Source organism: Watersipora subatra, chromosome 9 (assembly GCF_963576615.1).
Source record: "Watersipora subatra chromosome 9, tzWatSuba1.1, whole genome shotgun sequence".
Taxonomy (NCBI): Eukaryota; Metazoa; Bryozoa; class Gymnolaemata; order Cheilostomatida; family Watersiporidae; genus Watersipora; species Watersipora subatra.
Window position 1 is genome coordinate 12950408 of NC_088716.1, and position 72089 is coordinate 13022496.

A 72089-nucleotide genomic window follows, 5' to 3' on the forward strand; every position below is an offset into this window, starting at 1 on the left:
TTCATTGAAATAAATTAGGATGCAAAATAAAATGTAAAGGTGTTTAAATGCAAATCATTGGCAAGTAATGGCTAAATATAGTCTGTTTTGCTACGATTACAATGAAAAATTATTTGGTATACATTTATATGATTTTAGTTCCTTTCAGTGTTGGAATGCAAAAAATGGCATGCAAAATATGGATTGTAGTCCGAACCTCGACGGGTTTGAAGCTCGACGAGTTTGTATATCGACAAAGGTTGGTCCAATCTCGAAATTGTTTTTTCTCTCCCTATTTCCCATAAAGACTTTTGTTATGACAGGAGTGGAGTATAGCATTAACAGGTGATGGAGCATCCGTAAACAAATTATCTCACAGTAGTTGCCGTAATTTAGCAATAATGCTGGATGCATTTATGATATATGAGCAAAATATATCAAGGCTAAACACTTACTCTACTTATTGTATTTCATGAGTGGTCTCAATATTATTTATACATGTTCTCCAGAGTATATAATAGAGAAATAGACAATGCTTAACTTGGCACCAGCCTTTGTCTAGACTCGGATCAGCCTCTGTCGAGCTTAGGACTTGTCCATGTTGGAATTGTTTCCCGAAAATATCGTAGGCTATAGATGTACACAGAGTGGTATAAAAACCCGTATTAATTATCTAAAGCAATTACCTCCTGGTAAAAACTATCATCATTAGAAACTCATATAAAAACACTTCGTTCATCTTTTTTAAAACAGTTAATGTAAACCAGGCATACCTATTTAATGTTTGACACTTCTATCATTCAACAAATCACGTTAATTGAATGACTGTAAATCAACTACTTGTCATATTTGCTTCGTCTGTAACCATTTCAGTTAACATTATTGTCGTTTCTAATTTTTAAATAATATTATTGTTATTCATTGACTGTCAAAGTTTATGATTTATGTTTAAACCTAACTGGAATCACGCCCTTAGCAAAAATTTCAGCGACTAACTTAGTACTACTCACTGGCGCAGCAAATTACTACTAACAGACTTTTTGAAAAGGTACTCTAGCCCTTAGTTTTTAATATTCCAATGGTACATGCGTGTCGGTTGACTGAACCTCGACTTTTGGTGAAACTTTGGTAATGAGGTTATAAACGCCTAAGCTTCAACCGAGTTTTAAACGATTCACGGTGCCATATACTAATGCTTGGCACCGATGAGGTGTAGAACACAGGCTAACTACCTGGGTGGCGCACATGACAATTTGCAACATTTTTTTTCAGAAGTCGATATCATTGACGAGTTGGGTAAGGTTAGCTTTGCGTCATCAGCAGCTGCATTATCTCTCTGCTTGCATAAAAATTCCGTAAGCTATAAATTTTTGACGGTGTATTTGTGGCCAGTAAGCTACTTTTATCATAATTTAACTATTTTGCAAGATTTTAGTTGTAAAAGTGACCTAATATGGCTCCGTAGCCTCCTCTGGAGTACTGTAGTGAATTTTTGCGCTTGCCTCTCGCTAATATAGCGACTTACGGCACTTGCAATCACTACTAAGTGGGTTCTGGTTACAAGCTGTCTTATACTGAATGAGTATTAGCTCTCATGCACAACAATAATTGTTGCAAGCAAGATGACTGATGAATGAGTATGGCTCTTGATTACGCAAACTGAAGCTGCACAGAGATGAGTTAATGTTCAAATAATTCACAAATGTCCATATATAGTTTCGTCGCTTGTAGACAGTATCTCGTGCTCTTTGTTCTTCTGTCTCACTAGTGTATCTTCCTTCGTTACTTATTCTTATCCATCATGCTCTACACTGGCTTACATATCCTTATATACAGTGTTCCATTGGCTTTCAACGAAAGCTGGCTTGCATATTGTTAGATTGTTTGTTTGAGGCTGTTGTGCATTAATTCTAGCAGAGAAACTATTCAGTTTAATAAATCAGAACACTCGTGATTTCAGTTTAGACCGGAACCCTTTATTTTTGTCCTGATCAAAATAGTGGACTCGCCACAAATACAACATCTCACCCCGAGATTAATATGGAGGTAATAAACAAAAATAAAACAACGAAGAATTGATTGTGTTCAACGTCTCAGCGTGCTGGCTATGCGCGGCTCATCAAAGCTGATAGTCCGAGAGGTATGGCGGGGGTTTAACGATTCTACCGGATCGCGAGACTCTCGTGACAGTAGGTGAAGGGGTCTCAGGATTAGCAGCCAGTGAGATAATATCAGAACGGTTGCGTCGTAGGCGACTACCATTATCCATCTGGACCACAGCAGATCTAGTGAGATCATCGGACGGAGTGATGACAACTCCTTCACCACGAGTGGCTCTCATTACCACCGAAGCATCCTTGTTTACCGGGCGAAGCGGAATGGCTTTGTGGGCATCATCGTGACAGGCTTTCGAATTCTCCTTATACTCATCATTTCTAGCCTTGAACACCTCGTGGTCTGGAAGTTGAGGTCTTAGGTTGTCCGGATGGGTGACCACAGTGGTTCGGAGCTTTCTACCCATCAGTAGCTCTGCAGGAGAAAAACCACCAATGATAGGCGACGCTCTGTATGACAACATTGCCAGATATGGATCCGAGTCTTTCTGAAGCATCCTCTTTATGGTCTGAACTGCACGCTCAGCAGCTCCATTACCACGGGCATAGTGGGGGCTGCTAGTGACATGAGTGAACTTATACTCTGCAGCGAAACTGGAGAATTCTGTGCTAGCATATTGCGGACCATTGTCCGAGACTACTGCATCCGGTATCCCATGCCGGGAAAAGAAGCTCTTTAGATGGGTGATGATCTTTCTAGAGGTAGTACCATCATCGAGGAGTGCTACTTCTGGATACCTGGAATAATAGTCGACTACCAGTAAGTACACTGCTCCTTTGAACTGGAACAAATCAGTTCCTACTATTTGCCACGGTCTATCAGGAGTGGCGATAGGTCTCAGTGGTTCAACAACTTTGTTAGCCTCAGTTTTACAGACATGACACTGAGATACCATGTCCTCGATAGCCTTGGCCATAGACGGCCACCATACACTGTTCCGCGCTCTAGATTGACACTTGGTGATTCCCAAATGGCCCTGGTGAATGTCCTGAAGCACCCTGTAACGCTCCGAGAGAGGGACTACAATCCTACTTCCAAGCATAAGGAAGCCCTTATTCACTGTTAGAAGTTCCTTGCGATCATAGTATAGTCTCAGAGCGCTGTCCACTGAGGACAAATAGTGTGGTCATCCATCTTTCACCAGACTGACTACCTTCTGGAGCCCCTTATCATCCCTCTGAGCAGCCTTCATCTCCTCCAGTCGACTATCCAGACCGTTCAATACCACCGTTTCGTTAACAAAGTGTGTGGCCTCCTCTTCTCTTAGCTCATCAACCTCATCTCCTCTTGAGATACTAAACCTAGACAGCACATCAGCTGAGGAGTTACGAACACCAGAAATATGCTAGATAGTATACTGGAAACGTTGCAGTCTCAGCTTGAAACTCTGGATTCGGGGAGGTAACTTGTCCAAGAATCTGTTGCCAAAGAGACTGATCAGGGGTTTGTGGTCTGTTTCGATAACCACACTCTTCATACCAAGTATGTAATGTGAAAACCTTTCCATCGCCCAAAATACCCCAAGCGCTTCTTTCTCGATAGCAGCATAGCGCTGCTCTGTCTCAGACAACGACCGACTCGCAGCTGCAACCAATCGTCTTGAACCATCATCCTGAACTTGACTCAAAGTGGCACCCAGTCCATGATTACTCGCGTCCGTCGATATGATGGTTTCTCTATGCGAGTTGTAAGCAGCTAACACAGGAGGCTCTTTGAACAGCTCCTTGATGCCTTGGAAAGCATCATCCTGTGCCTTTCCCCATGTCCAAACAATGTCTTTCTGTAAGAGCTCACGGATGGGTTTGCTCACCTCTGCTAGGCGGCAGGAAAACCGGGCATACTGATTCACTAGGCCAAGAAAGCTCCTCACACTTTTAACATCGGTAGGCGTTAGGAAATCCAAAATTCCCTGTATTCTAGGGCCAGCATGTATACCTTGCTCATCGATCAGATGCCCCAGAAAAGACACATGTTTCACTCCAAACGCGCACTTTGACTCGTTCAATGTGAGACCTGCCTTTTCGATTTTACCCAGAACCTCTCTCAGCCTCGAGTCATGCTCTTCCTTAGTCTGACCAAACACAAGAATATCATCCATATGAATGACTACGCCTGCTATATCCTTCAGTATTCTGCTCATCTCTGCTTGAAAGATTTCTGGTGCACTACATAGACCTTGAGGTAACCGAAGATATCGATATCGTCCCTGATGAGTCAGGAATGTTGTAAGTTTGCTGGACTCTGCATTCAACGGAATCTGCCAAAAGCCACTATTGGCGTTGATCTTGGAAAAGATTTTTGCCTGACCAATAGAAGCCAGACTATTTTCGACAGTGGCCATGGGGTGAATTTCTCTCATAACAAACTTGTTTAGTTTGGTATAGTCCGTGCAAATTCTAACCTTGTCCTGACCTGGTTTGGGTACTACCACCATCGGCGCTACCCACGGGGTTGATTCCTCCACGGCTGTTATTACACCCTGCTGTACCATATCTTCTATGGCCAGTTTAGCTTTATCGCGTAACGGAAAAGGTACAGGACGGGGGACGTTGATAGCAAAAGGCTTTGAATCATCTTTCATAGTGATAGAATACTCTCTAGCGACTTTTCCTAGACCTCGGAACAGCTGTTTGCTCACGGTCACCGATTCAACTGCACACTTTTCCTTGTCTACTGTAATCAGCTGAAGGTTCTCACAGGCCTTTCTACTCAGAAGCGGTACAGTCTGATTATCGACCACGTAGATGTCTTCTGAAAGAACACAATCACCTGTGCCGACAAGAGAACTAATAACTCCCAGACATTTCAGTGGTGTTCGATCTGGCCCAAATAACCTTTTGTTAGTCGGTTTCATCTGACCAATCACATGTCTAGGTCCACATACACTCAACGCCGCACCAGTGTCAAGCTTGAACTTAACAGACTGCTTAGACTTCTCTCTCATACCAACATTGAGAACCGAATACCACAAACCTGTGTCAACATTATCTATCTGCACTATTTCTCCAAAATAGACCTCTTGAGTAGAGTTATTCTCATCCTCAGACAACTCATCAACAGCTGGTTCACCTCTGCAAACACTAGCCCAGTGGTTTTTTCCTTTGCACTTGTAGCACTTAGAACCAAACGCAGGGCATCTGTTTGAGAAATGCTCTTTCCCACACTTTCCGCAGTGTACCTTAGCCTTTCTTCGGTCCATATTAGTTGGACGACCTGTTTTTGGTCTACCTCCAAGAGCAATCGCATTCACATCAGCAGACAATTTCTCACTCGACTTTGCCACCTTAGCTGCCTCAGCTACTCGAATAGCCCTGATAACGAAATCTAACGAAAGTTTCTCATCGGACTCTCTCATCAATTTCTCTATAGTCTTGCTATCATCCAGTCTGAACAGCAGCTTGTCTCTCACGAGGGAATCACGTTGATCACCAAAATCACAACTTTCTGCCAAACGCCTCAGCCTCATGAGATAAACATCTACAGTCTCACCATTCTGGGAACTGTTATGGAATTCATACCTGGAGACTACAATGCCAGATCTCGGGTTACAGTACTCACGGAATCTCTTTAGGACATCCTTCAATTTCCTGCCTTCTGCACCCTCATCTATATCCTTAGTCTCACCATCTACCACCTTAGTGAATTCCATTTGACTGTACACTTCACGTACATCTTCCCCACCGACATGGCGAAACAAAGCTATCTTTCGTTTCTCAGCAGCCAAAGTCCCTGCAGTCACATCAATAGCTAGAAGATAATCCTCAAAAGTCCTGGACCATTTTCTCCATTCACTAGCAATGTCCTTAGATCTCAAATCAAGCTGACCCGGAGGCGAAATACCATCCATAATAGACGAGTGGGTAACTATTTACGCTGCCATCATGTTAGATCATTTGTTTGAGGCTGTTGTGCATTAATTCTAGCAGAGAAACTATTCAGTTTAATAAATCAGAACACTCGTGATTTCAGTTTAGACCGGAACCCTTTATTTTTGTCCAGATCAAAATAGTGGACTCGCCACAAATACAACACATATTACTACGCTAATCCCAGGATAGCTTGATGCGTGTGTCTATTAGAAATAGCTGAGTTTGGCAAATCCATAACAGTACAGAGATTTTGTTACTGACGACATGATCAAGAACATTGTAAAAACAGTAACCTCTATAGCCTGCAAAAAGCGGAAAAATTAATCGACATGACGAGAAATAGAGCAGATAATTGGGATGTATTTCTGCATGGGCTTGGTGAAGATGAGTGGCGTTCGCCAGTATTGGGAAACAGTAACAGCTTACCCACCAGTTCCAACAGTGATGAGCAGAAATCGATTCAAGCTTCTGGTTGCCAGCTTGCACTTTGTTGATAATCTTCAAGTGTCTGAAGATGAGAAGAGAAAATATAAACTATGGAAAATTCGCCCTTGGATAGACTCCATTCAAAAACAGTGCCTGCTTGTAGAACCCGAAGAATGCCAGTCCATTGCTGAGAAGATGTTCCAATACACTGGAAAAACTAGCCCTTGTAGGCAGTACATAAAGAGCAAGCCAAACCCATGGGGCTTCAAAATGTGGGGTAGGGCAGGAGTATCTAGCATATTACATGACTGAAGTTTATCAGGGTGGTAATGGCAAGCGATCAGAATTAGTACAAGGAGCTGACGTTGTGCTCAAGTTGATATCAACTCTGTTGAGTTATCAACTTACCAGGTCAGGTTCGGGATAAGATGTGTCCGAAGACTGTCTCTAGTTGCATCCGGTCCATTAGCCTTCAAGATTCTCACAGAGCGTCCTTGACATTTATGAGTGGCATAAAAGCGGTCTTGACCTTGACATAACTTAAACTGTAACCTTGAGTCAAGTCATTAGAATAGAGTTATCCAACATGTACCCTGCCCTTAGAGGACAGGGGAAACAGTTTGCAAGTGATGAGTTATCAGAGGTGATTATTGTAGAAGCAGTTATTACAAGTATAGCATTAACACTCAAGCTGAATCAAGCACAACAATGGAGGAAACCAAAATAATATTACTTATGTCAGGAGTGTTTCAAGAGAAATCAGCAATGCTAGCTTTTGCTGAAATTATGTCACCCTTAGCGCCAAGGAGCAATCAAAATTGGTATTAAAATTAGCACAGGCATATATACCTAATAACCAGCTAAAATATTCACAGTTTAAGTATATACACATGCCACTGATTTCAAGGCTCCCATATTATAGCAGTTAACTGTTAATAACAGTTTAGCCGTGGTACATGCAGCCTGTCTCTAAATGGTCCTTCTCGCAATCATTCATTTCAATATCAGTTGTAACAGTCTCGAGAAGCTCATTAAGCACTACAGTCATGTCCATTGTATCCCCACTAAGCATTTCTTCATCAATTTCGGAGGCAGTAGCCTCGTACAACTCATCCTCTCTCTCTAACCTGGACGAAGCCTTGCTATTATTTGCTTCGGCTGAAGCCTCAGCACCACTCGCCTCGGACGAAGCTTCAGCACCAGAAACAGTGTTGGCCGAAGCCTCAGCTACAATAACTTTTGGCAATGTAACAGGTGGCAATGTACTGTTCCGAGGGGAAACAGGGGTTGTGCTGTGCGCACCCTTTCTGGGACCGTTGGAACCTTTCGCAGACAAGGCTGCAGGTGTACGTGATCGCGGAATTGGGCTCTCACTTGAAGCAACTCATTAACCGATTTCTGAATAGCTTGTGACAACTGAAACTCATATTCATAATTCTGTTCCTCCTGAATAGCCTACATCTCTCTCTCATACCGAAGCTTAGCTTTCTCTTTACATCTCTTAAACTCTAACTTTCTTTCCCTATAAATTTTCTCATCAGGTGGTCCCCTACTAATAACATTTGATAGAAAATCATTAACTGCACCCATTAAAGACACATTAGACTGTGTTGGCCTACTAGTACTAGCTACGGCTGCTGTATAACCTTTAACCTTAGCTTCAGGCTCATTACTACCGGGAACTTTAATTTTCTGTTTTAACACGAGACCATGTGGCCGCCCCTTTATCACATTCAGCGACCTCATGGAATAATTTGTGACAAAAGCCACATTTTGGCACCTTGAAGTCTATGACAAAATGAATGAAAGCTTGGCACCTGTTATAAGTAAACTCGAGACATTCGCTAGCTACATGATCGCGGTTGCACCTGCAGATCATACAATACAGCTTACCATTTTTTTCCAAAAACTGTAGCGGCATTTACACCATCACTCTTCTTAGTACATTTACTACCATCTCCACCCCCAGGGCCATCATCCTTCGACGTACCTGGATCAGCCATAGAAGCCGGTCAGATCACGGTTCAGATTTTGTTTTGTTTTCTTCGATAATCTATAACATCTATCCAACTCGGTATACCTGTGAGGCCGAACAGCCCTGCCCCTTCTTGTACTGGTAACAGATGTGTCATTTGGCTCAGCTGCAGATGCGGCATCCTGCTTAGCTGCTGGGCCCTTTTCACCACTGCCGTTAATTAGATGACCAGGTACTATTGGGCACTTAGTGTCTATTATACAGCTACCAAGATCGTTATCCAAAAGCTGTGAGATTTATATATATATATATAGTCTCGACTATATATTTATATATATATATATAGTCTCGACTATATATTTATATATATATATACATAGTCTCGAACAAATACACTATATACAAATGTGTAAAATATCTAAACATAAAAAGCATCAATTATCAGTAAAACAGCTTTAACAAAGTAGTAACCAGTATAAAGAGATTTTTTATGATTGATTTTAATGGTGGTTAGGTTGGTGGGGGGGTTAGGATGGTGCGGTGGTTATGTTGGTGCATTGGTAAGGTTGGTGCGGTGGTTACGTTGGTGCAGTGGTGAGAAATAAAAATACACAGCGCAACGTATTTTAAATTACTACAAACACAGTCTAAATGAACTTTGCTTATGTGATTTATATAAATTTAAATTTCATTTCTAAATTTTTGCAATTTTTTTATTGTAATATATGAAATAGAAAGTTTAAAGAAACTTTAGGCATTGTATGATGGCAATTACATCATATATCAAGACAAATATTTGCTTAAATTATGTCAATTATTGGAAAATTTGCTTACAAAGTTGATCGAAAGTCGAGGTTTGATAGCATGGAAGATGTTCTGATTGTAGAAAATGGCTACAGCGATCATATTTCTAGCAGAGGGTGCCGAGGAGATGGAAACTGTCATCACAGCTGATGTCCTCCGTCGTGCTGAGGTCTCTATCACTTCAACTAACTACTAAGAACATGTTTTTATGATCCAATTTCTATCCGATAACTTTATTCCATCTACCAGGCTATCAATCAGAAACATCCCTTTGTAGATTGCAGTAACTATTGCTGGTGTTGAGGGTGGTAAACCAGTCAAGTGCAGTCGTAACGTCATCATCACACCTGATGCTGCTCTGTCTGATGTTGCCTCAGAAAAATTTGATTTGGTGGTGGTACCAGGAGGCAATCCTACCAGTCAGAAGAAGCTGGCGGAGGTGAGGTCATTTGGCAACCTTTGTTGATAACCCAGAATGCATTGTATTGTGTTTAGAATGTACGTAGCTATGAGACTGTATGTTTTGATACTGAAACTAACTGTATCAGCAACTGTCATTTTTAAACACTATGTTATGAAATCTAAATTCGAACTAAATTTTATTGTCTTATTGGTATTAGTTTGTGGTACTATTAGACAAGAGTTGTAGTAACGCTCTACCTTGTAGATAAGATGTAAAGAAATCTGGCTGATGTTCGATAATTTGAAAAACTTTCGGTAATTGGACAAAAACGTAGGCTGACAAACTGTGTACCACATTTTCATACCTGTAAGTCGGTTTATGCCTCAAACAGTCTCAAACAGTACACAAACCTTCTTGGCAATTAAACAATGCCATAGACTGGTGAAATGAGCATGTTTTTCTCGTGCTGAATTGCGCACTGCTAAATAGTTCAACTATCTGTCGCACGGCTTTATTGGCGTTTCGTAGGTCAGTCAAAACTATTAATAAACCAAGCTTTTCAAGCGTTTTGTGGCGATCTTTGGCAGAATTAATCTGTCTATTTATGTATAATCCGATCAGATGGGTTGGTTTTAGGAATTTGCGGTAACCTTTCAAAGGCTTGGTAACATATTTAAATAGGTTTATATGCGTTTTGTATCATTATTATACTTAAACGGCTTTACTGAAAAATAGTTAAATTTGTTGATAGGATTTCGTAACAAGGGTTTGGGGACGACCGTTAACGGATAATTTTTCGGGAGTTGTGTGCACATGTGCATTTATCATAAATCTCCCAATCAATCACTTCGCTCTTGTTTGGTCGTGGGATAAATTCATATATTAAGTCTTTTGTAGGCGCGATGGAGGTTATCATCTCATAATCTCTCCCTTCTTATCATCATCAAAAGTGTTTGAAGGTGTCCTCACCTTTCGATTATTTTTGTCGTCATGGTTGATGCTAGACATGTCGCTACTGTATATTCCCGCATATAAGCCGATTCTAGAACACAAAATTTTTTTCACCAAACTAAGGGTTCTGGTTTATATGCTTGTAACTCTGATTAAAATCAAACGAAATGGCATTATGCTAACTTTGACAATTTCTGTTCAAACCTTTATTAACTCAACTTTGTTTTTAAAATTTCAACATAACAATAATGGTTATCACTACCATTAGCTTTTTCGCTACTAAATAGTCTGCTATGTAGAAAATTAAGTATTCAGTAAAACCAAATATTTGACATTGACACATATAAATTGTCATAAAATTTGACCAAATTAATTAGCATAAAATTGTACATCCTCTGACGCCATAAAATGATCACTAATGTGTTGCAGAATCAGTTTGGGACATTTTTTTGTCCTCTTCACACTATCGTAGCAGACGAGTTGAGCGTGTTCCGAGTCAGACAAATTACCCATATTACTATTAGTATAGTTACTATTATTATTATTACTATAGCTACTATCACTATTACCCGAAAGAGGACCATCAGAAGTCCATTGATCTACAATTTGTCAAACTTATGCAGCGGTAATGCGTCTGAAAGACAGAGTAAAATAGCTATAACTAGAAATTCCACTGTCATACAGCCCACGACCAAAGAGATGGCCAGAGATACTGGCAAAAAAATAAAGGGTACTGATGGTTGAGAAATGCAATATTAGCAATCAAATGGCTCTGCAGTGCAATAGGATAACTGCAATGGTAGCTGTAATGTACTGGGTGTGGGTGTTATTATATACAACAATAAGCAATAATGAATGGAAAAGATGTTTATATTTTCCCCCTGCAATAGGAGAAATGCAATATTGGCCAATATTAGAAGTAAAATGCACTGATATTCTTAGAATAATCAATTTTATTAATATAGTAATAATAGAAAAACAATACACAATTTTGATTACATTTCCAAACGTAATAGGTAGCAATATCGAGAAGTGGTATTTATATAGGTTTTTAGAAAATTTATTTAAAAAGTGTTTGGTCATGACAAACAACAACAATGAAAGGAAAATATTACACGTTTATATCTCTCCCTTGCAATAGGAGAAATGCAATGTTGGCCAATCTTATAAGTAAAATGCACTGATATTATTAAAATAACCAATATTGTTAATATAGTAATACAGCAATAATAGAAAACCTATGAGCGTTCATGCGTCTCGAAGATTTCTGCAAACTGCAGCAAAATAAAAGCTGTTATTAAAGTGTTATAAAGCTGTAGGCCTAATTTACTGTAATGTATGTAATTCAACAACAATAAAAAAATATGTTTATTATAACTCTGAAATGCAAAATTAGAAGTAAAATGGCAAGCTACTGTGTACTATACACAGTTTTAAAGTTGGTTGCGTTGAATGTGGAATGGTTTTGATAAGCGATCTTTAACAGAAAGCGAGTAAGAGCATTCACGCGTATAAAACTAGTAAAATAAAAAATGTTCTCGCCATGAAGGGGCGTTGTAGTTCGGCCCTAGCTTGTACATAAGTTGTAAAGAATTTCGGTTAACGTTTCAAATAATGAAACCTTCGGTGATTGGACAAAAAACACAGGCTGATAAACTGTGTACCACAATTTCGTACCTGTAAATCGGTCTACGCCTCAAACGGTCTACGTTTATTACAGAAACCTTCGATTACAAGTGAAAAATGCCATAGACTGATGAAATGAGCACGGTTTTATCGTGAAATGCGCACTGCTAAATAGTTCTACAATCGGTCGCACGGCTTTATTGGCGTTTCAATTTTCGGTCTTAACTTTTATTAAACCGTGCTTTTCAAACTCTTTGTGGCAATTTTCGTTCAAATTAATCTGTCTAGTTGTGTATAATCCGATCAGATGGGTAAGTTTTAAGATATTATCGTTGGTTTACAAAGACTTGGTAACATATTTAAATAGGTTTAAATGTGTTTTGTATCGTTATTATACTTTAACGACTTTAAATTCCGATGCTTAAATTTTTTGATGAAATTTCTTGACGAGGGTTCGTCTCATTGTTGATGAATAATTTTCGTAAGTTGTGTGCGCATGCATTTATCATAAAACTCCCACACTTCCGCTCCGCTCGTGTGGTCGTGGGAAAATGTGTTTTCGCAAAGCGAAACAAAGGTCAGCGTGAGATGCAAACGTGTTGTCAATTTGCTCAACGCAAACAGATGATTGTTTTCTTTCGATTAAGGGGACATACGATTGGCTAATTATACATGTACTCACCAATCAGAAACGTTTTGTACAAAGCTTGTGAAAGCCGCTCCATTTTCGCAACCTTTTGCTTTGGCACAATTTATATGGTCAACTTATATGCGAATTCTTATAAGTTTTTTTACTACAGGTTTGTTTTTCTAGGGTCTGCTTACATGTACATGCGAGATAGGCTTATATGCGGGGGCATGTGGTGCGTGTTCGGAAAACGCATCATTCACAAAATTTATAGAATTTCTAACAGAAGGTTGGCTGACACTTTCTACCTCTTTATCTAGAGCTCTCTCGTCGGAGAAATACTGAGAGCACAGGATGAGAATAATCGTATAATCGGTGCGATATGCGCCGGCCCTTCAAACTTTGCGGCTCACGGTGTGGCTAAGGAGAGGGTAGTTACAAGTCATCCAACCTTTCAGGCCGTCCTTGAAGATGCAGGTAAAATACTTTAACAGGAAAGTGCAGAACTGAAGGCTGTTTTGTAAATAATAATAATAATGATGCTTTCTGTTTTATCATCTTAATCTTTCTGCGCTTTAAAATATTTAGAATTCAAATACACTTTTCAAGTTTTCATGGAAATAAAGGAAAGATTTTAGCCACCCGTACAGTTTGAACACGCATGCTAAGCAAAAGTTTTGGCCTCAAAATTGGGTTACAAGTTCCATCGTAATTGCTGAACTGTTTTTCATACACATCAAAGTATCAAAACCGCGTTAAACAAGGAACTACTATTAGCCTGAGGCAGTTGGTAGTTATTTTAATGGCGTTGCTTTCAAAGTTCTATCTACCATCGTAAATTTAAGCCGTTTTTGTATATATGTACACTACTTTGAAGTAGAAAGACGGCGTTAAACAGAGAACTACTACCAGCCTGAGACCGCTATCGATTATTGCTATGGTGTTGCTTTCAAAGTTTTAATACAAACAACGAAAAGCTTTGGATTTGCAAATGAGAAAGTTAATTATTATTAATATAAACGATTTATTATTAATACGATTTTGTGGAAACTTTTCTCCTGATCAGTTGATGTTATGGGCTCGTAAAGATCAAATAATGTCAAAGTGGCGGTCAAATGAAGGTGGCGTTCAAATGGAGGTGGCGTTCTATTTTTCAACCCTCCTTTCAGGTGGCAGCCAAATGGAGGTGGCATTCGAATAGATGTTTTACGATAGTTATGATCTGCAATAAAATGTAACATTACTATGGGCAGTTCGTACCATAAGGTTCATAGGTATCGTCTAGTTTGAATATACACAACTAGCAGAGTTGTGTATATTATATATATATAAATATAAGATAATTATATCTTACATCTAAATACATAAATCTCAGTGTTTGTATGTTTGTCTTTTTGTACACCTTATGTCCAGTTATAGCAATTTAATCTAGCAATGAAAATTCGGTATCGCAGAGGGTTTGATCTCAGAACCTTCTGTTCACAGGGAGGGTGACAAGCTAACCCATTAAGGTACTGGGATACAATAAATTCATTGGGCAGATAGTAATTATCTGGGTTAAAATACGCATAGCGAATCTGTTTTACGCACAATGTCGCTAAAGCTTACTCTCACGGCTCTTAGTAGTAAGTTTAGCGATACGTGTACTAGCTTACTCAAGTTAACCAATGACAACTACATCACCTGCTACTTTTCATAACATAGACCTATTAAGTATAGTTAATAGGTCTATGGTTTATAAGCTGTTTTTAATACCAGTGCAATGTCGGACATTCGTCGAATATATGTATAATATGGCTTCATACTTTTAACTCTTTCGTTACTGCGCTAAAACCGTTATTCTAACCAAATTAGTTCAAACGGATTTTCGACAATTCGAAATATCACTAGTATTTATGCAATATCTCGAGAATGAATGCAGATATTGTTTTACTGTAAATTGCATCTTATTCAGAACAAATTTTCTTCATGATAAGTACAGAGTCTTTAGTGAATCCCACTCTCACAATAATCTCTGACATTTCCTTTGCGTTTAACGAATGTGGTGAATTTGTTATATAATGATAGCAGTTTGGTTTTCCTGTTTTGGAAAATAAGTAGCAATGGAATTGCTTAGCAAAAAGGTTTTTGATTGGTTGCACGTAAATGGCAACAAGGTTGTTTCATTGGAGACAAAATTTGATTGGTTTAGCTAATGTGTGGGCTTTGTAATGAAAAGAAAAGTGAAACCCTATTGATTAGCCAATACATCAGCTCATGGCAGCGACAGAGTTACAATTACATCCCATTTAAGCTGTTTTGGAAAGAAAAAACTGCGGCGGTCTCGTGTGGCTATGATTAACTGTTCATATTTTGAGCTTTTAAGAGCTTGTAATCACATTTCCACATATTTGGCACCTACCACACAGCAGAGTAAGACATGGTGAATCTTTTGATACTAAATAACTGTAATGCGAATTTTGTTGCAAGTCAACCTTTAACTTCATTCATAAAGGGTCAACAGAGTTGATTAGCAACTAGTCGAAAAGTTGTCTTTTCAGCCTATGTGGAGCAGACAACTCTTGTAAAAGATACCTAAATCGTTCGTGTTTTTTTCGTGTTCGTGTTTCTCTCGTGAGTGCGGGACTGAATCATCGCGGTCCGCCATCTTTGAGGACAACCTACCGTCAAAAACATGAAGCTTCTGTAAATAATTTTAAAGTGGAAATGCCAGTAAATTGCGGCATCGTTGGTTGCTCCAACCGCAGCAACAGAGAAAGACATATTCGATATTTCAAGGTGCCAAAAGTTATTCTGCATCAAGGAGAAGAGACAAAGAAATTATCAGAAGATCGAAGACGACTTTGGAAGGCAGCAATCCGTCGAAAAGATATCACCTCGGAGGATAAATGGGATAGAACACGCGTTTGTTCAACACACTTTGTTGGAGGTAGGTGCTAGTTTGTTTTATGACAGGAAGCAGTTTTATCTCGTAGCAATGAGTTTGTATATGTACGTTTAATTATACAAATGTGTTATCCATCGTTGTTTGTTTGTGAATATTATTTACAAACAAACACCGGTATATATTTACGGTCAGGCCTGCCAACTCTCACGCATTGGGCGTGAGACTCAAGCAATCACACCTAAGAAAAAATGAAAATGCGTGAGATTTTCGCCCCATTTCCACTATTGTATATTTATATATATATATATATATATATATACACTATCATTAATACGTCTATTGCTCCAAAACCAAATCTCAAGCATTGCCCCACTCTTGGGTTGGCAGGCCTGTATACGGTTAACGTATCATCTGTATGCAGTTTGCTTTTGCTGTTGTAGGTGAAAATGCATATCTATATGACAGAAATAATCCGTCATGGCTACCAACGATTGCTTTGGGGCACGCAGATACTATGTCAAAGTCATCACACGCAAGGTATCATCGTAGCAAACAACGGGTATGCAAAATAAAAGAAGCGGATGCCATATCATCGTTGTTGGCTCTCAAGAAACCACGCTTTGCTGATAAAAACATCGTCCAAGAACATGACTATGCAACGAGTTTACACACCACACATATAAAAGACAATGTAGAAGCACATGCAAAATTGGTAACTACTACATGTGAAAGAGAGACACAAACTGACTGTTCCGTATTTATTACTGAGGCAGCTACTCAAACAGATCTGACATTAGATTTTATTGAAAACATTGAAAATGACTAAGGCTTGTCTATTAGAGGCTGATGTCCGCTAGAAAAATAAATTTTTCAAAAAAAGGACTAGTATTTTTACTTTTGAAAAAAAATGTTAAATTGGAGATTTTTATACAGGACTGCCTGATTTGGAAACTGAAAGTCGTATTTGATTTAATTCAAAACCAATTGAGTAATTTGTCAAAATGTTTTTTCAAATGAAAATCAATTAATGCTACGCCTGACTAAGTTCCGATTAAATTATTGTTTTCAAGATATAGCATACCAACTTGATATATCACTATTGACTGTTCAAAAATGATTCCATTCTGTACTCGATCTTTTGTATGTCAGACTAAGTTTTTTTTTAAATGGCCCGAAAGACAATGTTTGCCAATATCAATGCCATGTCATTCAGAAAATATTTTGCTAAGAAAGTTGCTGCAATTTTAGATTGTTTGAAGTTGAAAATTGAAAAACCCAGTCAGCCCCGCTCAGCAAAGTCTATACATATTCAAAATTATAAACATCCCTCCGTAGAATATTTGATTGGTATTGCCTCACAGTGTACCATCACTTGTATTTCTACCGGTTGGGATGGGCGCACATCGGATAAACATATAACTGAGAAATCCGGAATTTTGGAAAATCTTTTGCCAAGCGACGTAGTGATGCTAGCTGACAGCTAGTTGACAGATAGTTGATAGCTTTTATTAAGCTGAATTAGCCATTCCGGCTTTTACTAAAGGCAAATCCCAGCTACATCCAATGTATGTAGAGGCAACCCGCAAAATTGCTAATGTTCGCATTCATGTCAAACAAGTCATCGGTTTTGTATGCCAAAAAATTTGGCATTATAGATAGAACAATACCTATGGACTTCCTAAAGCGTAGAGACCTGTTCCGACTATTGATAAAATTGTACACGTCTGCTGTTTCCTCATCAACCTGTGTCCTTCAGTGGTCTTCTTTGATTAGTAGACAATTATGATTAAGAAACCTTTTACGAAATATGTATGTTTCAATTAGTTCAACTACCTCTTTTTTTAACATTTTGTGTTATCTTGCATATTGACCAATAAAGATGTACATATTATTTGCAGTTACAGGAGATTTTGACAATTCTTAGTTGATTTAGTTTTTGCTGTGAATCTTATTACCCACTTGCCTTCCATAAGAATTGCATTAGTAGTTGAACTAGCAAATTATTTCATGTTCAATGTAAATTATACATAAATTTAACCATTCAATTTGTAGAATAGTTGCATTACCACTTATAGTAACAAATCGAGTCTTAGTTAACTTATATCCTAAATTAACAAAAAAATTTTTAAATGAGTGATTAAAATGAATTATGCATGAAATTGCTAGCAATAATTCAAGGATTCACTTGTTCTTGAATATATATTTGTAGCAGTATTATTATTGTTATATAACTTATAACTTTGAAGATTGATAGCATATTACTTGATAACATCCTTACAATGATTATAATTCGGCTCACAATGGATCGATGCTCATAACTACCCTTCTATTGCACATAAAAAGCCAGTTTTGGATGTAAACTGTGGCAAACATACCAATAAATGCAATGAGCTTTATGCAACACTGTTAAATATAGTTATAAAGTAATAATATGCCTTCAAATTCAGTATGAAATAAAAAATTGAAAGCTCTAACAAATTACACAGGTTATAGTATCATCGCAGGTTAATTGCAAGCAATAGATATCAACTGGTATAGGTATTTCCCTGATTCCCAACGCGTATTTATTTAGAGATTACGACAAGTTGAAGGTAAGTTAGCAAATTTATTGCATCCAAAAGGGTAAAGGTTGCTTGAAGGAGCGTGCAAAATATAGGTGACATTTGCTTCGCCCGTGAAAGGATTAAATCAATCGTCCCAAAGTTATGACACTATTTGAAAAAATACAACGCTAGCTGCTATTTGAAACCACCCCCCTTTATTTGACCACCACCATAGGGGAAGGACTGAAAAATAGAGCACCATGGCGTTCAATTAAAGGTTTTATGGTAACCTGCCTTCAATAAAGCCATAAGCGGCATGTTTTAAAAGAAAGCAAAACGTAAAAATCACTTTTCAGTATTATAATATAAATGACAATTGATTATATTGCAAAAAATTTGTCTTTCTTTGTTAGTAGGCGAAGATGCAAACTGATCAGCTCTTTTTTCTACATTATTGACACCTAGTTTAGGAGTTATCAGTTCAATGGAAAAAAGTTTATAGCTATCAATGACTATACTTTCTATTCACTGTTGTTACCAATAGTCATGGCTACCAATAATAGTCATGGATGGCTACCAATAGTCATGGTTACCAATAGTCATGGTTACCAATAGTCATGCTTACCAATAGTCATGCTTACCAATAGTCATGCTTACCAATAGTCATGCTTACCAATAGTCATACTTACCAATAGCCATGCTTACCAATAGTCATGGTAATAATAGTCATGGTTACCAACAGTCATGCTTACCAATAGTCATGCTTACCAATAGTCATGCTTACCAATAGTCATGCTTACCAATAGTCATGGTAATAATAGTCATGCTTACCAATAGTCATGCTTACCAATAGTCATGCTTACCAATAGTCATGCTTACCAATAGTCACGCTTACCAATAGTCATGGTTACCAATAGTCATGCTTACCAATAGTCATGGTTACCAATCGTCATGGCTACCAATAGTCATGGTTACCAATAGTCATGGTGACCAATAGTCATGCTTAGCAATAGTCATGGTGACCAATAGTCATGCTTACCAATAGTCATGCTTACCAATAGTCATGGCTACCAATAGTCATGGTTACCAACAGTCATAGTTCTAATGACAACAAAGATGTTCAATAACAACTTACGTTTTCATTATCCAGTGGAATTTACGGAGTTCAGTGGAATGGACGGTTTGGTTTAATTTGTCTGTAACTAAAATCGTTGACACATGAATAACTCTAATGATATATACTCTAATAACTTTAAAGGTTAACCTGCAACAAAATTCACATTACAGTTATTTGATATCAAAAGATTCGTCGTGTCTTACTCTGTTGTGTTGTAGGTGCAAAATATGTGGGAATGTGATTATAAGCTCTTAAAAGCTCAAAAACGAACAGTTAATCGCAGCCGCACGAGACCACCGTAGTCTGGATTCTCTTTCCAAAACGGCTCAAATGTGACGTAGTTGTGGTAAATGGTTTCTGTTACATTTTCGTGCATCCTTATTCGTCGAAATGTTTTCACAAATATACTTCACGCATTCAATAAAACCATGTCTATTGTTCTTACGCATCTGTTTTATCGTCATTGCAAGGCTGTCACTTTTAGCAGTGATATCTTATAACTTACCGTAAAAATTCGTTAAACTTTTTAACCTTAGCTCGAAGGAGGGCATATCATTGTCTGATAATCATGACGAGCCTGTTGGTCACCTGTGATAATCGAAAAGTGCTGCAAAAATTATTTTCGAAGTATTGGGTCACATGATCAGATTACGACATGACGATGAGATCAAGCCAAAACAAAACTGTAAAGTAGCGAGGATCTATATTTGATTTGGGGTCTTCGGTAAAACCCGAAGCGTTTGTCATAAACTAGTGCTACGATAAGTTTATATTGAGCTTTTTATTGGCCTTTCAATTCACATGAGAACATCACGTGACGACAATAATCAAACTATCATGACAACGTCAGAGAAATAAACTGTGTACTGAAATAGTACTGAATACGCTGACTTTCAATTTATAGTATTAATAAAATATATTATTATTTTTTAGTAAAATAATATTGTATAGTTTAATACAAATTATGTTAGTATATTCTTGATTGGTTGATGGTCTGTAAGCAGATCAGTTGATATTCCTATCTGATGATTCCAATGATAAATTCCAATCTACGATGGTTTCGGAATGGCTGCGATGAACTGTTCGTTTTTGAGCTTTCAAGAGCTTGTAATCACATTTCCACATATTTGGCACCTACAACAGAGTAAGACATGGTGAATATTTTGATACCAAATAAACTGTAATGGGAATTCTGTTGCAAGTCAACTTTTAAATATCAAACTTCATGACAAACCTTTCAAGTATTTGATTAGCTTCAGCAGTTGGTTAAGCTGAATTCTCATGACTTTTGCAGGATACAAGTACAGTCAAGAACGTGTCTCCATCGATGGCCATGTTATCACAAGCAGAGGCCCTGGAACTGCGACAGAGTTTGCTTTTGCCTGCGCCTCCGCCGTCATTGGCAAGGATTTCATCAAGGAGCACGGCTCAGCCATGCTTATCAATTTTTAGATAAACTCGGCCTCAATTCTCCCTTTTTATATGTTACTCTCTACTCAGCAAGTCTTTTACTTGTACCTGTTGGTAGTGCAGTCTTTTTGAACCCCGTAGTGCGCTCTGTAGTGTATTCATCTGTTGTCTGCTTTTTGTTACATATCATCTTTTTTTTAAATTAAATTGAACATATATTATGAATAATTTGAAAGTGTTGTAAATGTTCAAATCTTGAACTCTGCACTCAGAGTTTAACTATACGCGTATTCAACAGCCTGTTCTTTTTGTATTTGTAAAAAGGTCAAGAAATTATTATTACAACATTAAGCAATGGGAATATTATTCTGTGACCTCCAATACATACAGGTAAGTCAGGTAGGTAGATTTCTGGGTCTATGTTGACACAAGTTCTTTCACTGGGTTATTTACTCTAAAAATTTAAGCATTTGACATATTTTTAGTGGTTGTAACAGTGGGAACAATAAGCTATGCTGCACAAAATTCTCCAGCGATCACATTGTGTGGCTATGCATTTCATCTGATGAGATAAAATGTTAAGGAATTTGAATAGTGACCTGAATTGCCTGAACTATCAACAACAGACTTGAATTCAATTTATAGAATTGGTCTATAATACGGAGGATCCCACCTTATACTGCTGCCAAATCAATAGTGTGAATGAGTCAGTATGTTCACCTAGATTTAGGATGCCTAGGTAAAACAAATTGAGAAATCTGAACCGAGCAAGACAAAAAATTGAAAACTAGTGTGTGATTTATGCCAAATGCTTGCAGCTAGCACATCCAGACAGGCTCATGAATCATCAATGAATAGTGGCTGCTGCCGGTTGATTAAGTTCAATGCTGTCAAATTATCTTCATCGTCATAAGTACGGTTGGCAATAACTTTAAAACCACCTACATTGAGTATCATGTCTAAAAACTGACTAACAATAATTTGAGAGCCTGCGATGCACTTCCAATGCAATTTACCGCAAGCTGATGTAAAGAGTCGACAACTCCAAATGTTTTTTTCATCCGCTATTCTATTTGTTGCTATAGTTTCTGCAACTGGTTCCTGTCTAACTTGATAGAAATGCAACAATTACCAGCAAACAGCATTTGCCAAGCATGTGAGAAAGTTGTACTTACCTAGCATGTGCGCAAGTTGTACTTACCAAGCATGTCAGCAAATTGTTAGAGATAGAAATTCCAGATGTCAGCTAGTATTGTAAACCTTTCTGGAATGCGTCAAGTTTAGTGCAGCTATGAAAATGGATGCTTAACCTTTGAGAGGAAAGCAGAATATTCCAAACCTTGTTAAGGCTTTCCGTGGTGGAAAAGGATATCAGCATAGTATTTGAGTCTATGATTTAGGAAATCATCATGTTGTAGTTCTGAACCTCCAACATATTACTACTAAAACCAACAAATGGCTTCATACTAAAAATAAACTCACTGCTGGGCTATCGGCAGATATTCGCTGCAAATCAGCGATTTTATCAATAAATATTGCTGTAGGCTGAAGATTATAAATAGCCAGATTATAGTTTGGAGGATTTATTATTATGGCTACAGCCGCGATATTATCATAACGCTGGATGCTAACCTGGCTGAAGTTGCTTAAGGAAATTTTGACTTGGTACCACAAAACAATCCTTATAATCAGAAGAAACTGGCTAACGTTTAGTCACTCTGTCAAGCTGAACCAGCTGTTCAAAATGTAGAAAAAGTATGCTTCTATATATATACATATATATTTCTCAAAGTTTGTGGGTATGTGTCTAGTTCCGGCTATAGCTATTAAAATCTTGGAATAAAGAATTCATATCGCAGAAGATTGGATATCAGACCCTCCCTGTCACCAGTCTAATGCCTTACCACTTTAGCCACGCGAGCTTGAAGGACACATTAAGCGATATATGTCACTATATGGGAGAAAATACGCTACCACTCTCCGTCACGGCGCAAAGGTATGGCGAAACGTCATAAGAAGCATAGCTCTTATTAGTAAGCTTACACAAATTATCCATTGGCAATGTGGCAGGCTAATAGCAAGTGGCAGGCAACTCTCATTACCTTTCATTGTTTATAAGCTGATTTTTAATACTCGGGCAACACCGGTTTGCACAGCTAGTTTATACTAAAACTAACTGCATTAGTGAATCACTTCTAAAATTTAAGTTTATCAGGAGCCAATATCTCTGATACGGTTTTTCCAATTTATTGTAAGATTTAATTTTCATAGCCTGTGGTTGTTGCAGACTGTTTATCAGGCAACTGTTGGCTATGACAACGATTATCTTTTTTATTCACTCTAGCCAAACTTTCTACTGGTTTATTTGATGGTTGCTCTCATGCAGAACATTAAATGCCTATCGCTATGGATTTTTCTTCTTGTTTAAAGTTTGAAATACCTGGTTAGCCAGATGCCAAATAAAAAAGTTATCTTGTTATGCAACATAACTTTTGTGTGCACGTCAAAACAGCCAACACAACGAGCCTACTTAAAAAGTGCTTGTTACAATAAAATCTCTCATTAAACATCCGTTCCTGGAAGGCATCTGGCGAGTTTTCACGATAACATGTAATGAGTATACTCTATGAAAAAGCTTTCGGGTCAAAAACATATCAATAAGAACTATTACTCATGGTTTGAAGCGTATAGTGATGTTTGCATATGCATTACAGCCACGGCTGACGCTGCATACGCTCGAGAGAATTGCTGCTTTACTGTTATCATTAATGACTAATGGCGCTACAACAATGCGTTTCTCTGCATTCTATTATACAATCAAGGAATACAGACAGTCAATCAGATGTGAGCAGCTCTTTAATTATGGCCTCCATATACTGTACTCACTCGGTTCCTCAAATGTAAACAGAATAATATATAGCATAACAATACTGCTCTGCGCGGCACCGTTTTGACCTTTTACTACGCGTTCGATTGGGTGGAGTTACAACTGGATCGTTCTCCGCCTTGTTTACTAGCAGATCAGAGCTGTATCGCTAAATTTACCAATGACGCATGTTTATACCAGAATACGCACATTTCCAGCTCCTACGTAGCCTAGCCTGAGCTGCTGACACTGAGAGTGCCTGCAGTTATTACTATCTGTGCTATTACTATTATTATTATCTATTAATTGCAGCAATAAAGGATGCTTTGGGTGCTTTTGGAGGAATACCCATGACAAAATATTAATAAAATATTTATGGTGGAATGGAGTGAGCGCTTGAGCATATCTATAAATTTGGAGTTGTCCTCAGCATGCTGTTCTAGTAACTTGTGACCGACGTGATAATTACTCTACTTATGACCCTAAAATGACTGCAATAAAATATATTAGTATAGACTGAGTCCGTTTGTTATGAAACACGTAGTTAGTTATCATAGCCTAAAATCATTAAAGTATTTATGAAGATCTCGGGCCATGCATGGGCATATCCTCCGTCTACAATCCTTAACCTACTCTATTATAACAACCTCATATTAAAGTAAAAACTATCATAATTTTTCTAAAATTATGAGATAATCCCAATGCGTCATCTGTCCCCAATTGCATATTCTTTGTGAGTAAGGATTCCAAAACCGCTCAGTTTAAATACTTGGTGTAACTCTTTTATGCAATAGGCTGGTTTGGCAACCTCTACACAAACATTTACACAAAGCCTAAGGCTAAGATCTAACAGAACCTGTTTCTACATTTTATAAAATTGTTGATGAATTTAAGTTGAAGAAATTCAAGTTAGAAGTTAGTAAATGAAGTAGATGAGGGACTGACTTTCAGGCTTGAATATATGTTCCCTAAACTTAGACTCGTAGATCTCAAACAACACTAACTACCACTCTTACGCTGCCCATTCGGAAAAATAAGTGAGAACATAAATCCTTAATGCTATGAGAGTGAATGGGCGATCTTGTTCTGCCTCGACTGGCCCACAACTAATGAACCATTCATTTTGAGAAAGGACAGTGGTACACATACATCTCTACTCTTTTGTTTACAAGACAGTTGGTAGACTACTGTACATCGTTATCATCTGCAATCTTTACTATAATAAGAGCCGTGTTCATTCTCCGTTTGTCTGAAGCGGCGATTAGAGTTTGGAAAAAAGAACTCATCATACGGGATTAGAACTCACAACTTTTGGCTTGGTGGATCACCATAACTTTTCAAAATAATAGTGCAGATACCGCTAGACTGTCAAGTACTAAATATGACAAACAAAGTGGTAGAAATAAAAACACTCTGTTATTTGGATAAAAACCAAGCTAAGGGGTATCGACCCACAATGTCTAACATGTACAATAAAAACATCTCAAGGTCATTAACTTGGTTCACTTAAAATTTGATAGTAGTTTATGCCATGTAAGATCCTGGTAACTAGTAGTATGGCCAGAGATCTTCCGGTTAACTTAGCCTCAGGTATGCCTTTACAGCTGTAACAGTAATGAAATCATGGAAAAAGAACATAGAAGGCGCCCAAATTTGTTTTCGCTTTTTTTTACCTGCGCTTATTACCATTTCCTGATTTGACATTCTCTTAGGATATTTTTAGAAATAGCTTGCTAAAACACACTTTAAAAATCTCAGATGCCCAAAAACAATAAAAGCTCTTTGATTTAACGACAGTCATATTTGAAAAATAAGTAAAGATATACGTGTAAGTGTAAGATATACGTGTAAGTTGGTTCATGTTTAACTATTTATTAAGGTGTGGCCTTAGCACCTGTTCACCTGTTTCCTGTTTACTTATCCAAATGAGCCTGTGCAATTCCAGCGGCGTCTCGAGAGTGATTATGTGATTATCAACCTTTGAATGTTTTTCCTAATGCCAACCAAGGGTTTCACTGGATTTTGCAGATTATATTGTGACTGATACAACCAGTTGGAAATAGAACGGATTTCAATTGGTGGTCTTGCTAAGTTATCACTAGTTGCCAAGGTGAGATCTAATTTCCAAAGTGAGGAGAAATCTCCCTTTGTCAGTGTGTGTGTGTGTGTCTGTTTACGTAAATGCTAAATGTTTCCACATTTCGTGGCCGATTCAGTCTAAACTGCACATACATATGCTCTGTGCCTTCCACCAGGTCAATAAAATCTTTAGTTTCAAAACTGAGACTGGTTCCTGAGAACTAGTCTCTTAAACACCCACCTGATTAGCAATTCAAGAATGCATCTTTGTATGTATTAAAAAAGAATGCTCTTTCGAATGCTTCAAGTAGTGAAATCAGTGTAGCAATTTGGGTTGAAAATCTACACACGTGCTGCCGGCTGGTTGAAAATGAATGAATTCTTGGGCAACGTTGGGCTTAAAGCTAGTACTTTATAGTTTTTGGTTAAGAAAGATTAACAGTATTAAGAGAGATTAACAATATTAAGAGAGATTAACAATATTTCAGGTAGGGTTGCAAAAACTTGTGCTATGACAGCAATCAGAGTGATTTAATACACAACGAATGTCTGGATTGCCCTCCCTTACCACTGATATGATGGCTGAGTGTGCTAGGTAACAAGCGAAGAGCTGAGACTGGTTTCTGAGAGCTAGTCTCATAAACACCCACCTGTAAGTTATCTGATTAAAAATGATGAAATCACCGCTCTCACGGCTAGTAATACTCAAGTACTAATTACTGTTGGCGTTTTTTTGATTTTCAACTGAAATCAGGTTATTTTGGCCAACACTAGAGATAGAAAAGTATTAAAAAAGTTTATTATTGAAAAATTTACGTAATTGAAAACTTTTTATATCTATAAAATTGAAATTATCTTCTTATATGCCACTTTCAGCAATATGTGACTGACACAACAGTCACTCAACTGATGAAATATTTTTAACATATCTATTTTTAGCATAGGTACATCAAATGTGTTATAAGCAAGCGTTTGGTTATCATAGCCTAAGAATGTTTAAATATTTATAGAGATCTTGGGCTATTGCTGATGCATTACCACTCATGCAATTATTTACTGTTAAATATTAATTTACACAAATTTGAGTAGATTTTATCAGAAAGTATCAGTATTTTACTATCATTTGCAATTGTTTTTGATGTTTGAGATGATCTGATCACCATGATGTTCTAAGATCAATAAAAAATTGATAATGCTTGATTGTGGGTAAAACACTGAGAGGAAAGATATGGCATCACTAGTTGCTATAGTTGATATCGGCTATTGTGTTCAAGGTGCAGCATTACACGTCATTATTCAGTCAATCTTGTTGCAACTAAAGGCGTCAAAATCACAATTTCACTTGAGCTGAGCTTTTTCACTGCAATCAAGTTTTGTCGATTTTAATCTTGAAATATCCTAACAGTCAGATCACCTCAAACTTGAAAAACAATCGCAAATGATAGAAAAATACCAAAACTTCCTGATAAAATCTACTAAAATTTTGTGTGAGTTCATTTTTAATAAATATTGCAAATGTTGAGTCAGGGATATTTGATATAATAGAGTTATTCAGGGATATTTAATATAATAGAGTTATTCTAGGATATTTAATATAATAGAGTTATTCAGCGATGTTTAATATAATAGAGTTATTCAGGGATATTTGATATAATAGAATTACTCAGGGATATTTGATATAATAGAGTTGTTCAAGGATATTTGATATAATAGAGTTATTCAGGGATGTTTGATATAATAGTTATTCAGAGATATTTGATATAATATAGTTATTCAAGGATATTTGAAATAATAGAGTTATTCAGCGATGTTTAATGTAATAGAGTTATTCAGGGATATTTGATATAATAAAGTTATTCAGGGATATTTGATATAATAGAGTTATTCAAGGATATTTGATATAATAGAGTTATTCAGGGATGTTTGATATAATAGAGTTATTCAGGGATATTTGATATAATAGAGTTATTCAGGGATATTTGATATAATAGAGTTATTCAGGGATATTTGATATAATAGAGTTATTCAGGGATATTTGGTATAATAGAGTTATTTTACAAATTTTATCTGAGAGGCTGAATACTTTACAGGCCTGAAAAGCTATCTGATTTCGACAATCAAGTCGTGTAGAAAGTTAGGTTATGTGAGCACCATTGCGGGACGTCGACGCTACCTTCCAAACATAAATAATGCTGCTCGTGGAGCTAGCAGAAGTCAGGCTGGAAGACAAACTATAAATATGACGGTACAAGGTTCAACCACTGATCTTGTTAAAATGGCTACAATCAACCTCAAGGGCGCTCTAAACAGAGGTAAGATTATGTGAATCTATTAATTTAGTAGATATTTGTATTCCTTCACAGGTATCATTGTGATAGCAGTAGTTTAGGTTCACTCTTTTCCTGTGATGTTTTCTGAAGTGTAAAAGTGCAAAGCGCTTGTGGCGCCCTCCATCATGTTCAGTTAATGTGTACCATCCTCTACCTCAATTAAGTTAACAATTAGCGTAATTTTGAAGGGTGGGTGATTAGAATTCAAATTCCTCATATGTACCCAATCACGTACTCCTGTACCTAGGGAACTTGAAGCCCTTGTATTCCTTCTACTAGTATGTTTGTGTTTGGAAGAGGTTAAGATGTGGTTTGTACTTGTTTGTATCACTTTGATGCCTCCGGCAGCTGCACACTCAAGTTAACATGTTTTGACTTTTATGGCCTCAGAGAGATATACAATCCGAAATATAACCTGTATAGTATTGTGTGGGAAGGAAGCCGGCGCTGACCCAGTATTATTGATCTTTGATTGTTTTATTGTTTCTCTTTATAAAATATCTTCAGACTATAAAAATTTTCTGTTAACAAGCTAGTAATAAGAGTTTTTGCAGTTGAAAAGCAGTACTTTTTTTCACATTAATTTGTGTTATTTTATTTATGTTATGGTATTGTATAAGCACTGCCAAAACCCTATTTTTACAACTGCTTAAACGGTACATGTATATATACATGTATCTACATGTATGCATATACATGTATATATATACATGCAGATAAATGTATATATATACATGTATATATACATGTATATGTACATGTATATATACATGTATATATACATGTATATATACATGTATATATACATGTATATGTACATGTATATATACATGTATATATACATGTATCTACATGTATGCATATACATGTATATATACATGTATATATAAAATATGTACATTTATATATACATGTATATATACATGTATCTACATGTATGCATATACATGTATATATACATGTATATATACATGTATATATACATGTATATACATGTATATATACATGTATGTATACATGTACATATGTATACATGTATATACATGTTATACATGTATATACATTGAATAGATTAAACAGCTATCTAACCCTTTGGAATTCACCTGATGATGCTATCTTTTGTTGTGTTTCTATGAAGCGATGTACAAGATTTGATTTCAAATGGAATTAAAGAATTCTGCATATTCTAGATGTGTCAATGAACTGTGTTAATTTTTGTTCACTCTGAATTAGAAATCACATCTATAAAATCTTACTAACGAGACACGCAAAAGTATTTTTTTTCTTCGATGTTGGCTTTACTTTCACAGACATTCTTAATTAACAATCAAACCATTTTGTCATTTGTTGGTTAGACTTCGATTTTTTTTAGTGTAATTGACTAAAGAATATTAGGGCATAAGTCGTTTCATCGTCATACAATCGCTTCTATGCTGCCCTCGATGAACAGCCGCAATATTTTTGCTAGTATCCGTCTATAACATCAAACTTGCAGGTTACTGGTTATTGTGGTTTTCATAGCCCAGGTTTTATTTTTAGCCAAGTGAAGTGAAGACATTTGAATTTGAGTGTTCAACTAATAATATAGACGCCTGAGAGAAAATAAAATAGTTTTTAGAAATCTTGTAATCGATTCATCATCTAGGCAGTCAGCTGGAAAATGGGTTACTAAAAAAGCATTTTTTCAAAAAAACGTTAAAATGTTAAATTAAAAAAACATTCGATTTCAGCTTTTGCAGTTGTAGTTTTTAATGGCACTCTGGCAGCAACTATCGTTTAGAATATTTGGCTGAAGTTGCACGATTTTGTTTCATGTTTCGATTAAAAACTATTTTTCTATATCATATTTATTGTATAATGAAATGAACAAATTAACCAAAAGTTCTTACAACACAAGGACGAACCTGCAACTAAAGCTGGGATAAAACAAAACATTAGTTTCCTCGGAGAGGTCATCCCTCATCAAACCTTCTCTGACTGTTCTGTCTGACTCACCAATTTGTTTAGTCATAACCCCAACCATATTTTCTGTGAGGCTACCGTAAAACCTCTATTCAAATGCCACCTCTAGTTTAACGCCACTATAGGGGAACGGTTGACAAATAAAGCGCCATGGCGTTCTAATAGAGGTTTTACGGTAAACATTATCACTACTCCAGTTTGACAATAGAATGTATCTTGTTTCATCCAATAGAAAGTCGACCAAAGTTATAACTATAGCTTTAACTACCCAAACATATCGGTCATCTTCTTAAATGACTTTAGGAAACCCAACATTGCTTGAAATTTTACCAGACCCATCGTTTTGATCCATAGAAATTTCATTACAAAATTTCATTCCAAGTTTTGGGGAGATTTGTCCTTGTGTAAAGGAAACTGCCGGTTCCCTTTACCCTCCACAAGACAGTCGAGCAATAACACAGAGTTTTAAACTCCAGCAATATATATAAATAAATATACATCAGAATACATGTAAGATCGGCAATAAACCAAATGCAAACATACAGTGAGTGTGCGCACACAACTCTGCCTTGATGATCGTTTCATGCTCCTTCCAAATATTTTCTTTCTTTTTAGACCCTGCCCCTTTTTCTTTGTTCTATCATGGTCTTCTCGGTTGTCCGGGATTTGTCAACAGTGATCGAGCCTTCTCCTGTGTCCGGAAGGCTGTATCCTGTTATCCTGTTAAGGCCCTGTTATCCTGGTAGCCACGAGGTCAATCAGTCACGGCGCTCCGCCGTAACACTTGTGTAAGCCAGAGATTATTGACCGAAATACATCATCACAAGAGATGAAAAATCAGATATCAGTGTCTACTCAGTAAAAAACATGTTGAACCCAGCTGAAGCTTAACTGGCTTAGTTTGGAAGGTATGCTCAGAACTTGTACAGAAAGAGATTGGTGAACAGCTTTGAGCTCATCAAGTTCCACACCTAGTCAAGGACTTCAAAAGAATGAGTTTAGCAGTATTTTGATATCACAATCATAATACTAAAGAGATGTATTTTGAATATTTTATATTAATAATTCCACTTTGTCATTGTGTCTGTCTGTTGGTCTCCTTAAATAATTTTTTTCATTTAAATGTTATTTGTTAAATCCTCATAAATGTTTTTACATTTTTAGGCGATTTCATCCAAACCTGCTAACCCATACGCTCATTTCAACAATCATGCAAGTCTCATCTTGTTGTTGTGTGTCTGTCTGTTAGTCCACATAAATGCTATGCCCTTGCACAGTTTTTGGCCAAGTTAATTCTAACTTCCTACACATATTCTCCATGCATTCCACCAGGTCGCTAAGACATTTGGTTTTAAAGTTACATCCAATTTTTGAGAACGAGCCTCTTAGAAACCCATCTTCAGGATATCTGATAAAAAATGCAAAAAATTCTGAGCATCACCAGGTTTACTGCTAGTATATTTAATAAAGATAAAAAGAATAGCTAATATATTTAATAAAAATAAAAAGAATAGCTAATATATTTAATAAATAAAGTCATTAAGTCGACATGAACCAAAAATTTTCATTTGATTGATTAACATGTCACAAGTTCATTGATTGGCTGTTGGCTGACCTACTAGTTTTTTTTTAATAATAAATAGTCTGGCTGCACGAGTTTCTCTCACGCCTCAATATTCCTCAAACAATGCCAACAGCTGCTAAAAAGTGTAAGTCGGCAAATTTTTCGCTAGTTACTGACCCTGCATCATTGCGGAACTTTAAAGTTCCTTTATTAGGAAGATTTTTGCCTCCCCAATGTCGATACTCGCTGCACTGTTACTAGCGCAGAGTTAATTAGTTCGTTGGAATTAATGACACGACTAATGATTGCCCTGATTGAGTAGCAACTGGTTTGCTATACGCCGAGTCGCTTCTCTAAGCAGATGAGATGAAACGAATGAAAGCACATGCGCCGAGCCATCAAAAACAGCTCATGGACTAGAGCAGCCAGCCGGGTTGTTAACGTGATGGGAAAAAGATGCAGGCTTGTTTTCACGCGCCAGAGGGAGTAGAAATGATAACATGACCTGCATCTGTAGTTTATAGTACTGCGCAATCATTGGTTTAGGATCAAAGGCTAACTAAAAAATAAGCAGCACTTACACTCTACTAGCCTCGTGTATGTAATGAGGGAATCAGGTAGATTTTTGTGTGCATACAAATTTAATTGTAAAAATCTCGGAGCTTGTCACTTGCGAGCTTGTGGAAGAATCTCACGCTTAGGAAGATGAGAAAAATAGAACCTCTTTCTTGTTGTGATGCCGTCTCTTTCTTCTATGTAACTTTTTTAGAAACGCTAGCTTCTTCATAACATCCCCAAATCTAAATTGGTCTTTTGGGCATGGGTCCAAATTATTTTCCTCAGCGTTTTTTCAGTTACAACTTTGATCGATCCTACAGCGTTAGTGATAAAATGATTATTTAGCCCTTCACTACTACATCTGTATACATTTGCGTATATATGTATATATTTTTGAATTTAATTAGCACAATTTAACTAGCTTAAAAACAATTTAATAGAAGCATTCTGTCACAACTTTGCCCTTTCAATATATACAATTTATATATACTAATATGCTTGCAGTCTATTCTGCTGTGAGAGGTCGTCACGTGCAATAACTATCTGCTCATTAATGGCCAACTATGGAAAGGCTGTTGATTGGTGCTAGTAGTAAAGTGTAGGTCTACTTATCAGACTATCAGAAGTTCAAATTCATTTTGATGCAGCTTTTTTCCAACGTCCAACCATCTCTCCAGTCCGATGAATGGAGTAGCACTCTGGCAGTCGCATATTCTGTGAGAGATGGTCAGGTGGGCTGATTAGGCACGGAGAATAAATATATGCAGTATTGTTCTGACAAGCGAGGTGGTTGATTGTAGCAGGTCTTGGAGTGTCGGGCTACAAAGCTGAAAGTCAAGAGTTCAAACCCCATTGCAAGCAATCTTTTTCTAACCTCTAACATTGGCTTTAGACCAACAGACAGACAGGGCTATTATTATAGTAGAAATTATACTCGTAGAATAATAGTAGATTATACATCTAGCAGATTAAACAGCTTCGACACTAACGGTGTTGGCACACTTTGCTTTTTGTGGAGCGATGTTGACGATTTGATTCAAAATGCAATGGAATTGGTATGATACTGTTTAGCCTTGGTTCTGAGATATGTTGAAGACCAACATAGATCTATGTGCCATTATAGCCCTCAATATTCAAATAGATTTCAATATGTTACATAAAAAATGTATATGGTTGGCAACATTCAAATGTCACTTTTATCATTATGCTGTCAAAAATCAGGCTACTGTTATTCTCGCTGCTGGCGTGTAGCGAAAGGGATACGTCTTACATACATATGAATCATCTCTTTACCATCAGCTATTATATACATTGAAGCATATTAGAATATGACTGCAGTGTGAAGCAAATCTCTGATGTCATAGTAATAAATATTTACAAATCTGATTCATGTGGTAGAATGAGAAATTAAAGAATGACTCATAAAGGTTGACTCACTGATTAATAAGATAGCCTGTGATCATCAAACTCATTTGGAAACAGCATTGGCGTAATACGGCTGTTTTGCCGCCATGGTAGAACAATAGACATTATGTTTCATTGGTGCCTTATAATTTAAATATATTATATTTTAGAACTATGGCAAAGCGTGTGAGGAAAATTAAGAGTGTATATAATATACTATATATAATTTATAGGAAATTGCCTTTTAGAGAAATAAGGCCGTGTATCTATCATTTTGCACACGTAGCAGTTACTGTGGGTGGGGCTAATTACAGAATTAGTTACTTCCTGCCACTTGTTCAGGGTGTAGTTACCATAAATATAGCTGTGCAAAGAACTCTGTCCGTTTTGCCACCTCATTCAACGCAATCCTAAAATATGACGAATTTTCTGCAATGCAAAACCATAAGATAGTAAATGTAATAATTTTTACCCTTTTACAATCAAATCTGGTAGGTTATTGATGTCTGAGGGCTTGGCCCAAAAAAGAGAGAGAGATAAAGTCTAGCTCTCTTTTGATTGGTCTAATGAGCGTAACCTAACAGTAGCGTAGTGCTCGCGTCTGGGGCTTGAGAGTTAATCAACACATCGATGGTCGGTGAGCTACTCATCGGCGAAGTTAGCTCCCCTGGCTCGTTGTTGCTTCCGTCTGGCTCCTCGACTTCTTGTATCTCATCAAATGTTATTGGTTGGGTCTTGTATCTCGGATTGTTACGTCGGCGCATCGCTCGACTTTTGAATTTAGATTTCTCCGATGAAGGCTTTTCCATGTTATGGTGATGGTAAGGATGCATTGGATCTGGTACATCCAGGAAGCTCATCTTGCTTGGAAACGGACTGTCATACCAGATGTTTTCATTACTTCCTTTTCCTCTCATAGCGTCGCTGTTTAATATCTCGCACGCCACTGATTCGCTATGCGGCTTCAGACGTTCTTTGGCGGTAACGTCCGTGTTCTCAAGGTGAAGGTTGGTGAGAAAAGTTTTACCTTGTGTAACATTGTTATTCTCGTTACTTGGCGTGGTTGGCTCTTCCACCTCTTTGATTTCATCAAATGTGATTGGCTGAGTCTTGTATCGAGGGTTGTTCTTCCGTCGGGAAATTCGTGACGATTTCTTGTCAATGCTTTTTGTTGTGAAGCACTGATCAAGGAGGTTTAGACGATCGCGGTAGTGAGTGCTAAAGTGATAGAGAGGGTCGAGCTCCTCCAAGGTTGTCATCTTTCTGTTCTGCTCTTCAATCTGTAGCTATATAACACAAATAAAAATAGATATAGTTTGAATCTAAGTATTTTCTGTTCATCCCCAACATAGTATGACAAGAAAATAATATATATCATTTCACGAAATCCATTACAACATATAGAAGGCTGATGACCTTGAACTGAGGAAAGATGAAGATAGATAAAAGAGAGAAGATAGCCTACTAGTTACAACTAGCTAGTAACTTGTAGCCAACAAGCAACACAAGATACATATGGTAACATAAAATATGGCTGACTTTTAACTGTTGCGGTATAGTCTCGATGCCCAGAAAAACAACAATGTTATTCCGCGCAGTAGCCAGATGGACTGCTGCTACCATGTTGGCTAAAGTACATATTATAGCTGGAACTCGGCTTCATAATATTTCTTCCACTGAAACCATTTGGTGACATCTGCTGATCACCACATTGTTTTCTTATTGTTTAAGACATACATAGCATATAACATATGGACATAAGATAGAAATATTTTACATAGAAATATACATAGATGTTATTAAACATATAGCATAGAAACATATGAAAAAATCAGATTGCAGAGAGTAGAGTCATTTGGACAAATCAGATTACAGTTAGTGGATCGAAAAACTGTTTGCATTAGCTTTAGGAGCTGAAATATGAGAAAAGAGATGACTGGCCAATTAACGAAAATTATTTAACAAAAGAATAAAAGTGAATAGCTACTTTGAAACAGTGAGGCACACAACTCCAATATTCCTATAGTTGTCCGGGTGTCCTGTACTTGTCAGTTGTGAGAGATGCTTATAATAAGGCCAAAAAAGCATTCATGGAAACAAAAAACTTTCATCGTCACTGCTTTAAACTTGATGGAAAGACTGAAATATGGCTTACATAATCTACATGTAGACTTACATGTAGATTAGATGTACTACATATACTAATAGACAAAACATACAAGACCTTTAGAGAAACCGTTTTTGTACTTACTTGTGTTGCTTACAATTTGCTGTTAGCAACCATTTTAACTGTACCTAACGTTTATTCATCACTTAAATTCTCACTAATATATTAAAATTATCCACGCTTTTCAAAGCTGACTTCGCTGTCACTAGTTCCTCTTCAGCTAGAAAGTGACCCTAACAGTTTTCCTGAATAGTAACAAATGTTATGATTGTAACCACGAACTAGTAATGCATGTTTTTACTAACCTTGTTGACTATGCGCTCCGTCATATTCAAAGTTCAGTTAAACTTACGTTTCAATATACTCAGAGTGTCAGGCTTGTAAACATAGTAGGGCAAAGTTTCAACCTAGTTGCCCTATCAATCTCATCTCAACTCGCTAATGATGCGTGAAAAAAAAGTATCTGCTAGAGCATTGGATGCTCTTCCTCAAGTAAATGAAGCGAGAAATTTCTAGTCTACACCAGTTTTACTAGTTCTGCTATAAATTTGTTGTGCCAAAATTTTAAAGGATGCACTAAGGAAAAAGTGAGAGGCTTGTGTTTACACAATGATGATTTGTCGGAGTTGGGTTCCCCCTGAGAGATTTATAATGAATTCTAGCCTGTTTACGATTTGAAATACGTTTTTTGCAAATACTTTACACCAAACTAACTCAAACTCTGACTACACAATACGGGTCACATTTTTAGCCAATGAACTACAGCATCGGTATTCATTCCATTGGTTTGTTTTCTGGGCGCTATTAATACAGCAAGATATGATTGGCCAATTCCATGTTGTGCTCTGGCGCTGACAGCAACTGGGACAAAGCCATTTTTACAACAGTTTTTTGTTTTATGCCAGACTGCGTCTGCGCAAACGAAACTCCCATGTATTATCTTCGTGTAAACACAACTTTATTGGTAATTTATTGAGCATTCTAAATGAGTTGCTCCTTATAATATAAAAGAACTATGTTGTTAGGGTTTGAACCTGCAACTCTAAAATACCTAGTAAGGTAAACCACTCACCACCAAGACAAACGTAAAAGTATGCGGCGAAGATGAACTTTCACAGCATTTGAGCAGGTTTTATCACAAAGTATGGTTTTTTATCATTCGTGATTGTTTTTTGATGTTTGAGGTGATCTGACTGTCAGGATATTTTAGGATTAAAATCAACCAAAGTTGTTTGCGGTGGAAATAGTCAGCAGAAAAATACATACAAAATGATATCACTAGTTGCTATCATCGCTATAGTTGATATCAGCTATTGCGTTCAGGTTGTGGTGTTAATGTCTGTATTCTGTCAGTCACTTTGCAGCTATACATGTAGATGTCATAATCGCACTCTCGCTTGATCTGAGCATTTTAATCGGGATAAAGTTTTGTAGATTTTAATCATAAAACATCCTGGCAGTCAGATCACCTCAAGCATCAAAAACAATCGTAAATGATATCAAAATACCGATACTTTCTGATCAAATCTAGTAAAGTTTTGTGTACGTTTATCTTTCAGGGAAAGAGTGAGAAGCAGCTGTTACTTTGGCTTTTGTATAATGACTTGTCTATTAGCATTTCTCTAGATCTGCTAAGCAGAGTCGGCAGCAGTCTGCTCGGCAGCAGTTGTTGATCTCATTTAGAGCTGACCTTGTATAGAAGATAAATGAACTGGCTGCCAGTGGTTACATATGAATGGCTCTTGATCAACTAATAACTGGCAGTGCAGTAGGTTTTCAAATAGAGTATCTACGGCCAATAGGAATAGAAAGTCAATAAAACCTTCTAGCGTATAAGTTAGTATGCTACAAAGCTGTCATTGATTGGATGGCTTGCATTCACACTAAAAACAATTTGGTTAACACTTTCAAATTTTGATGTGTAGGAGTCAAACCCAAGGAATCTATTGCCTTTTTGGCTTTTTCCAAAGCAGATTAAAATATAGCTTTTCCAAAGCTTCTCGTGCCAAGTTGAGTCGAATGTTAGTCACAAATTTGCGTTTTAACCGTGATCAAGTATTGTCGATTTTAATCTCGAAACATCGTGGCAGTCAGATCATCTCCAACATTAAAAACAATCGCAAATGATAAAAAAACACCAATACTTTCTCATTAAATCTCAAACAATTTTATACAAAAACTTTTTTAACAATAATGTTAGCTTAAAATTTTATATCTCTCAGAGTAGTCAGAAGAAAGTGATGACAACCATGCAATAGATGAGTATATCTCTTGCAATAGTACATACTTGCAACTTTTGATTCAGGGACCAAACTTTTACGAACAAGGTGTAAGGCCGAAATTTAAAAACTAATTTATGGGGCTATTATGTTTTTGATTGAAAACCTGAAAAGATGTTGGATGTTACATGAATCCTGGCTCCTTAACCCGTGTAGTGTCATTCTCAAAAGTTTATAAGCGTATCAGTACATGGATTATCTGGTTTTAGAGAACCTAAGCTGATCTAGATAATTATAAATGCTGTCACGAGCTGACTATCCTCTCAGGAATGTCAGCTCATGTTTGTTTTGCTGAAACACTTGACTGGGTAGATTATTCGCTTCATAAGCTGTGCTTGATATGCGTACGATATATGCTCTCAGATTACAGGTATGAGCTCGTAGCCGTGACTTTAACTATTTCATCTGCAACAGGCTTCATTCCTCAGACATATCGTAATCAACCTTGCATTGTCTAACGTGAGATTGAAAGCAGCAATAATTTGATAACGCATGCTAATATAATAACACATAGTAAAATACATTTGTTATCCATTATTCCCCGTTTAACAAAAGCCTATGCCTTTAAAAGGTTTATATTATGGTTTGCATGTAGTGATCGATTCATAGTCAGAAGGTTAAGAAATTTATCTATTTCAAACCACAACAACAGAAAAACATGGTCATAAGATATGTTTGACCTGCAGTGACAAAACAGGTGTGTAATATATTTTGCCCTCAGTGACCCTGGTGACCTCATGATGTCAGAGTCAAATAGCAGTCACATACTAAATGAAATTTATTGAGTGCTCTCAGCTCATAAAATTATGGAATAATTTTTGCCTTTTATAAAACATACAAAAGCAGCAAAAGTTTAGCCTTTGTTCCAACAGTTCAATCGTTAATCTCTATGAGTCTAGATGAGCATTTGATTTCACAATTAATAAAAACTTGTTCAGCATTCTGGGTGTCATGTCATGGGTTGAAAACTCAAGTTCAAATGTTTTTACTTGACTAGAAAAGAAAGACTTTGACTATAAAAAAACCCAATAACTAATCACGTGTGAGTCAGATGCTAGTGAAAACAAGCAGGACCCAAAATATTTGCTGCTAATGAAGTCCCCAGATGTATGCCTTTTAATGGCCAAAGACAAAAATGGCACTTGATGGTTTTTATATTTATTAAAATGTTCTTACAGCCGGGGTTCTTAATCTGGGTTTGCCTAAACCCTAGGGGCTAGGTGGGCCAGCCTCGGGTGTTTGATGAAGGTCGCTCAAAGGCAACAGCTGAAGTCAAACGGATTTGCAAAGTCATATCTTTATGAAAAGATAAGTAATTTGTTGTGAGTTCAGGCATTGTATTGGTTTTTGTTTGGACAAGTTTATAATCAGTTCAAGTTCTCAATGAACAGTTAATTTTTTGCATCAGTAAAACATATACCAATGTCTTCAATGTAAAAAAAACATATTTCATTGTTCTATAAATAATGGTTTAGTAAAAGCGCATATGAACCTGGTAGGGTTCAGTACAGCCAACCAGGTTAAGAACAACTGTCATAGAGCCACAGTTCTGTTCATTTCTTGTTGACTTGGCTAGTTAAGCAAGTCTTTATTGCTAGGCAGCGAAGTGCAGTTGTTATGAGACTGCTGCCGATACAGGAGCCTGGATGTTTTTGTACCCTACGGCAAGGATATTAATTTACGGCTGCCTAATGACTGTTTTTATAGTTGGGGAACAAATTGTAACCACATCAAGCTTCTTATAATAAGTATAAATGGTGCTGTTGCCAATCCATAGAGATGCACTTTAATCAACTCCATAGAGTTACTTTGGTGAGAAGAAATTACTCAATCTCTAATAAATAGATATGAAATAGATATGATATTGAAAAATATCTGTTGCAGTAAAAAAATTTTGTTTTCTATGTCACTAAATAGCTCTATTAATAAATCTCACTTTATTATTATCTGTCTGTTAGTCTGTTAGTTACGTGTTTCCACATTATGTGCTCGAGTTCATTCCAACTTCACATGTACATGTATATACTCTGTGAATTCAACCAGATTGCCAGATCAAAATTCAAAACTTCATCTGGTTTCTGAGAACTAGCCTCATAAACAAGCACCTGCAGGTAATATGTTTGAAAATGAAAGGAATCCAGGGCGTTTCTGTCCTTACAGCTAGTTCATTATAAACACTATCAGCTTATCCATCAACGTTATGTGTTTCACCCTTGCAATGCAACAAGCGCATGCAGCTGTGAATTTTCCAGAAATAGACAGAAAGAGTGAACTCTAAAATGGCTTAAACTTTATCTTATCTTAAAAACATGCATAAAGTTTTCTAAAATAATTTATGATTGTCTGTTATAACAAAATAACTATTAAATATTTCCTGTGTAACTTCATAACGGTATCATTTGAGTATTATGAACTTGTGATGTCATTGCCCGCCACTACTTAAATGCATTTGATGATCAAGTGTGGAGCTACAATACTTTAGTTATGAAGTGTTTAAGCACTTGGTATCGCAGTCATCCCTTTTGTTTAACTTAGTAATGCTTTGACTCAGCTTCCTTAGCAACAGTTTCTAAGCCAATCATAAGCCTTGTTAAAAGAATTAAGCCAATCGTTTAGATCCTATTATATTTTCATAAACAAAGTTTACCCATTGTTTTCAAATAGATTATTTGTTAGATTTGACGATGATAACGTTAACGTTATTGGTTAACGTTAACGTTATTGGTTAACGTTAAGGTTATTGGTTAACGTTAACGGGTAAAAGATGACTGATGAAGTTAAAAGCTAATGACAAACTTCTCATAAAGGTGGAAATGAGTGGGTAACAGATCACATGTTGAGATATGAAAGGATTCAATATTTTTATTGTATTACTTTATTGGAAATAATTTCATTTTATACATAAATGTTTTTTTAAACTAGGCTATACAAAAATCATAAAAATAGTTTCAGGTAGTCAACAATAATATGAAAAATAAATGGTCTGACACAAAGCATTTAAAATATCTTCCCTGTTAGAAGAATGGATATTTAGTGGAACGCTATTAAAGAAGATAGCAATGATATTTTTGAAATTATTGTTAGAGGTCGCAAGCAATTTGCTTTTATCAAATAAGCTGAAATGAATTGACGATAGAAAAATGATCATCTCTTTTTACTTTTGGAAGTGTGTATGCCAGCTTAATGATTTCATCATCGTTGCATCAGAACATAAGGTTATTTAATGTTTCATTCAACATCATCATCATGCGCATATGACTCAATTACGCAAGGTTTATGTACTGATAGTCATCTTAAAGTTGATTTGTGGTTCTTGTGACACTATTCGAGATATATAACAGCTTTCACAGAAGGCAAGTTTAGATTTTGGGCACGCAAGCAAGAATTTGAACCGCCATTTTGTACAGCAAAAGCTTTTCTGTAAAACTAGTTATCAATTTTTAATATCTATTATGTAGACCACCGATAACTGGAGTAATCAGATGTTGTTGTAAGCTGTTACAAAAATTTTGGACAATATCAGGTTATCTGTAGAAAGAAATGTTTTAGGATTTGCAAAATAAAATTATTTGCTATAAAAAGCTTTGGCTTTTAGCATTTATGTTATAGTTTTTCTACAAACACCAGAAGTTTAAAGCTTTCAAAAAGAGTTGTCACTGCAAATATAAATTTGTTTGTATCTTATTAACTGTCATAGAAAGTCTATCAAAGTATAAAATTCAGCAAGGTTTGCATTTTTCAAAATCAGTAAACTACTTTCCTGCCAACCAAAAAGATGTTTTAGTACATTTAAAGTCAGGTTTGTTATATTAAACAAATTGAAACTTTCTTATTTCATGATAGACAGAAACATAACCATGTTCCAGGTGTGTGAATGTCAATCATAGATGCGAAAGAGTCTTGCTAAAGGCAGCACAGCATTGACCTCTCTTATGCCGTCTGATACTTACCACAGCCAACCAGCACAATGCAGTCTACAGCACAATGCGTTAGTATATTTAGACACGCTCTTAAAAAGCATATTATATTACCTTTGAAGGTGTCAAGGTCAACTAATACCAATGGGTGTAAATGGGTGTCTCATTGTATCTATATCGGCGTGATGAACTTTGAGAGGCTTATTAGAACCACCTACCTGCACTGTTTTTTTAGCAAATGGCAACCTAACTTTCTTGCTTTGAATGAGGAGAGCGGAAGGCAGTTAGTGAAACCCGATTTAGAGCAACGTAGATAGTTATAAACACTCTTAGGCAGGCATAATGGATCTTTTATATTCAGTGGCAAACCCTTATGACCTTGCTACATATATAGAGCTGTTTTAAAGAGGTGGTACCATATATAAATGACTTTTCAGGTCTACTGAAACATATTGGTCGAAGAAGTCAGTAAAAATTTCTTCCATTTACAATTATCTTGCAAAACCATCGCTATAAAGTTTTATTACAGAAAATTGCATAACTTAGCCAATGAACATTTGATTATCTGGTGCCTGACAGATATACATGTACATGTAAAGCTCATCGGAAATTGAAAATCAGTTTCTGAAATACAGGTTTATATTATGAATGATTCAGAAAGCATCAGTCTCACATATAACAAGACTTTTCCAAGGGAGCCCTTGTGGTTGAATGGTTGAAAATGTGTGTAATGTTCAGCTAGTTTATAGGTTCAAACCCTGCTGATAGTTGTAGTTTTTATACATCAAAACAAATTCTTTCTTATATCAATAATACTCTTCCTAGTTGATGGGAATTTGTGTGAACATGCACGCTAAGGTATTATTTGAAAGCTTTCACACAATGACTATTGGAGCTGGCATTTTGTTGTGTCTAGTTGGATGTAGTGGAACAGAATAGTATCCACACCTACATAGCACCATTGGGATATTGGCCTTGCTTATCACACAAGTATCTATCGTTTTTTTTGACATCATCACCCTGTTAGCACATGCGCTCGTTCACGAAAAAGTCACCATCTTTGTAGAAAACGATCGTCATTCTCTTGATTAATAGTATTGTTCGATGTTGTTTTGATACTACAATAAAAAATTTGCAAACAAAAGCATTGTTTGCAATAATTACTTGCAGAAGCTTCGTGTTTTTAACAATAAAAGTTGTCCATAAAGATGGCAGACAACGATAGAATGGCGTCACGAAAAAAACGAAGGATTGTGGGTAACATAGTGGAAATTGAATTCAGTTGACAGCTGTGGTAAGGAGATGTCTTTGAAAAACAACACTTGGTTGCAGTTTCCCAAGAAGGGTTTGTTATATCAACAAAAGTTATAGGTATACTTGATGTCAAGTGTCTGTTACCTGACAATATCAGCTCTACAAAATGGAATAGCAAACAAAGGGCTAATAATGTGAAGGGTTTTGACAGGTTGTTTATTACCATTTCATAAAGATGTTGAATTAGACCCTAAACAAAGGTCCTTAGTGTACTTTTCTCTCTCAAATGTAAACACAATTATCTTGGTCCAACATCAGAAAAGCAGTTACAAATATGTATGACCTTCTAGTGTCAGGTCATTCTAATTGCTTGTTTCGTCTATATTTCAGTTGTCTAGACACTCTAAAATCATTCTAACACTAACTTGTTGCCAACGAGCAGCATAATCAAGTGGCACTAGAGTAATGGAAATGCTTGAAAGCTGGCTTTTTAAAATCTGTTGCAGTAATTTGATACCTGTTTCTTAGAGCTGCTCTTTGTAAATGGCTTAACCAGTTGATGTCTGTGAAAACATTGAAGTGATCAACTATAGTGCACTGATCAATAATTGATATGTATCTCAAAGTTAGCTCAAGTTTTTATTACTAGCTTCAAATTATTGGGCATGGAAATAGAAGCGCCGGTTTTTGCAAAGTTTAGGATAAGCTACTTAGAGATTTTTCGGGTATGTAGATTTGAAACTTGTGGTTTAGTTGAGAGAGAACTTGTACAAATTAGGCTATTCCGATCTGCTGCGCTACCAGGTTGGGTTTTTAATATGACAACCACTTAGGTTGAAACAAACAAACCAAACCAAAAACAAGTAACAGAGGCTATAATGACCTTTGCAGATGTAACCAGGGTGGATGAATAACAAAAATTTTGAAACATTTTTTCTGGTGAAAATACTCATTAGATAAAGTAAACTTATTTATAATAATTCAATAATCAGCAAATGCTTGATTGGGGATTTAGAAACATTTAATGTATTTTTTTACAAAGATTGAAAATATTGCAGAGGTGTTGTATAAGGTGTGATGGTATAATGAGTCAAGCTTTTAAAAGTGAATGTTTCATTTTGTAACAATTAACCAATCAGAGAAGCTTATGAAAATGCTCAGTCCCTTTAGATGCCAAAAAGGCTGAAACTGTACCAGAATGTCTTCCAATATGAACTCAGTAATGAGATTTTGACCAAATGATCAGTTTGCCCCTGGATATCAGCAGCAAGGGGTAATTGTAAATTTTACTTGTCAATCTGATACATCGTCAACAACAGCTGTAAAGCGTGCTGACTGAATCTAAGACCAGGTAGAGCTGACTCACACCTTTAGACTATGATCATAGACATTAAATAAACTCCTGCCTAGCCCCCTGCCTATTTGCAGCTGATTTGACCAAGATCTGTAGGCTATATCTAGTATAAAAAGGCACAATATTGAACTTCTATGTTTACATGTTTGTATTTGTCGCACACCAAATTGTAGTAAAAAAACTTAGTTTTCTGAAAGGCATGTCCAGCTGTTTGAACGAGACGAAACGTTTACCTACCTCGGTTAAGTTATGAAAAACAAGATGCAGTCGACTGCTGCTAGTGGTCTACGTCTGCTCCTCGCTACCTCCTGACAGACAATAAACATTTATATACTTTTGTTTTATGTCTAATTAGTGAAGCCTCGATTTGCTTCTAATAATAGGTGGTCTCGTTCTCTCCTCTCTCCGCTACACGCAGCATAGCTGTGTAGGCTCACTAATGATGATAGCCTGTTTCATCCTAGCCTCAGATCAAAACTCCTTCATGCTGACTAGTGGGTGGACATTCAATACTTCTGCCTAACACTGTATTTCATGTTCACACTAAGTTATGCATTTCATAACCCAAACAGGGATGAAATATTAGAACATTATATCGTCGCTGTTAAGGGTGGGAGTTATCTAAGGTACAAAGGCTAAACATTATTAGAATGTAGCTTATACATATCTTATTAATTGTGAGTTAATCAAATTATAACCAATAAGAAGCCTGGTATAGATCGATATGCATTTATATAACGTAGCGTTCATTCTCCACTGTGTAACGTATTGCGTGCGTGCGTTAGCCCAATCAAACCACCTTGGGTATTACATAACTTTGCACTGGTAGCCCGCTCTCGCTTGAGAGGTTTTTTCTTGTTGCCCAGTTACTTGAAAATGAATTTACACGAAATTTTATTTCATGTTATTAGAAAGTATCAGTATTTTTCGATCATATGAGATTGTTTCGATGTTTAAGGTGAACTATCTGCCAGGATGTTTTAAGATTAAAATTGACAAAACTTGATCTCGATTAAAACACTCAGATCAATTGAAAGTGCGATTATGATGTCTATAGTTGCAAAGAAACTGACAGAATAGAGACCCGTAATGCTGCAACTTGATCGCAATAGCCAATATCAACTGTAGCAATGGTAACGCAATAGTGACATCATTTCGACACATATTTTTCCTCTGTGCATTTAACCATGATCAAATTTGGTTGAATTTAATCTTGAAACATCCTGGCACTCAGATCACCTCAAACATCAAAAACAATCGCAAATGATGGAAAAATACTGATTCTTTCAGGTATAATATGTGTCAGTTCATCTTTGATTAAAACGTTACAGTCACCATGTCAAATTATTTGTAGAAAAGGGAAGTGTTGCAGTCTAGTAGTCAAGTACTAGTAGAGTGAAAGGAACAGTCATTTCTTATCGCTTGATTTTAAAATTGATTTGATATTTCACTCAACATCAGCTGTCAAACATGTTACCAAGCTGTTTTTCTTTCTTAAATGGTTCGTGATGCCATCTCATTAGCGTCTAAAGATGTTTAGGAAATGTTTTATGTTTTGACTAAAATTTTAGAATGTCTATTTCTCAGGCCTGATTAGCAGTAATATTGTCGTCAGTCTTGGATAATATCCAAATATCTAAATACAAGTGGTGGAAAAGTTCATTAGTCAGTGTGGTTGCGCTTTAGCGATCCTGGAGCTCAAAATGGCCTAATCTGTGCTGACCAATGATAGTTGCTAACGTTGAGTCATAAGCTAAGGTTGTGCTTAACTCATAGCGTGACGTTTCACTAGCTTCTGTAGAAAGCAGCCAGATTTGAATTACCACTCTTAATTATCAAGTTGTCAAATTCCGTGGGATTATTTACTAGAGATTACAGGTCAGTTGACTATACTATTTTATTTTATTATACCGTGTTATATTATTTCTTGTCACATTTCGGTTGATGTTCAGTACTTTTACTCCCTATCATACTGTAATTTTTCATATTTTATTGCATTCATAATTAATGTGCTCAACAATTTGGTATGAAAATGGTACTGAAATGTTCTTACAGGTTTCACGGTACTCCATAAAGATTGTGACCTGCATAATAACCAGTGAAAGCACCTCAAGTATAGTCCTATGCGTTAAATAGAGTTAAGAGTTTCCAACAAAACTCTATAACCAGTTAGCCTGTCAAACTAACTAGATAAATTATATATACTAGCACTCTGGCTGTCTGTTACGCTGTGAGAGATTGTCAGGAGTGTCAATGCCAATAAAGCACAGAGATTAAGTATGCACACAATTATTCTGAATTGATGCAAGTTCTCACATTTATGTATCAGTAAACACAGGCATAGTCTGATATAAAATGTGTTAGGAAAAGTTTACATTATATCAAAATACTTGAAGAATTAAAAGTTAAATAATAGAAATTTAATTTGTTACTTAGAACTATGCAAAATTAAAATTTTTTGGAACATTAGATAAAAAAGTTTACAAATCAAAACAAAACGAAGCAAAATTTTAAGTTTATGTAATAAAACTGAGTGTTTTTTTGTAATAAATTTTTCCATGTAATAGAAGTTTTGCATTTTTTTGCAAAGGTCTGCATTGACCGATAATAAAATGTATTCTCTGTTTTCACAAACATAAAAGAATTAAAGTAAGCTATAATTAAAGCTATAATTGTATTGCAAATATAGAAGGATATCAACTGAAGCAAATACAGAATATCCTTATATGCGAGTGTACGAGTGTATATACTAGTGCCCTGGCAGTCTAGCGTGACTTGAGAGATGGTCAGGAGTGCCAGTAAAGTACAGTGAATAAGTATGTGTACAAGTATTATGGGATGATGCAAGGCAAATGATAGGCACAGGTGGCAGCGTGGCTAAGCTGATGGCTGTGGATTGAAATCTGTACGATCAAGATTAAAATCGACAAATTTTGTTCGCGGTAAAAATGGTCTGATCAAGCAAAAGTGCTATCACGACATTTATAATTGCAAAAAGTCCGACAGAATAGAGACGCGTAACGCTGAAACTTGAGCGCAAAAGCCGATACCAAATATAGCTGTGAGAGCAACTAATGATGTCATTTTGCATATGTTTTTCTGCGGAGCATTTCAACCGCAATCCAATTTTGTCGATTTTATTCTTGAAACATCCTGATAGTCCTATCACTTCAAATATCAAAAACAATAGCAAACAATTAAAAAATACCAATATTTTTGGATAAAATCTACTAAAATTTTATGCCAGTGCATCTTTAAATAGAGTAAAAGTATGCTTCTCAGTAGGTAAGACAACTTCAGTTCTGATATTAAATTCTTCATAAAACTATTAGCCACCATTAAATATCGGCAGATCAGGCAATAATATTTAAAGAATCTTGGCTTGTGGTGTGAGTTATAAATGAGAAAAAGCATAGGGATTGTTCTAGCGAACCCATTATTAACACTTCCAAATCCCTAAACTTTTCTCATAGTTATTGCTTTGCTTTATATTTGCGTGCTCCGATTGATGGGATTATTCAGGGCTTTTTTCAATTAATTTAATTTCATTACCAAGATTTATTTCCTTTTCGCTGCGTATATGGCATTTCATTCTGAACCATATTTATCCTGGAACTAAATATACTGTGATCATCTGCGCTTGGGATTATTGTCAAGTGACAAGTCAATATGTCAAGTCACTTGACAATAATTATTGTCAAGTGTTATATTATTATAGATCATATTATTGAGTGTTCTGTTTTGTTAACCTTTTTTCTCTTTTTTTGCCCAAATTAGGTTAATTATAAAGTCTGACAGCCGCGCATTCTAAAAACCAATTTCTGTTATATATTCACCTGCAGAAAATATGACAGAAATTTGTTCTTTACTAAATACCCAAAAATTAATTTAATTTTTAATTTAGTTTCAAGTATTTAAAACTTAATTTAATTTTTGAGTAAGTAATTATTAAATAATTTATTAACTATTAGTAATTAATAATAATAATTAATAATAGTTAATGATAACAAAAATGACTCTCACTAACCAAAGGCATGCAAAAAATTGTCTCTTCCTTTGAACAAAATCTAAGCAATGTGTGAACAACTTTTCTCAGCTATTTTTACACTACAAAAGATTTTGAGAAAAATCAATAATCAGCTTTTGACAATCATTTTTCAGATTTTCAGATTTTGACAATAATCAGCTTGTTTTGTCATAACCTTTCCAGCATCCATCCAAAATTCACTAGCCAATAGTATTGTTTCAAATCTGTAGGCTCTCAATATGTAAAGCTTTACAGAAGGTTTTGCTCTTGGCTTCAATTTTCCCTCAATTTTTGTTATAGCTGTCACGTGACAGCTATAACAAAAATTATAGTGACACGTAATATCTTAAAATATCTTTTCATATTTGCCGTAAAACTACGGGTAGGTCTTAGCGATTTTTTTTTCGAAAGATTAACTATGAGATTTTATAAAAGGTGAACTATTGCTCATCAAATGATGCCAGTTAATAAATTAGTCATCCAACATTTTATCATTTTTCAGAGATGACGCAGGAATACAGAAGTCAAACTCAACCAATCAAAACAAATCATACTCAAAGTATTTTTAGGAAACTATGATATCAGACATGGTTTATTCGAGCCTGTCATTTCGACATTCCAAACTGCTTTGATCAAAAGATCTGGAGTAGCCATAAAATGTGACCTGATTGCTCAATGTGGATAGATTCAAAACTGATTAATTATTAATTTTTTATCTTCAAGTCAAATGTCTTACAACAATATAAAAGCTGGAGTTTATTAGAGGCAAAAGGAAAGGCAATGCAAGTACTGCAAATCATATTATACGCACTATTGACCTTGAAATTCATACTTATCAAGTTCTACAACAATATTTGTAATAAAAATTGTATATTTTTAGTACACGTATTCCGCAATCTGATTTTTAAAACCATTTTTTTATAATTGCATAATATTATGTTAAAGTAACTCAGTTTTTGTTATAAATTGAACAAATTTTTTAATGCATTTTTAAATTTCATTCAAAAATTTATTCAGTGGAAACTAGCAAGCCAAACACTACTAATTGGCACTAATATCAAGCACTGTTCATAGTTGCACATAGACTAAGGTTCATTCCTAGCATGAGAAGCTGCATAGACGCCCGTTTAGTCACTAGATAGAGAGATACTAACTTTATTTACCCTGGTCATGGCCAAGAGCAAATTAGACCAGAGCACAAAAACAAAACAAAAACAAAAAATAGTAAAGTAAATTATGTGTATTAAAAGAAAAATCTATTTTTGCATAACTCTGTTCTGTAATGTGAATTGGCAAAAGGCTCAAGTCTGCTATAAGTAGTTTTTTTGAGAAAATAAACATGTAATCAGCCAGTTTGGAAATGCGGTCGAAATATTTTAAACAGCCAATATCTAAAAACACATTCAGCTCCCCAGCATTAAGGGTATTTAGACACTGGCTGTAATTGTCCATATCAAGTAGCATAACCTTGAAGCATAATTTCTAAAAGTGTTCTAGCAAATCGTTCTAATATTTATTTAGTTTCAATTCAAACCTTCATAAAATTTCAAAGCAGATACACCAGAGGTTTGAGCTGCAGTTTGGTGATTGACCAAGTTTAGATTCAATATACATGTAGTCCATCATTTCTAGAGAAACACATAAATTTGGTAAAGTATATATTTCATACGGTCTTAATGTATTTCCTGTTGAATATCTTTTGGCATACACTAAGCTTAACCTTATTGCAAAATCAACTTACTAAAGCTTTTGAATTTAAATATACGATAAGACTAAATAATTTGCACCAAGATAAGTACCAAATTTGCACAATTTGTCTCTCAAGATATTTTGCGAAATACAAACCAAAGCACCATAATCTTGTTTTTTTAGTGGTTTTGTAACAAAACTCCGCAACCATATAAAATATCTTACCTTGTAAGACATGCAAAAGAGCAGACAAGAAGTCACCCATGGTAACGCTATGAGTCGGTACACAAGTTGGTGTGAGTGTTTTCTTTTTATTCAAAGTCAGCGATGCTTTATTGTTTATAGTAACTTATTTTAAAAATAGCAGCAAAACCCACCAATTCTGTGATATTTATTTACAAGTTTAAATTTTAATTGAAACATTTTTGGGGAGTTTTTCATGTGAAATTCCAAATATTACCAAATTATTTTAATGTTTATTTATAACACAAAGAAGCAATTTCATGCTAGTTGCTTATTGCATGTTAGTCATTTTTGCAATTTCACTGGCGTGTTAGTCATCTTTGTAACTGCAATGGCATGTTAGTCATATTTGTGATTGCAGTAGAATGTTAGTTGTCTATGCAATAAAGATATATGTTTGTCATATTTATGATAGCAGTGGCATGTTAATCATCTGAATAGCTGCAGTGAGAGATTATTCTTCTCTGCCACTATCTTATAATAAGGAATCGAATCCTGTACAGGTAGTCGGCAGGGAGTAAATATTATATTCACATTACTGAATACTGGCTTTAAATTATGACCATATTAGGAAGTGCATGCAACAAGCAACTACTGCCATAAAACAGGGATTTCTGCAATGAGACAAATAGGCCTTCTTAACACTACTGTATATTGTGAAAACAAAACAACAAATTTGTATAGTATTTTGGCAAAACGGAAATATTGTAAAGGGAGTAAACAGAAAAATTATAATAGGTGTATGCACACTTATGCAGTATCCATTTATCCAAAGGAGTAAACAACTTCAAGTCTATAAAATTTTATGCAAGATTTGACAATCTTTACTATAATAAAAGCCATGATGGAATGTTGGGAAAAAAGGTTACATCGCATGAGATTCGAACTCGAACATCTAGTTTAGCAGTCAGGCACACTACAATATGCATCACTTGACTAATTCCACGTTTTAAAATAATTGTTCTAATAGTTATTTTTTATGTGTTTTATATTGTTAAATATTGTTCAAGTAAACATATTATGGCACACTAATGTTAAATACTGTAATACACGTGTCAGTCAAAATGTTTACACATCACTTAAAGTTTCCTGCAGACTATGTAGAAGTTCTCGCAGTGACTCTGATCTGCTTGCCGTTGGAGTTGTCAACTCTCGTCTTTGCACACTTGGCAAATGATCTTCAATGTCCGCATTTCCAAAGAAACTGCGCTCTAAAATAAATGTATGAAGTATCATGAAGTATCGTTACTTCCCCATGTAAGTTGCATCCTCTTGACACAAACAGTACAAAGTATCATTAATTTACTTTCCTTGTCTTTGGAAACCTTATTATTTTGTAAAATATGATCACCATAGTGGCTATCTATCAACATGTTTCAAGATAGTGGGTGACTGCTTGGGATAATGCAAGTCTTGAAGAAGCATTTCTATGCACATACAAAGCATGTGATGAAATATGTTGCATGACAACAAAAAGTTAAAAGAAATATTACTATTAATTTTTAATATTAACAACTTTACTTTGATGAATATGAGAAACTGGCAAATACTGAAATTGAAAGAATTGAAATTGAGCTTATTCATAAAAACATATATACATGTTTATACATTTTTACACATAAAGGTATAAGCACATATACATTGAGCGTGTAATCAAAAATCAGCTAAATGCATTGAAAAAAACTGGAATCTCAAAACTTTTTTGGACAACTCATAAATTAGAGACTGCATTGATAAGCAAAATAACATCAGTTTTGAAAACCTAAAAAACACCTAACATATACCTAACATATACCAAACATAGACCTAATATATACCTAACATAAACCTAACATAAACCTAACATATACCTAACATGAACCTAACAAAAACCTAGCATATACCTAACATATACCTAACATATACCTTACATAAACCTAACATATATCTAACATATACCTAACATATAACCAACATAATCATAATATATACCTAATATATATCTAACATATACCTAACATAAACCTAACATATACCTAACATAAATTTAACATATACCTAATATATGCCTAACAAAAACCTAACATATACCTAACATAAACCTAACGTATACCTAATATATACCTAACATAATCCTAACATATACCTAACATACACCTAACATAAACCTAACATAAACCTAACATATACCTAACATGAACCTAACAAAAACCTAGCATATCCCTAACTGAGATTATTGAAAGAAAGTTAGATTTGAGATAAAACCGTTGGAAAAAAAATTGTTTACAGCTGCCGTGCTGCCAATGCTGCCCAGAAATTCCTGTATCTTTATAACTATACACAAAACTTTGATAAGAAGACAGTTACGATGGAACACCGCTCATAGCAGTGCAAATGTTATTAAATAATGGGATTACTTTAATTATTAGACCAAGTTAGAATGTCGATCGAGTAAAATTAGCTATTTGTATGCTACTACTGTATTATGTATATTACAATTAGATCGAGTCCAAGGTATAACATGGTGATGATTTTGATAAAAAGTACTATTTTGTGAGACAAAGAGATAAAGGTTTGATTATTAGTGTCACTTGTATGCTAATAGCATGTTTCAAAACCTTAGAAAAAAGGCTTAACAGCACGGTTACTCCAAGCGATGCAAACTAGCAGTACACTACTAGTTATATCTATTAACAGTATACTACTAGTTATATCTACTAACAGTATACTACTAGTTATATTTACTAACAGTATACTACTAGTTATATCTACTAACAGTATACTACTAGTTATATCTACTAACAGTATACTACTAGTTAAATCTACTAACAACATACTACTAGTTGTATCTACTAACAACATACTACTAGTTATATCTACTAACAACATACTACTAGTTATATCTACTAACAATATACTACTAATTATATCTACTAACAGTATACTACTAGTTATATCTAGTAACAGTATACTACTAGTTATATCTAGTAACAGTATGCTACTAGTTATATCTACTAACAGTATACTACTAGTTATATCTACTAACAGTATACTACTAGTTATATCTACTAACAGTATACTACTAGTTATATCTACTAACAACATACTACTAGTTATATCTACTAACAGCATACTACTAGTTATATTTACTAACAGCATACTACTAGTTATATCTACTAACAGTATAGGCCTACTACTAGTTATATCTACTAACAGAATACCTTCTCGAACTCTCATTTTTTTTAATGCTCTTATGAAAATTTAAAAGTATTTTATCATCTAATACAAATTGTTTAGCAGCTGGTTACTAAGTATATACTTACAAACTTTCTACCAAATTTTCTTTATTTACCTTCAACAACTGACCCTCCTGATTGATCAGTTTTTTCAGGCTGTTTGATGCTGATGTCACCCTTATGTATGTCGATTTCTACAGTTGCTGTACCTTGGTATGATACCTATAACATACATGTAGTACATCTATATATATATTTCTCAAAGTCCGTGTGTCCGTGTGTTCGTTGGAAATCCGGCTATAGATCTTAAAATCTTGGAATAAATATTCCGCACCGAAGAGGACTCGATCTCGGACCAAGCCGTTCATCAGTCTGATACCTTGATCACAAGACTACGCAAGTCGTGCTAGCCTGCCGATATAAGTCATTATATCAGAGCAAAACCTAACTGCTTTGTGTGTGATGCGGGTCATAGCATAACGTCACGAGAAGCTGTTCGCTCACATTATTAAACTAGCTAATAGCAAAACTCTCACTACTTCTCAATGTTTATAAGACAAAAAACTTTTCTCATGATATGTAGTTTGAAAGCTAGAATGGCAAATTTTGTTATATATTAAATACAAATCAATTTTCTGTCCAAATACTCTTCTATTACACGGGCAACGCCGGGTGGCACAACTAGTAAATAATATAATATTAAATATTTAAGTGGTGCTGACTTTTGGTCTGAGCCAATAAAACTTGCATCCACTCATTTGTTTTAATAACGTTTAAACGGGAACATTAACTTGGTTGAAGTAGATAAAATCACCATAAATCTTTTGGGTCTGCTTTTTGCTCTGGCCACAAGAGTTTGTTGTCAGCATTGTTTAGGCACAATAACTAACGATAAAAAAGCATTCGCATAAACATTTAATGCGAGCTCCCAAAATTTGCTTTGATGAATCGATTTTACTAAAATTAAATTATTTGAAACCATTCTATTTGCAAAGTCACAACCTTCCAATGCCAGCTAGCAGATTCTGGTTGTGCCATGAATTAGAAATGCCTTACCTGGTGTGAGCCACTGTTAAATTTTAAGCTATTTATGTAGAAAGCATAGAGTGCTTTTCATTATAAAGATCAGTACTGGTTATGCAGAAGGTTTCAACACAGTTCCTTTTTATCGCAATAGCCCAAGGTCCTTATAATTGGTCTAGTTCTTGGGCTATTGGGACTGAAAATATATCTTTTCAAAATGGCATCATTAGCCTATACATGGCAGAAAAGATACAAACTTTCGAAGTAAAAACCACTTGCATACCCAAAACTCGACTAAGAGGGCTGCCTGAGGTCGGATGCCTTTCTTATCATGTAAGATGATTTTCATGGCAGCTAAATGTATCTAAATGTTTTACGTGAGTCAAGAATATTATCTTTCATTTGCCAAATTTGAGCAACGAAATGGCTACACATACCTCCGGAAGAAGAATTGCAAGAAGTGATGACGCATCAACTTCCAGTCTGCCGACAATAGCATCATTATTTTGGGATGATCGACGAAACTGAAACACAATAAAGTTAGTGATAAACAAAGTTTTCCACTAAATCCACAGCTTTATTTTTACAATGAATTGAATACCGAGTGACCAATAATGTGATATCACACTTGATAACATCTCCTGTTTTTAGTTTCCATCGACTTGCGCAAATTAAACAGGATATCCGAGTACTGAAACTAGAGATTTGTTTGCTAGATAACTAGCTAGCAATTTTCGCAAGAATTGTGACATTTTCAATTGAAATGCTATTTACTTGACTTATTGTACCTTCGACATGGCGCAATTGTTTCAATTTGGCAACTCGAGACATGCCAACATGCGTCAATTTGGTTTCCTATTGTTATTTAACCGATTTCAAGTGTTTCAATTTTATCAAACAGAGTAGACGTGCATTGCAATACTAGATAAGCTTGCAGGAAGAAAAGTGACATTTAAAACTTGAAAAAAAAACATTTATGAAAAACAGCAAACTTTGTGACATTGATGGGGAGACAATTCATCCTAAGAAGCTCTATAACTTTTATACATATCATAATTTTTGTTACACTAACTATTTGCATGAAAGATGATTTTTCCAACTATCAAAAATGCTGTAACAAATTTTTGTTAAAACCTGACGCTATACTCGGCAACTTGTAATTTGACCTAAATACATGACCTAGAAACGGTTGTGAGACATATTTCTTACTGTTGAGTTCACGTTCTGTGTGATACATTTTTAACTTACATCTAGTGATAAAATGTTTTTATCACTAAATAAAAAAACATTTTTATCACATTTATGTCCAAAATTTTTCACGAAAGTAGTTTTGTGAGTAAAAGTAAAAAAATGGTAGTAAAATTGAAAATAAAAAACAGCGATAATTGAAATATGAACAATTCAAACCATATCTAGAATAAGACAGTGAGTTACGTTGCGTATTTCTACCCCTTATTCTACCTCGGAACCTACACATTGTCAAGTCACTTCCTTTCAGTATTCTCTGAAATAGAGTAACATAAAAATATCTTTTTATTAGTTTTTACTTTATCAATTTAGTTTTTCCATTTATCTTAGAGTGTGAAGTTCAATCTTACTAACATAGTTTTATTTAATATTTTAGTTTATCTTATATACAATTACTTACGGTCTGTATCCATACTTTTGAGCTCTGGAGCGAGTGAAACCAAATAAAAGACTTTTGTAAGCCTTTTTATTTTCACATACAATTTGATATTTTCACATTTGATATTTGATGTATTTACACATACAAGGATTTTGACAAAACAAATGTCAAAACTTCATATGTAGAAGTTTGACATAAAAATCATTATTTGCTTCATTTTTATTTCTTTTTGCAGACACTATTGATCTCTTGCTTAACAACATTGATCTCTCGCTTATCAACATTGATCTTTCGCTTAACAACATTGATCTCTCGCTTAACAACACTGATCTCTCGCTTAACACCTTTAGTCGCAGGCAATTTTATCAACTTTAATGTAATAGTTTCAAGAAGCTATTACGAACATACATCCATTGAATGTTTTATCATGTGTATCACTAAAACCCTCAGCTCAAACATATGTGACAATAACATCATTTTTAATACAAAAAAGTAAGGTTCACAAAACATTTTTTAGCCCCATGCCCCATAGAAAAATTTCTCAGCTTTTCAAAACTGTTTTCGGGATTGGAATCGAAGCAATATAACTTGAGATGCAGCTTTTTATCAAAAGTGTTTTTGGTCAATTTGGTCATCTCCAAAAACTGAGAAATTGTCTTCAAAGATGATTGATTGGATTTTAAGCAGTATTACTTGTTGACATTTAGGAAGGTCATAGCAACTGCACCCTACAAACATTATATTTTCATGAATGAAGGCTTGGCTTCGCAGAAGTCTAAGCCTCATTAACAGTTTTCACTTTCAGAGCCCACTGTACACTATATGAAAAGGTGCATTGGTATTGAAAATGATACGACCTGTCACATGTTTTTAGGTGAACTACTGTAAAACCTGTATTTGAATGCCTCCTTTATTTGAACGTCACCTCTATCTAAGCACCAATATGAGAAAAAGGTTGAAAAATAGAGCGCCACCCTCTAATTGAAGCTACTTTTATTTAAATTCCACTTTTATTTAAACATCACTATTTCACATTCTTAATCTTTGCTTACAAATCTGTGCTTATCTTGATCTACAAAAATCAGCTGATAATGACTTGATCACATCAATAACAATAATCGTATCGATGTCTGTTTTTCAACTCCAAGTCTAGGTTTTATTGTTAAAAACTTTCGTTGCGACACAATAGAAATAATTAGTAAACGTATCAGGCAAATAGCAGTTCTTTGTTTAACAAGGTCTTGATACTTCGACGCATATGAAAAACGTTTTAGCAATTACGATGGTTTGCACGACTTGTGCTAAGCCCGTCCGGCTAAAAGTTTGTCATTATTCTTGTTAAAAAATCTTCAGGTTGCAGTAAAACTTTTGCTCTGCTAAAAATTGTTTGGATACTGACTAGTTCAGCAGAGCTGAAGAAGTGTTCAGGTCAGCAGACACTGTGGAAGGTGTTGAAGAGTTAGAAGATGATGAAATGGTTTCATACGAAAGCAACAATGAGAACGCAGCGTGCCAAGCAAACGATGGAAATATTTGCTTTAAAAATGTTAATTTTTGTTTCTGCATGTAATTATAATTATGGTTTGCTTATGACACTTATTTTTGAATATATATTTGTAGCATTTAATAGATTATTATTATAAAACTTATAAATTTGCAGGTTTACAATATATTATTTGATAGCATGATTGCTGTGATCTGAACTCAGCTTACAATGGATCAACGCTCGTAACTCTTCTTCCATTGCACATAGAAAGCCAGTTTTGGCTGAAAACTGTAGCAAGCATATCAATGAGTGCAATGAGCTTTTATTCAATGTCATTAAATATAGTTATAAAAAAATTTAAATTTAATGCTTTCAAATTTAAAATGGAATTAAAAACTTTAAAGCTCCAACAATTGCAAAGCAGGCTATAAGATCATTCTATGGTTAATAGCAGGCGATAGATATCAACTGGTAGAGTCATGTATCAAGACAAGGTGGAGGTAAGTTAGTAAATTTCTTGCACCCAAAAGGATTACTGTTACACCGCCTGAAGGAGAGTGCAAACTATGGGCGACATTCGATTTAACACTGAAAAGGATAAATTTTTCTTCTCAGAATTCATTGCAGGTTAACTGCAATGAATACATATCAACTGGTTGACACATGTATCAGCTTGATAGTGCATAGTTATTTGAAGATCTACGACAAGTTGTGGGTAAACTAGCAAAATACTAGTACCAAAAAGAGTTAATGTAGTACCCTCTGAAAGAGACTAAAATATATGGGCAATGTTTGATTCGCCCGTGAAAGAGTTGAATTTATCTTCTCAACATCCTGAAAAGGTGTTTACAAAATACCACGCAACCTTTTATTTGAATACCATCTTTAATAAATATGTGTGCCACTCTCAGAGAAGGGTTAAAAAATATAACGCCTTGGCATTCAAATAAAGGTTTTACGATAAGTTGCATTCAAGATAGATTTAGCTATATTCTGCACGAGTATATTAACATAACGAATTTTGTACAAAAGATTGACCTAGCATAAGTCTGCCAAATAAAAAGACAATAAAACATATAACTTCCATCATACCGTCCTTTAAATTATGATAATTAATGTTGCTTGATCGCCTCGCAACCATAAAAAATCCGTAACTTTAGCAAAAACAAATTTTGTTGCAAGGTTTCTTTTTAGGTTCCCGGAAAGATTTGCGGTTCTGTGCACTGGGCCCTTATTCAAAAAAGCCCGTATATATAATTTCAACTCCGAAATGTTTAACAAATAAAAACAAACTCACCTTTTGCTCAATGTTTGCTGTTGTAAGATGAATCAGCAACAGCAAAGAGAAAGTCAGCCAGTTCATGATGTTAGCTGCCATCTTGTTGTCAGAAGTAAATCTGTCCTACTGATCCCATTGCTCAGCCAAAGGGCTTATATATGCTTTATAACCCCTGCACCCTCAGTCACTTGTACAATTTAACAAAGGAGAGGCGGATGACATTGCCCAACTTTACTTTGTTAATGTTCATATAGTGAAGCCGCTCAAAGCATTTACTCGTCACAAGAGGAAGTACTGCCTATAGAATTTGGCAACAGGAATTTTTAGACGGAAGTATATGGGTCAACGCTCATGTTTTCCGGGATACCGTAGTTATTAATAAGGTGACACATGTATGACAAAAGTGATGAAGAGAGACTTCAGCGAACACTTGATTGACGGTAACCCTTGCAAGGTCGCATTTGATTTTGCTCGCATTGCTATACAACTATACAGATAAACTACCCAGTTGAGTAAACTCATCTGCGTAGTTTGGTTTTGGTTTTCCAAACTTCCAGTTTGTCAGGATTACAAAACTTTGATCCTTTGTGCCGAATATGTTTTCAGTATAATTCTGAAGTTTCAAGTTGATTAAATAATTAGTTCTTGAGATATCTCTAAAATATCAAGGACACTTCTAATGGACCGAGGCTAGTGACAGAACACCAGTTTCTATTGTCACACTGATTAAAATTCTCAGTAATGGAGGATCAAAAATATACAAAATTAGAAAGCTTCTCCACAGCAACAAAATATTTTTACTGAAACTAATTGTTTTCTATTCATAACAAATATACACAGTCTATCAGACTCTGGGTACTGCAACCATTATGTTTTTTCAGTTGTCTCTAACATATCACTTTTTTGAAAGTGCTAAAAAATCATTTGGTCTCTGTCTCTATTCGATTTCTGCTTTTTTTCTATTGAGTTTTACAAGCTTGAAGCTTTGATATAATGTTTAGTTCAAAAAGAAATGTGCAATCCTATGTGTTTCCACAGTCAATGCAAAAGTTATTGTAATGGTCTAGGATCACAGAGCTTGCTTGTATATACAAGATTAGCCAAATGTCCGGCGTTGCACAGGTATTAGAAAACAGTTTATAACCAGTGGCAGGTATTGCAGTTGCCAATAACTAATTTGAGTAAGCTAGTGTAATGCTAAACTTACTAATAAGAGCTGTGAGAGCAAGCTTTAATGACATTGCGCAACGAAAAATCACTATGCATATATTTTACTCCAGATAATGACTTATAACGCCCAATGAATCCATTGCATCCCGTGTAGCTAGTCACCTTGAGAATGAGAAGTCTCGGGAGCAAATCTTCTGCGATACGGGTTTTACATTGTTAGATTTTAAACGGCTATAGCTGGACAGATGCTGAACTAAGACGACAAACTTCAAGATTTAAATATACAAGACTAGGCTTCATAGTGTTAATGATGGAGTTTTATTCCATTGTTAACTTGTTTATTCCATAATGAATCCCTCACATTTTAAAAGATAATGATTGTTATTAAATCTGTCTTCTCAGTTGTCACAAGCTTTTAACTGTACTTATGCATTGGCTTCAATTTACTCACCTAACTTTATTTAGCCTAATTTTTTACAATGAAATAGTGCTATTGATAGAGCTATCCACATGATGTGAACTCGTATATATAAGATGCATAGCTTGAATACTTGGACGTGATGCAGCAGTTTTCTGAGTGACAGCCAAAGTTTTACATAGAAGAATAGGCGTTAGAGTGTTATGAGTGAAATGTTTATGTTAGTACCCATAATCGGAATGTGCAAAGAGGGGAAATTATTCCTGACCAATGATTGGTCAATACAAAGCAGCTACACAACGAATCGGCACTATTGAATTATACTCGTGTTTTCTTTGCTACTCGCTTATTGAATATTCAATTAAACCATAATTATGCAAAAACTAGCCTGGGCTTTAAGACAACTAATGGCTGAAGTATTATGTCCTTCCGCAACAACTCAAACTTGGTTGACCTAAAGCATAAGCTATTCACAATGGGAAGTTAAAGGGACATGTTTGCTGCCCGTAGAGAATCATTGATTCAAGGAATTTAACCAATGCAGAAATCATGCTTCAGCACACCAGTAATAACTTCCACCTCAAATTGTTCCTTGTATTATTGAACGCTGAATACTTGATCAAAAGCAAGAGTTTGCTTGATGAACACGGCAAAGAATTTATTTAAAATCATAGGGATGTCATGATTCGCACGAGGCAGGTTTTTTAGAAAAGAATGTTGAACTACTCCTGATTATCTGAAGTTCGAAGTTAGAAACTGCAAAATATGAATTAAATTTTTTTTTTCTATATTAAATTGTTCAAGAAGTTTAAACCACTTCTTCGCAAGTCCATTTTTCAATGCCGCTCACCCCACATGCCATTATTCTGATGTTGTTTCCTTGCAATACCAAAAGTACAAGATTTTAAGATGATGATAGTCGTTAACAGCCTATAAGACTAGGTTGCTGACCTAAACTATGCAATGTTTTACTTGACCTGTAACCCTGATTGGTCAGGTCAGCTATAGGAACTTGCTACAGGTAATGCATGTAATATAGCGCCACCTGTGTATGAGTAAACAGGTACATCTGTGAAAGCCCTGCTATTCAATGATGCACCTTGGCAGCACCTAGAAGCAGCATCTGTAGGCCAGCCACTGCAACAGAATAGAAATGCCTGCTCTTGCTAGCTGGACACCATTTCCTTCCTATCGAGGGAGTGAATCTAACCCGGTGAAAAACAGAAATCACTGCAAAATTTGCATGCAGCTTTGGAATACATGAGAGATGTAACCTCTACAAGCCACAACCATAGACAGTCCTGGTCTTCTCTCCTGACTTCAGGAGAGACGGAATCCTGCAGGATGCTTGGAGTCTTCACAAAAGATGCAAAATGAACAACTTGGAGAATGTTTGTGTAAGTAACGCAACCTTATATCGCCATTTGCACACACGACGTGTCACTGTCAATCCTATACAAAACTTTTATTAAAAATTAAATCAACCAATAATGTAATAAATAATTAACAAATACTTTTATTAAAAATCAGTAAAGAATCTTCGAAATGAACGACAGAATTAAATAGAATATAAAATATATACTCTATTATACATTTTATATTTATAAAACTATATATGTAAAACTGAAAGATTATATATAAAAGAAAATATTAAACTAGACAATGCAATATTAATAATTAAATTTGAACAGCCTTGTCTTGCAGTTGGTAAATAAATATTATTTTAGTATAGCCGAGAACTGGGGTAATATATTTCATTGGGAAGGGGTGGTGAACACCCCACACTTCTATTGTTTTGTCCCAGCAAACCTTCGCTGCTCATTACTTATGACAAAAACTGGCCAATTAATATATAGCTGAGTTTCTGAAGATTTTAATTGGATTGAGGCCTTTGACCTATGACCCATTCTAAGGCATGCCTGAATCACAACTACGAATAACACGTCTGTATCAATAGCAAATATAATTTTATTTGTATTTATAATTATAACACAAATCATGTGCAAACTCTTTAAAATACCGTACACCAGAAATATGTGTAGAAAGCACTGAGAAACATAAACCAGGGCGCTCATCATTCTGAATAAACTTTGGTGTACGAGAAGGTTCATAAGTGAAATTCCTGCAGAAAAATACCAATACAAACTATTCACCTAGCAACAGAACTATTGACTGAGTTGAAAACAAATTGTTGCTAAGCAACGAAACCACCTTACATAACAGCTAATACTAATAGAAGTGCGCCTGCTAGTATAGCCAGGTTTGTAAAAAAATTTGTTGAGGGTCCAAAATAGAGCCCATCTGGAGCTAGTCGACATATGATCATGAACTGATGCTACTAGATATGCAGAAAATGTACTGCGATGCATGCCTACATTTGCCAGTCCTTGAAAAAGTCATTTCCTTTGTCGTCAACGACAACAAAAGCTGGAAAGTCCTCAACTTCAATCTTCCATATTGCCTCCATTCCTAAAGAGTAACCAATCCAGGTCAATAATGAAAGTTGTTGTATTATGAGATTTGTTAGGCACAGGCTATATTGGTCTCTGAGCTCACAGGTGGTCTTGGCTCACAAGCAGTACAGGTGGTCTTGACAATTACGGTAAGTGAATAAAGCTGGATAAAGCTAGTGAATAAAGCTAGTGGGTAAAGCTAGTAGATTAGGTAGTATAAGGCAGTATGGGGAGTATATAAGGAAGTGTAACTAAAGAAGTCTAAGTCTAAGTCTTCATGTAAGTCTATTTATTGATACAACATGGTGCAGTTGACAAAATTCTAGATTTTTTGTGGTGTTATCGTTAGCACTAATTTTCTGGTTGTGTTATTAGTTTAACGTTTGACAAGACCCTTTCACGGGAGTGCAGGTGAGGTGATGTGTGGTAGTGTAGTGTTTTGCCGACGAGTTGTGAGGCTGTGAGGCGTTGAAGCAGTGAAGTGTCAATGTTGGAGAAGTACAGAAATTTCTTATTCGTTCAGCTGTAGAAGTTGAGAATTAAAAAATTAAACGGAAGATGTGGATTGAGTTAGTGGCGTAAAACATATTGTGATGTGATGGAGATCAGTTATCCAAAGTTGGTGTTTGGCGAGCATGGTGATGGTTCGTGGGAGAGATTTATAGAAGAAATGAATTTATGTATCGAGAGTGCAGTGGAGAGGTTATGAAGATGATGATGGCGAAAGAGTGCCTATTATGAGGGGTCGAGCTAGGTTAGTGCCACTATTGAAAGCTATTGGAAAATATAAAAAAAAATAAAATTATTATAAAACTTATAAAATAAAAAGTTATAAAAAATTGGACAGAATTAGACAACTTCTTTTAGCCTGCTAAAAAATTCCATTTCACTACGTATTAAATTTATTTATAAGTGTACAGTAACATAATTATCATTGATGAATATTTGCCACCTCTCTGCTCTACTAGCTACATGTACCAGGTCAAGTCACGCTACTCCAAAGGTATGTACGTCCTGCATAGTAAATAAAAATTCATTTTTCTTTTCAATGGCCATTAAATGGTCAAGTGTGCGAGAGGCTGCTTGTGATAACTGCATCGCTCGGCCTTTCTTGTTGAATTAGGTCGAAAAAGGTTTTAACCAGACACGCTAAATGTTATAGCGAAGACAGAAACTGATGAACAAAACTTTTGTGATATAAAATTGAAATTCAGTCAAATAGTTAAAAGACATACTGAAACTTTCAAACTAGTTTTAAGTGTGAGTTTAGTAAGCTAAACTTATTTGAAGTGAACTGAAAGTTTATGTTATACGTACGTCCTGCATTTGGCATACACATTTTAATGTTGCATTTTATTGCAGATCATAGCCATTAAAATACTTTGAATACAATTATTGTAGGGAACTATAGTTACTAAAGTTAACATACTATTTTGTTACTAATTTTCAATATGTACACATTTTTATAAAATATTTTGCACTATTTTTACCAGGAGATGTTTGCATTGTATAATTACAATGGTCTCTACACCCCTACAAACTAATGTTTCACCCTACGATGTCAACCCTGGAATGGATCAATATCGTATCCTGAGGGTTAGCCTGTCTTGACAAACTGTTGTTTTTGCAGAGTTGTTCCCCCGTCGAGCGGGCGAGCAACACAACAGCTTGTCACAAGACGTACTGCACCTGATGCATCAGCTGCACTTATAGGGAGTTGTCTTCCGTCTTATAGGGAGACACCTCTTCCATCTATGCGGCTTGGTTGCGATGTTATGTCGGTCGCTCCATTGGTAATCATAACGAATTTCACGCAAAAACTTATGTAGAAAAAATAAGATTACGTTTAACCAGCGACCAGTCTCTGCGGTAAACTTAATAACTTACTAAACTTAATAGAACTTGAGAACTTAAGGCAGCAACAGCGACTAAACATGTCGTTATTTGTGCGCTCAGTCAGTTTTATTTCTTTTTTTGTATCAGACAACACCGCAAAAAAAACCAGTTTGTCAAGACAGGCTACCTGAGGGTGCACTGTACTTGCTTATTATTTCACATTTAAACTCTTTTACAGAAAACAGTTTCTCATGATATGAAGTTTGAAAGTTGAAATGGTAACTGTTGTTATATGTGAAATGAAAATAAACTTTCTGTGCATAAATTTTTTTATTACTCGTGCAACGCCAGGCATTCCCCTAGTATATTATGTATAACAAAGAAACCTGATGAGTGACGCCATGAAATAGATTAGTAGTTAGGCAAAAATTCAACTTTTCAGATAATTTTTAGTCTAAACAAACAGTCCAATTATTATTATTAGTGTAGCTTTGAATTTTACCTTGACTTATGTTTAGTCATAGAGCTACTTTTGAACATAAGGTATCATAACTATCTACTGCTACATATCATATTATGTAGTTACATACTGTATACAAATACTAGCTGAATACTTAAGGTTGCCGGGTATTAAAACTGCTTATAAACATTGGCAGGCGATGTAGTTGCCTGCTACTTGCCATTAGCCTGGCACATTGTCAATGAATAATTTAGGTAGGCTACTATCCTATTGCTAAACTTACTAATAAGAGCCGCAAGAGCAAGCTTTAGTGACTTTGCGTAACGCAGGGTGCTATGGGTATTTTAACTGGCATAATGACTAATATCGCCTAACGAATCCATTGCATCTTCGCGTAGCTTCGCTGGTTAGATAATCGCCTGGTGAACGGGAGGTTCCGAGATCAAATTCAGCATGAAGCAGATCTTTCATTCCTAGATTTCAATAGCTATAAAAAATAATAGCTGCCTTACTGAGCAACAGCGCTTGATCAATTCCCGAGGCAATATACAGTATGTCACTATATGGAAGCAAATAGGCTAGCGCTTTCAGTCATGACGTAAAGTCATAGTGTAACTCCGTAGAAGTCGTAGCTCTTATTAGTAAGCTTGCACAAATTTTCCATTGGCAATGTGCCAGGCCAATAGCAAATGGCAGGCAACTCTCAATACCTCTAACTGTTTATAAGCTGATTTTTAATACCCGGGCAAGGCCAGGTACCACAGCTAATGTACATGTATGTATATATACCAAATGAAATTAGTGTTAAAAACATCTAAAACTAACGAGGTTACAAAAAGCTGTCCTGTCAGCGACTACCACAATGAACCAAGCAAATAGGAAGGATGGTGCTACATACAAACACGTAGAAAACTGTTTGTGTAGAAAAACCTACCGAGTTCTGGATATTCCAGCACCTCTACCTTCTTAATGCTGTTTTGAGCCAAGACTGCCGCAGGGCCCCCTATTGACCCTAAATAGAATCCTCCATGTGTCTTGCACGCCTTCGTTACCTGTAAGATAAGATATTTGCCTGTGAACACAAATATTAGCCTATTAACCAAGATAAAAAAGAATGGAAGGCATATGCTTTTCCTAAAAAAGTACAAACTAACATCACCTGTAAAACTTAGCGGAAAACAAGCGTTGTCAAATAAAAAAGGCAAGATAATTCCAGTTTAAAACCAAACGTCTTTAAAGTTATTTTAATTATTTTGCCTAGAAATTAATAGTTGTATCATTTACAACAAAATATCATAAGTTTATGAGCATTTGTCATACAAATAATCCTGTTAGCAGTTGTCACAATCATGGCCTATTGATGAGCGCTTTCTGAATACATCTTATTGTCAGACATATACTAGCCTCTTGTAAATCTTGTACTTACCGTAAAACCTTTAATTGAACGCCATGGCGCTCTATTTTTCAACCCTTACTCTATAGAAGACGAAGCAGTCAATTGGAGGGGGTGCTCCAATAGAGACTGGCAGTGTATTTTTCAAATGGCCCGTAAGAAATTAGGAAAAATAAATTTAGTTCTATTACGGGTGAAACGAATCTCGCCTATAATTTCACTCTTTTTTCCGGTGGAGCGATATCAAACCTCTTGGATGCAATAAATCTGCTAACTCACCTCCAACTTGTCAAAAATCTCTTAGTAAATATGCATAGAGAAACTGAGAAATATCGCTACCAGTTGATATCTATCGCTTGCAATTGACCTGCAATGATATTATAGCCTGTGTCTTTCTTTGCAATTTGTTGGCATTTTCAATTTGTATTTCATTCTAAATTTGAAGATATATTTTTATTTTATATCTATATTTAACATAGTTGAATAAAAAATGATTGCACTCACAGATATGTTTGCTATAGTTTGCAGCTAAAACTAACTAACTGAAACTAAGTGCAATATAAGTGGAGTTATGAGTATCGATCCATTGCATGATCGGATTACCGCAATGATCCTATTAAATAATATGCTATAAATTTGCAAATATATAAGTTATATAACGATAATCTATGAAATGCTATAAATATATATTCATGAACAAGTGACATAAACGAACCATACTTACATGTATATTACATGCAGAAACACAAATTACCATTTTTAAAACAAAAATATTTCCATCGTTTACTCGGATAGTTCCATTCTGATTGTTGCTTTCGATGGAACAAACACCTTCTAGTTGTCCAATACTTTTCACAATGTCTTCTGGCCTCAACTTTTTTTCTGCACTGCTGAACTAGTGAATATTAGCGCCCAAACAATTTTTTTGGGAGAGCAAAACTTTTACGCCCTGTGTTTAGCACAAATACAATGTGTAAAGGTTTGCACACTAAGCGTAACCTTTGACCCAAAACTTGCAAACCGTTTTTATATGCATGTTCTTCGAATTAAAAAGCCGCTTTAAGCAAGGAAATATTATTAGCCTGAGATCGTTATTCATTATTTCTATGGTGCTGCTCTCAGAGTTTTAACGAAACAATTGCAAAGATTTGGAGTGGACAATAAGAGAATTGAGAGACAATGATTGTTGTTAATGTAAACAATTCATTATGAATATGATTTTGTGGACACTTTTCTACTGATCACTTGGTACTATGGGTTCATAAAAATCAAACATAGTCAAACTACTGGTCAAATGGAGGTGGTGTTCAAATAGAGGGTGGCGCTCTATTTTTCAACCCTTCTTTCATAGCGGTGATCAAATAGAGGTGACGTTCATATAAAGGTTCTACGGTATATATTCACCATATAAGTACATGTCAGGAGTTGTCATACTTACAGCCTTGCTTCTGTTTCCTTTGGCAAGCATGACCATACTGCCGCCAACAGCCTGGAATTCTTCAACATAGGAGTCCATTCGTCCAGCTGTTGTTGGTCCAAATGAGCCACTGGCATAACCCTGCAATGATCAGCAGCAATACAAAATAGCCTCATAGTTTCCATGACGGCAGATATCATTAATTAGTTTAAAAAATCAAAGAAACTTACATTTGTAATTGTCCTACTCTGGAGATTTAAGAGAACAACTCTAACTTGATAGAAATAGAGAATGTGATACATGTAGCAAAAACATACATTACACATAATATGTCAACAGTTTAAAACAAGAAACTAAGACATATTAGTAGCTGCAAAATCTCCACCAAGCAATATTATATGGTGAATTATATTCAGCTTTATATAGTTTATATATCATATAGCTTTAAAAAGTTCCATAAGGCTGAATGTTTACAGTGTATAGACTCTGTGACCATAAGGCTACCTGGCAGACACTATTGTGAAAAAGCATTTTTAATATAACTAGTAGAAATACTCAGTGTTGCGATAGTCACCCTATAGAATGAAATTCGCATTTGGTTAATTTTCAACTTTATTCATCAATCCTATCATATTCTACAATAATTATCACTCTCGGTGAATATGAACACTAATCTCAGGATATACTATGAAGCAACGTTGTCTTGTTCAATGAAAAACTATAAATGGGAGTGGCAATGTAAGATCTTCCCTTAATATAAGGAAACAAAAACAGAAACTTCTAGATGGTGAAGAATCTGAAATGAGTAATTTATCTAAATGGGCAATGACACAATTATTTTGAGGTTTTTAGAAGGTAGCTGAGTAGCTCAGTTGGCTAAAGCATCAGTCCAATATACTGAGTGTCATGAGTTCAAACCTCATACAGACTGAATTTTTCATTTTTTTAATAAAAAAAACTTTTGTGTCTAAAACCTGGAGGAGTATCAAAGTAAACCACATGTAGATTTCTAGAGAGGACAAACAGACAGACAAACAAAAACAAATTATTCATACATAACTTAATAGACTACCAGAAGAGTTTCCAGAGAGTGATTTCAGTCTAACCAAACTTCTGATATCTTTACCAACCCAGTCTACAGATGTATTTATATGTTTCCTGTAAACTAGGCTAGATTAACTACCTCTGGTGTCTTAGCAGGTCCTGCATAATAGACTGGGTACTTCAGCATATAATCAGGCATGCCCTCTCCATTGTCTAACCTCTCCTTAAGCTTGGCATGAGCAATATCTCGGGCTACCACTAAAGTTCCTGTTAAACTCAACCTGGTCTTGACAGGATGTTTGCTCAGATCAGAGAGTATCTCAGACATGGGCTTGTTTAGGTTGATCTGCAGACAAAAAATATTCTAATAAAAGACGATCTGTAGTTGTTGCATTGAGTGTATGACATGGTTTTCTACATACCCTGCTGAATGTCCGGCATTGCACGAGTAATAAAACCAGCTTATAAACAGTGGCAGGTTATGTAGTTGCCATTGGCTAAGTTCACTAAGTTACCAATGACAAATTTAGTAAATTGGCAAATTTGACTAACTAAAGCTAGTAAATAGCTAAACTAACTATAATAAGAGCCATGAGCTGGCCAGACCGTGAAGCCAGATTGTGTGACGTTATGCGCCACACCACAGTGGTATGTGTATCTTAAATCTTAATGACTATCTGCATAATTAATCCAATGCATCGCAAGAAGCACGCAAGAAGTACGTGTGGCTTAGTGGACAGACTGCCTGCCTGCAGACCAATAGATAGGTCCGGAGTTCAGTTGACAGTTGCGCTTGACAGGTGACGATGGCGCACCTTTGTCGCCGAGTCCCTGACTCGGCCGACCAGTCTTTACCCGCCTCGCAGTTGACAATCGCGCTCTTAAGCCTGGTTCCCATATACGTAGCAAAGCACCGACGGTAATATCGCGCAGCAAAACACTTGCGGTGCTCGGCGCAGTTTAATGTTCACATAAAAGCCACACCATTAATAATATCATAAACATAATTGCGTAATCAAATAAAATGTTCGCTCGCCATGCCCTTCCTATAATGGTGACGTTCACCCGTACAGTGCATTTCGGGAAGGTTTTGCCTGCGGCCGTTTGCGAAATTTGAACATGCGCAAACTCTTGCGTTGACCGCCGGCATCCACCAGCGGTGCACTGCGATCCGCGGCGTGTAGGTTCCCATTTTATCGCAATAGCCTGCGATGCTGTCGCCGGTGCTTTGCGGCGTATATGGGAACCAGGCTTTACACTCGCCTCGCAATTAATCGCCTCGCAATCATTTGCCTTGCAATCAATCGGCTCGCACTTGCGTCACAATCAATCGCCTTGTACTCGCCTCACAATCAATCGCCTAGCAATTAATAGCCTCGCACTTGCCTTGCAATCGCCTCGTAATCAATCGCCTCGCACTCGCCTTGCTATCAATCGCCTCGCAATCAATCGCCTCGCACTCTATCGCTTTGCAATCAATCGCCTTGCACTTGCCTCGCAATCTATCGCCTGATGGTTGAGAAATGCAATATTAGCAGTCAAATGGCACTGCAGTGCAATAGGATAACTGCAATGGTACGTAGCTGTAATGTACTGGGTGTGGGTGTCATTATATACTAGCAAAAGACCACATACACCTTCACAAACAACAAACAGCAATAATGAAAGGAAAAGATTATATGTTTATATCTCTCCCCCTGCAATAGGAGAAATGCAATATTGGCCAATATTAGAAGTAAAATGCACTGATATTATTAGAATAATCGATATTATTAATATAGTAATAATATAAAACCAATGCACAATTTTGTTTACATTAGTCATAGTTAGCAATATCAAGAAGTTGTGATATTTATATAGATTTTTAGAAAATCTGTACTACGTAATCATTGTTCTGTAGTCATCCAAACTTATAATTAAATATCGTAATAATCTCATAAGAATCGTTAGAAAAAATATCGTCATTTCCTTTACTTACACTGCGTTGGACATCAGTTAGAATACCAAAGTACTCAAGTGTCTAAAATGTCAGTTTGAAATCGGCAAAAATGAAACGATTTCAGTACTCCTACATTAATTACAGAAACCGTCGACGATGCCATACACTGGTGAAATGTGCACGTTATTTTTTCGCGAAATGCGCACGACTTAATTGTTCTATTCTCTGTCGCCCGGCGTTTCAATTTCCGGTCTTAACTTTTATTAAACCAAGCTTTTCAAGCGTTTTGTGACGATTTTCGTCCTAATAAATCTGTCTATTTGTGTATAATCCGATCAGATGGGTAAGTTTTAAGAGAATTTCGATAATTTACAAAGACTAGGTAACATATTTAAATAGGCTTATATGTGTTTTGTATCATTATTATACTTTAACTAATCTACAAAACGATGGTTAAATTTGTTAATGAAATTTCGAGACAAGAGTTCGTCTCATTGTTGATGAATAATTTTCGTAAGTTGTGTGCACATGCATTTATCATAAAAACTCTCATACTTCGCTTCCGCTCGTTTGTTCGTGGGATAACAGCACAGACAGTACGATGTCAAGGCAGATACAGCATTAGCACCTTACAATAACAAAACATAACTCCAACATGATAGCCTTTTTATGAGATACAATAAGGAAATATATACTGAAAAATATGTTAGAAAATGCTGCATGTGGATAATATGTAGGTGTAGCAGAACATGAAGAACATAGCATGACATAACAATAACATAATGTTAAATCAATGCAAGCATGACATAACAATAACGCAATGTTAGTTCAACGCAACACTTGCGGATAGACAAAATCTTTTGTTTTTCTGTCGGGTGTATGAACAAACAGTTTTCGGCTTGT

At 35.8% G+C, this 72089-nt stretch overlaps 5 protein-coding genes across 9 annotated transcripts in view; 1 reads left to right on the forward strand and 4 right to left on the reverse strand.

Annotated features, from left to right (window-relative positions):
- LOC137404176 (uncharacterized) overlaps positions 1-1005 on the reverse strand; it is a 17178-nt gene extending 16173 nt beyond the window's left edge. For 2 of the 3 annotated variants that reach the window (XM_068090335.1, XM_068090332.1), the window contains exons 1-2: positions 435-477; positions 197-271 (exon numbers count right to left, since the gene is read on the reverse strand). The gene's annotated coding sequence lies outside the window, so the exon portion shown is untranslated. Of the gene's footprint in view, positions 1-196; positions 272-434; positions 478-989 lie in introns of those variants that run through there. The other variant, XM_068090333.1, reaches the window with a different exon arrangement.
- A 210-nt stretch (positions 1006-1215) lies between these two features.
- LOC137403946 (glutathione-independent glyoxalase DJR-1.1-like) lies at positions 1216-21094 on the forward strand. Of its 2 annotated transcripts, none has more exons than XM_068090072.1 (5): positions 1216-1275; positions 9251-9337; positions 9446-9607; positions 13097-13253; positions 20618-21094. In XM_068090072.1, exons 1-5 carry the CDS (start codon positions 1225-1227, stop codon positions 20773-20775), a joined length of 615 nt encoding a protein of 204 aa, XP_067946173.1. In that variant the 5' UTR covers positions 1216-1224; the 3' UTR covers positions 20776-21094. The 2 variants fall into 2 exon arrangements, with proteins under 2 accessions (XP_067946173.1, XP_067946174.1); XM_068090073.1 differs by having other exon boundaries at positions 1248-1334.
- Positions 21095-33633: 12539 nt separating this feature from the next.
- LOC137404272 (uncharacterized) lies at positions 33634-44889 on the reverse strand. Of its 2 annotated transcripts, none has more exons than XM_068090454.1 (2): positions 44705-44889; positions 33634-34782 (listed from the first exon to the last, which is right to left on the reverse strand). In XM_068090454.1, exon 2 carries the CDS (start codon positions 34753-34755, stop codon positions 34060-34062), a length of 696 nt encoding a protein of 231 aa, XP_067946555.1. In that variant the 5' UTR covers positions 34756-34782; positions 44705-44889; the 3' UTR covers positions 33634-34059. The 2 variants fall into 2 exon arrangements, with proteins under 2 accessions (XP_067946555.1, XP_067946554.1); XM_068090453.1 differs by lacking the exon at positions 44705-44889 and adding an exon at positions 35969-36063.
- Positions 44890-50946: 6057 nt separating this feature from the next.
- Positions 50947-59188, reverse strand: LOC137405454 (uncharacterized). The gene is made up of 4 exons (XM_068091723.1): positions 59075-59188; positions 55102-55188; positions 53758-53863; positions 50947-51637 (listed from the first exon to the last, which is right to left on the reverse strand). The coding sequence occupies exons 1-4, from the start codon at positions 59153-59155 to the stop codon at positions 51495-51497; spliced, it is 417 nt and encodes a 138-aa protein (XP_067947824.1). The 5' UTR covers positions 59156-59188; the 3' UTR covers positions 50947-51494.
- Positions 59189-62594: 3406 nt separating this feature from the next.
- LOC137405453 (fumarate hydratase class I, aerobic-like) overlaps positions 62595-72089 on the reverse strand; it is a 21106-nt gene continuing 11611 nt past the window's right edge. The window contains exons 9-12 of the mRNA XM_068091722.1: positions 69387-69593; positions 68225-68344; positions 66328-66445; positions 62595-63113 (exon numbers count right to left, since the gene is read on the reverse strand). Coding sequence (XP_067947823.1) covers positions 63016-63113; positions 66328-66445; positions 68225-68344; positions 69387-69593 — 543 coding nt within the window. The 3' untranslated portion in view covers positions 62595-63015. The remainder of the gene's footprint in view (positions 63114-66327; positions 66446-68224; positions 68345-69386; positions 69594-72089) is intronic.

Coding starts and splice junctions, on each gene's coding strand:
- LOC137403946 (XM_068090072.1), top strand. CDS start 1,225: ATGACAATTTGCAACATTTTTTTTCAGAAGTCGATATCATTGACGAGT. Junction 9,338..9,445: donor ATGTCCTCCGTCGTGCTGAG/GTCTCTATCACT, acceptor ATCCCTTTGTAG/ATTGCAGTAACTATTGCTGG. Junction 9,608..13,096: donor GTCAGAAGAAGCTGGCGGAG/GTGAGGTCATTT, acceptor CTCTTTATCTAG/AGCTCTCTCGTCGGAGAAAT.
- LOC137404272 (XM_068090453.1), bottom strand. CDS start 35,992: ATGACGGAGCGCATAGTCAACAAG. Junction 34,783..35,968: donor CGGAGCGCATAGTCAACAAG/GTTAGTAAAAAC, acceptor TGTGTTATATAG/CTACAGATTGAAGAGCAGAA.
- LOC137405454 (XM_068091723.1), bottom strand. CDS start 59,155: ATGGCAGCTAACATCATGAACTGGCTGACTTTCTCTTTGCTGTTGCTG. Junction 55,189..59,074: donor CAGCAAACATTGAGCAAAAG/GTGAGTTTGTTT, acceptor ATTGTGTTTCAG/TTTCGTCGATCATCCCAAAA. Junction 53,864..55,101: donor TTGCAATTCTTCTTCCGGAG/GTATGTGTAGCC, acceptor TGTATGTTATAG/GTATCATACCAAGGTACAGC.